At 39.0% G+C, this 72089-nt stretch overlaps 2 protein-coding genes across 2 annotated transcripts in view; both read left to right on the forward strand.

The window, feature by feature from the left end:
- Positions 1–212: 212 nt before the first annotated feature.
- ADGRG2 (adhesion G protein-coupled receptor G2) lies at positions 213–52044 on the forward strand. Its single transcript, XM_074160513.1, has 27 exons — positions 213–330; positions 6725–7342; positions 18856–18906; positions 20223–20249; positions 22111–22143; positions 23063–23104; positions 25054–25101; positions 26345–26412; positions 28828–28901; positions 29994–30033; positions 30164–30198; positions 31606–31688; positions 33115–33175; positions 33685–34412; positions 35220–35418; positions 35747–35903; positions 38549–38698; positions 38921–39043; positions 40165–40210; positions 40312–40415; positions 40998–41122; positions 41979–42247; positions 43071–43170; positions 43473–43747; positions 46114–46215; positions 46937–47089; positions 51860–52044. The coding sequence occupies exons 1-27, from the start codon at positions 213–215 to the stop codon at positions 52042–52044; spliced, it is 4014 nt and encodes a 1337-aa protein (XP_074016614.1).
- Positions 52045–56663: 4619 nt separating this feature from the next.
- Positions 56664–72089, forward strand: part of PHKA2 (phosphorylase kinase regulatory subunit alpha 2) — a 43174-nt gene continuing 27748 nt past the window's right edge. The window contains exons 1-11 of the mRNA XM_074149672.1: positions 56664–56741; positions 61967–62125; positions 63258–63305; positions 63747–63915; positions 64895–64977; positions 65601–65681; positions 68747–68845; positions 69168–69314; positions 69537–69590; positions 70148–70270; positions 71953–72048. Of these exons, the coding sequence (XP_074005773.1) occupies positions 56664–56741; positions 61967–62125; positions 63258–63305; positions 63747–63915; positions 64895–64977; positions 65601–65681; positions 68747–68845; positions 69168–69314; positions 69537–69590; positions 70148–70270; positions 71953–72048 (1137 nt within the window). The remainder of the gene's footprint in view (positions 56742–61966; positions 62126–63257; positions 63306–63746; positions 63916–64894; positions 64978–65600; positions 65682–68746; positions 68846–69167; positions 69315–69536; positions 69591–70147; positions 70271–71952; positions 72049–72089) is intronic.

Consider the following 72089-nt stretch of genomic DNA (forward strand, 5'->3'; position numbering starts at 1 on the left):
TGGTGGGGTTTTTTTTGCCTTTCAGCAAACAGCTCTTTCTTGGTGACTTGGAAATATACAGAGTACTTGTGCATCACTGTATGATGTATACCCAATAGTATAACAGGGTTTAAAAGATTACGCTCTTGGGTTGGAAACATAATTTGTCATAATTCTACAAACCTGCAATTTTTCTTGTCATTGTGGTTTATTTATTTATTTTTTCTTCTAGAATGGTTGCCTGGGGAAAGCAGCACTGCTATGTTGGCAGAATACAGGACATTTTCTCGAGATTCGGGATTGTTCTAACAGTCCTTTTACTTCATTTGTTCCTGGCCACAGCAAGCAAAGGTAAGAAAATTTTTTCTTGATTTATATAGTGTTTGTACTACAAAAAAATAGAATTAGTCTTGATGAATAGGACTTCTGAATATGTTCAGAACAGGCAAGTTTTTGCTCTATTGAAATTAAGGGGAAAAACTGCCATTAACAAGAAATGAAACAGCTGGTGCTTAGCCCTTTGGATATACAAACTCTGTGTTTAAAGTATGTTTTCATTAAAAAATCATCAGTAATAACTTCTTTTTGTCTATGGATGAGGAGAGAATGTAAACACAATACATAATAACAACGTAAATTACTTTCTTGTTATTTTTTTGAACTGGAAGTGTCACTATTTGCAGAACGTGTTTTTAAATCTTTTACACTGCTCTTACACAAACACCTCAAGATCCTTTGAGCTTCATTCTACTTAGTGCATAGAACATCTGCGTTGCTCTTGGTCATGGATCTGAGTAAGGCAAGGAAAAAGTAGTAAGGTCCAAAACGTAACAGAAATTATCTATTTGAATTTAACAATCTATACTCTTTATATAACAGTAAATTAAAAATAAATTCATAAGATTCTTGTAACAAGTTGGGTAACTGACGTGGTGATGCTTTTGTATGAAGTACAGTAGAATCAGCAATTTGTGTTTTGTTCATGGCTATTCTGTAAGCTGGCAGATACAAGTCTGTTGCTACTCTGCACCTCAGCTGGCACGGATAACAGTGCTTGTCATTTGCAAAACTTCCTTGTATCAATAGTGTGTAATACATTTATCATGTTAGTAATGTGCATGGAATATTAAAATATTGGAAGTGTTTTTTGCCATGTACTTAATGGCTAGTTTTAGAAACTGCTTCCTGTGTCGTGCCATGTTATTATTGTTCAGACGTATTTAGTAAGTATGCCTGCTTAATGATAATGTACTAGTATTGAAATTTCATAGGTTTACAGACTAGACTAATTCTGATTCTCCAAATGTACTAATTTTCATAAAATGAAGCTTTTATTGAGACTGAATTTGAGATTCTGTTACTAAGACGGTGGGGTTTTAACCTCATGTACTTTAAATAGTTAAAAGGACAGGGCTGCTGAGCAGATGGGCAGATGCCATACAAGAATTTTTCCAAGGAAAATTCAACTGCATCTAGAGTTCTGAGGAAGCAAGTAAAGAGGGATTTCGTCTTTCACCTATGTATCACTTGCAAGCATCAGTAATCCTTCAAGAAAATCTGAAGTGATCCAAGGGTTGGTTTATGGTTCCACCCTTTTTTGTTTGTTTGTTTTTTTAGGCTGTTAGCACTGTCAGCAGCATCTCTGCTCAGTTCTCTCCTCATCTAAGGTGCCAAAGCACGTTTATGTTCTCCATGAAATATGAAGAGAAAAGAACTGCCTGTATTCTTTCTGATGTCTAGGACACTCTGATTAATGTGGCGTAGTTTATCCCCAGATGTCCAAATGCAACTGTGAATGAAAAGGAGGGATTAAATGCATTTTGAGGAAGCAATTCTTGGCTTCAGATTTCCAAAACATTCAGCAGGATCAAGTGACCCATGTATAGAAAGTTTAGAGTTTTAAACTTTTTATAAAGAACAGTTATGAGCTCTAGGCAGAATACATTAAGGTACAAGATTCTTGAGATGTCATTTTAATGGGCTGTGGCAAGCCAAATCTGTTACAGGTGGCAAACACTTGCATAGAAGTTAGTGACTACTGCTGTTACTGGTTAAAAGACAGATTGTGCAGACACAAAAAGTTATCACTATTTTTATGCAAGAAAATACTCAACTGTATTAATGCTCAACTGCACTGATACAGTAGCTCCTAGTAATGTAAGCAAAGTAACACTAGTGCTTATGTACTGAGACGATCTGCTCCTGTATGTCTATTTCTTACTACCTATGGTTGGCTGTCTCTTGTAAAGTTATCAATTACTATATGAAAATGTTTGAAAAAAGAGAGATTACATTTTTTGTTTATGATTGCATTACCTTGTCATTCTCAGAAAGTTTATTTTAAACGTTTGGAAGTATATGCATACATTTCAGGATTTCTTTTAGGGCTTAAGAGAACACACTTATTAAGTGGATGATCTTAGTTTTTAGTGAGGGTAAAAACACTAGTTCTTGCATCTATTAGAGATATATTGCATCTGATAGAGATATATTAAGAATTCTGAAAGAGGTTAAGTCCCTGAATACAGCAAATGACATTGAAAAGTCAGGCCGCAATTACTATTGCATGAAGTTTCCTTGACTCCAAATTATGATTTTTGCTTATTTTTCTTACTCTAGAGCTGTTTTGAGCATTCTTTCTACTGTGCTACCTTTTCTGTGCTATGGTGATAAAGGTATGTTCATGGCTAGGTTTCTGAATGTGATTTGTGTCATCTGGACCTGAAGGAACTAATTGTAAGCCAAGAATGGCACTGTTAGAGCACAGACAGTTCCAGCTCCTTGACTGTATGGTCAAGGGTGGGCCGCCGCCCACTAGTACCATTATTAGAGAAAATAAGCGATAGTTAACAAAACTTCCAAAAACTTTAAAGCAATGTCATCTCCTACTTACTTTGTGTCCACCCACATATCAAACAGATTTCACCAAGATGATAATTAATTTCTAACTAATTTAAAGCTGTACTGCATGTGCTTCACTTGGAACAGCGAAGTGCATTTTCTGACTATGGTTATGATTTCCTTTGTGCTTTTTCAGCATTCTTTGAGTAGACTGATGATATAAAATTTTATGACCCTTTCTTGTAATAATTCAGATAGTAATAGAATAGTGTCCATTCTCTTAATTTTGACACTGCTCTTAAGTCTGGCACTGGGCCAGACTTTCCAATTTCCAGAAGAGTAGCAAACTCTTTTATTAGTTAAATTAATTCGTCAGGCCTTGCATACTGATAAACAGCAGTCTTTTCGAATAATACAAAGCAGGCTAGGACAATAATCAGCAGAACTGAGCTCATTCTGCATAATTTCTGTTGGTTACCTGCCTTAAGACTGTTTCCGCTTGCAAGTTTATGTCTGCTCTGGCTCCCTTGACAACTTTGTAGTGTCAACTCCCCTAATGAATGTAATAGGATTTTGCAGCCCTCTCTTGGCACATAAACATAATTTGTTTACTTCCAAAATCAAGTCTGCTGATGGCACTTCAAGTTTTGATTAACATTTTTGCTCAGGAATGGTTGTCTAGTCTTCCAATCTGGGAAGTTAACAGTGACATCAAGTTTTGAAGTTATGTCAGGAGACTTCCTTAACCAGTCATTTTGGCCATCTCTGCATGTTCAAGATTGCTTACAGGAATTTTGGAGGATATATGAGTCATGCAAGTATACTTCTGATGTATACTCTCTGAGGAACAGCAGCTGTATCAAATCTTTCAAAACCTTCAGCATAATTCCTACTTAATAATGAAAGACTTGAACAATTATTTTTCTTTGGAGAGACTGTGTCACAGGTGTTGGCATATAACTATGTATCTAGCTAGCTATTTCCTTTATAAAATCAAATTTCCTCATGATCTGTCCAAACTGGAAGGTAGCAAATCTATTTTAATTGTAGTCATCTTTTTACTATAAAGGGTAGGTACACTTGAGTCTCTATCTAAAAATCTCTAAAAAACTCTACTGTGGCACTTCCACCTCTCATGCAATCTTCCTCACTCTAGCTTGTAAGTCATGTTTTAAAAACTAGTGTTCTGTCCTGAACTGTTCTTGGCTGAGTATCCCAGATTTTGCCTATTAGGCAGTGACAAATGGCCAAACTGAACGAGTGTATTCATGCTTTATGGTTGGACAAGGAGGAAATAGTTCTACTGCTTGCTGTTGGGTCAAGAATGTTTTTCTTCTCCATTGCTGTAGAACCATGCTAAGTATTACCTCTCCATTCAAAGTCTCCTGTCTGGTAGTTAGGATTGTCACCTAATTCAGCCTGTACTGTGAGAGTTTTTTGTTTGGTCTATAGCCTTGTATGGCGCTTTCACGATATATGTTGAACTTCACGAATGATTCAGGGTTGTGAAAGACGCCTACAGGTTTCTGCTATTTAGCATCACAGAGGGAGTCTCAAAAGTTGTAGTATGCAACAAGAACAGTTATCAATGATTTTCCATGAAACTGGTTTGATACATTCTGTGTTTCAAACTTTTTCTGGTAGCTTGTACCTATCAAGCTGCACTTGGAAGTTAAGAACTTCCTCCTGTTTTTCATTTCTTGCTATTGAAAAAGAAATTTGAGAGCCCTGTGGTCAAGAGACAGAAAAGTTGAACATGTTCCTGATTCAGAAATTCATCTGAGGAAAGCTGGTGCTGTGGTTGGTTGAGAACATCACTGAAGAGTTGGCTGTGACCTTGACAGCTAACTAGGACTATGAATGTAACCTACCTTGGGAAAAAAACCCTCATCCAAGTTGCCTGGAAATTTGTCTTTTCACAGCTAATAGAGAAGCTTTCCTCTTCTATTGATCGATCTTTTCCTGCTTTTCCAACCCTGACCAATCATGATTAATCACATACCTCTTCGGGACGGTACTTAAAATCTCTGCATATATTGATAAATAAATGCCTCCTTAAAGATGTCAGTAATGTGTTCACTTGCACTGGCTGAGCATCTACCAGGCTGTTTCATTTTTCTGTAGCTTCATTTCATGTCCCATAGGAGTTTTTCTTAGTTTGGATTTATTTTGTTGCTAATGGGTGCACCATCAAGCAAACAATCATGATAATGATTGGAATGTGCATTTTTCCACAAAATAAAGAGTCAGCTTCAAAGAGCTTACATCTACAGCCATAAATGCCTGTACTTTGCTGTAGTGGGACAGCGGAGGAAATAAGGCACCTATAAGAACATAAAGGTTATGATCAAGTTCCAGTGTTTGGGGTATTCTCTGGCACTACTTGTTTTAACAGCATTGACAGTCTGACACCTTGTTTTCACCAGTAAATTTACTGTTAGCACCTAAAATTCTATTTAATGTCACAATTGAACTCCGAATTGCCATCATCTCAATGCCTTAGTAGATTTGAGTTTCACAGACCAGTTGTCTCTGCAAGTAAATGCTCTGGTAGAGAACAGGGAATGAGGGCTGGATGGGATTAAATTTAAACTAAACCAGTGGCTCCAAAACACATTTCCTGAAAGTTACCTAAACTCATTGTGTTATAGAATATGGCTGTTTTCTGCCTTTCCTGCTGAAACTCTGCCAGTATGCAGCAGAGGATTTAAGAATCTCAGGGTTGGGAAAAAAAAGGCGTGTTCAGAGAAGCAGCATGCAGGGTTGGGACATGAAAAGGCAGTAAGGACTATAGTCCCTTCTTCTACCTCTGTTTCTGTATTTTATCCAGTATCTATTAAATGCAAAATACCTGTGCAGTCCTGGGAATAGGAACCAAGATCTGTGATTCAGCCCTGAGGAAAAGGACTTGGGGGTGTTGGTGGACGAGAAGCTCAACATGAGCCAGCAATGTGTGCTGGCAGCCCAGAAAGCCAGTTGCATCCTGGGCTGCACCCAAAGAAGTCTGGCCAACAGGTCCAGAGAGGTGATTCTACACCTCTGCTCTCGTGAGACCCCACCCGGAGTACTGCATCCAGCTCTGGAGTCCTCAAAACAGGAAGGACATGGACTTGTTGGAACGAGTCCAGCAGAGGGCCACAAAGATGATCAGAGGGCTGGAGCACCTCTCCTATGAGGACAGGCTGAGAGAGTTGGGGTTGTTCCACCTGGAGAAGGAAGGCTCCGGGGAGACCTTCTAGCTGCCTTCCAGTACCTGAAAGGAGCCTACAGGAGAGATGGAGAGGGACACTTTATCAGGGAGTGGAGCCATAGGACGAGGGGGAACAGTTTTAAACTGAAAGAGGGAAGATTTAGATTCTTTAGTGTGAGTGTGGTGAGAATTTAGAAAAAATTGTTTGGTGTGAGGGTGGTGAGGCACTGGAACAGGTTGCCCAGAGAAGTTGTGGATGCCCCATCCCTGGAAGTGTTCAAGGTCAGGCTGGATGGGGCTTTGAGCAACCTGGTCTAGTGGAAGGTGTCCTCGGCCATGGCAGGGGGGTTGGAACTCAGTAATCTTTAAGGTCCCTTCAGAGCTGAACCATTCTATGATTCCATGATTCTCTTTTTTCGTCCCACTTGTCATTTGAGTGCTGCCTTAAGGAGCCACATGGACATCCTTCGTCTTGTGCATGAGTTTTGCTTTGAAGCTTTCATGAGCAGCTAGGATTTATTGACTGCCTCCAAATGTGCTGCTTCCCCACCACAAAAAAAAGCAAAAGATAAGGATACAAGATTGTTTCTTACATATTGTTCTGAAAACTCCTAGGTAAATGCCTAGGAACGGTATTATATGGAAGAATAACATTCATTAAGATGAGCCTTTTAAAAACAAAATAATTTTACAAATCACCTTTTCTTTATTTAGATCAGGAGGATTTCCTAGGACACTATAAAGCCATCTTTAAGACTGCATGTGAAGATCCTTGGATTATGTCACCAAGAATTTCTCTGCATCCCTTGAAAGAATTCATTGTCTGTGTGCACCTCAAGCTATATTCCTCAAATAGTCCCTGGACAGCGTATGTATACAGCCAGGAAACATCTCACAGCAATGTCTCTGCAAATAAGTATGATCTTGGACTTACAGGAGATCATGGTAAATTGAGGATATGGTTGTTTGGAAAACAAATACATACAACAGCAAGACTTCGTGACAACATTTGGCATGACATATGTATCCAGTGGAAAAGTGAAGATGAGGAGATGAAGGTATTTATAAACGGAACAAAAAAAGTAAGCAAAAAAATAACTGGGAAAGTTAATCTCCCTGGAAAAGGACAGTTCTTACTTGGCTGTTCAAAGCTGCCAGGTACAGCTATATCACCTAACCTGGGTATGTCTGGGGAGCTCTACATGTTCAGAATGTGGGATAAAGCAAATATAAAGCAATCGGAGAACTGTGAAGATAGTGGTGTTATACGCTGGAGAAAGGAAGATTGGGTCTATAATAAGACCATAGAAGAGGATAACTCTTTGCCATGTGGTAAGTATCCTTGCACCCCTGTTTTTAAAATAGTATTTATGTCAAAAGTTGATCTGAACGTGATTTCTGTTCCAGATTTTACAAAGTCTTTGTCTATTGGTCATTTCAAGCTAAATGCTTAATAAGATCATGTGAGGATCTGCGGATTTCACCAGCTTTTATCCAAATATAAAAAACATAGCAGCAATCCTTTAAAGGCTTTCAACTTGCTTCAACTTTTGTGTCTGTCTACTGTCCATGTAATGGTAATGAGATCAGGGTTCATCCAACCAAAACTCCTTGGAATATTAGGGCTTTCTACCAATGTAATCTTAAAATAATTAATTTTCACACCTTCTATTCTGGGAGGAAATATAGAGGAAAGCATTGCTGGTCCTCATTTTGCGCATTCACTGGCCAGAACTTCAATGAGTCAACTTTTCACTGTTTCACTGGCACATTACACCGTCTTTCGCTGGTATGATTACTGGAGGCTCTGATTTCTTCTTGTTTTTGTATCAGTAATGTCTTCCTTTATTATTTGGTCATTTATTAAAATGACCAAATGATTCCTCACACATTTCTCAAAATTCCTCTCTGCCCTGAAAAAGAACAATAAAAAGCTTTAAACCAAAACAAAACAACAATTTATTTTCAGAGAAATTGAGTTTTAATATAGTTGAAAGCAAGAGTTAAAACACGAGAATAATCTTCTTTCTAGTTTTTGCTATCTTACATGTTGACATGAAAGGCAAACTTGAATCAAGCTTGGATGGGATCTAATTTATCAACCATAGTAAATGGTATTACCCCCTAAGGCCTTCAGGGATTTTAAAGTGACTAGCTCAATTGGTTCCTAAAATTCTTACGTAGCATAGATGCTTCAGTTAAATTTAATCAAAATCTTCATCGCCTTTGTCCTTAAAAACTGTACCCATCTGTTTTATGCAGACTGAAAAATATCATTTAGCTATGTAATGTTATAATCACTGCCTGACTGGGTAGATTAAAAGTGTTTTAGTAAGGGCATTAAAATAAGGAGACCAGATTTCTTTTTCTGGGAGAAAAAGCAAGCTGTCCGACAAACAAGTACCCATGGATAATGCCTCTAACAGTGGGTCATAATGAATGAAATGCCTCTGCTGGCCTGATGCTGTAGTTGAGAGCACATCTTCTCTGTTGAGTTGTGTGATTTGGGAGAGGAGCTGAAGAAAGGATGTCTTTCTTTTGCTCATATGTGACTTTGAAGGAACACAGTCCTAGGGCTGAAAGAGGAAGCATTCTGGCTATCAGACAAAAGTTTGGTACAAAGAAAGTGTGAGACAGATCTGTCTGGATAGTGGATAAATCCTGGTCAGAGTGAAGCATCTCGCTATCTTTTGCTGAGGCACAGCAAGGACAACCTTTTTGTTTTGAGTTCCAGCACTTTCTGCCCTGAATGTAGAGCATCCTTGAGCATCACAGGGCAGCTTGGTTAGGCAACGCCCAACTCCAGCCCCAAGTGATTAATGATTTTAGAATTGGTAGTTTAGGGGCTTGTGGAATCCTTTGTCTAACTGCAGGGGCTCACTTGTGAGTGTGTAAGATGCATGGCTTGCAGAGTTCTTTTACTTAGTCAGATTGAATTTTAATTATGCTGACAGACGTTTGTTTCAGTACAGAGGCCATCTCTACAGCCAAATATAAGTTTTCTGCTCTAGATAACTTGGAAGAATAACAGCTTTTCGAAGAACAGTTCACTGGATTTTTTTTTAACAGTTTATTTGCTTGTTTTCAGGAAAAGGTGCATTTTGGCTCATTGCCATCCTGCTGCAGGTCAGCCTGTGAAAGGCATATATTTAACAAATGTCAGTCCAAAAATTAAACAAAAACCAAAACTTTGACAGTAAGAGCATATAATAGTCAGTATCAGGCAATTTTAACTGATGGTGCAACTAGTCTTACAATCTGATTTCTTTCTATAAGTTCCTCTGTACACCTGTGTCAAATATCCAATTTTGGGGGCTTCTCTGTTTTTTTTAAAAGAGAAGGACTTTGAGTAGTAGGTCTTCAGAAAGATCTGATTTTGCATGCTCAAAGAACGTAATTGGTGAAGGGCTAAAGCTTGGGAAAGGACTATTGCCGCCTGTATAGGCACAAATGATGAAAAGGAAGTGTTTCATTACAGTCATAATTGTGCCCAAGGACAAGTTTCAGAATTTTTTTTATGACCTGGCTGGCATTTTTTGCCTACGTAAAACAATGATTTGTAAAATGTTCAGTCGAAGTTTACCATGATCTCTATGATTTCTCCTTTGCTTAACTACTCAAAATCTTTGTGCAGTAAGGCATTATCTAATTGGTGTCTCGTAGACAGTGATGCACTCCATTAATAAGTCTAGAGTTACTTAATGTCACATTAGCTTATGTTTCCTAACCTCCTTTTCCCACCTTTCTTTTTGTTCACTCTTTAGATTCTTTTTCTTTTGGTTTTATTATTTATTTTAATAATAATTATTCAGATTACCAAAAAAGTATTTAGTTTTTGCTTAAGCATGTGAGTTCTAATAAGGACCAGAATCCCGATTCTCGGAAAATTTACACACATGCTTAGCACTTAAAGCTATGGTCAACTTTAGCCAAGTAGTTCGCGCCTCAGAAGTGGCTGGGATTACCTTTGCAATAGGTATGTATCATGCATCTGAAGGTTTGCAAGAAAGGACATATCTGACTGCTTCTGAGTTTGTGGTGAGGGCTGATCGCATTTCTTGGGCTAATGGAACTTAGCATAGAAGACCTATAGATCTGACTTAGAGATGCAATTCTTGCGTCTTCCAGTCACACAGTCTTCTGGTTCTCCTCTGTTTGGTGTAGCCATTGCACACTGAGCAGATAGGGCCAAAGAGGGAAGGAGGCCCCACATGTTGTGCGTCACTAACCTTCCACTTACATTCCTCAAGTTCCTTTGATAATTCCCCTTTTGCTGAGAATGAGAAGTAGCCTAACAGCTGTGATACGGCGAAAGGGTACGACGGGTTGAATGTAGCTCACTTTAAAGATCATCTCCTGGTACTTAAAAATACTTAAGTGAAGAAAGATGTGCTCACTGTTCAGATTTGGAAAATTTCTTTATCTTGCTCCTTGATGAATGATTCCTGTTTAGCTACATACTTTAATATGGACAATATGAGTGATATCACTATTGTCTCTGCATAATCCAAGAGGAGACAAGAGACACAAAAACCCAAGAAAATAGGTGAGTTTAAAATGCTAAATGCTAGAAAAGAAACTTTAGTCATCTGTGAGCACCAGCTTTTTGGTTGTCATTTTTACATGGGATATTTGCAAGTTTCCTTTAATAATAACTTGACAACTGGAAGAAATGTACTGTGTAAACATTAATCATTTCAGTTACACATTAAACAGTAACATTCTTAATCCAAATATAAAACTGTTGCACTGTGCATTTATGCAAGGAGCACAGAGATGACGGGATATCTTTTACAAATTTCAGTGAATAAATAAAATAGATGATTTATGGCGTAACTATAAATAGTATCACTGATAGTAAGCACTGTCATCTTGTTTGTGGTATCGGTGCTCTAACTTTTAGCAGGAGTCCAGTGCCTGTTGCTATAACTGTTTAATATTGTGGCATTTTAGATTTTTCTAAACTGTCCTGTCCAACCTTCAAGATGAAAGTGTTGCATCCTCTTTTCCATGTATCCTTTTCACTGCCAATATTGCTGAGCCTGCTGTTGGTGTTGCTATAGGAGGTTTCCAGGCTTGTGGGAACACAGCAGTTTAACGCTGATGGGAGAAATGGGAAGTGACCGGTGCCCTGTGTGACTGTTTTGGCATTGCATGCTCAAGGAAGAGGAAAACTTCAGTTTGGGCTGTTGTTCTAGTTTGCAGGTGTGGGCAATAGGAGATATGTAATCCCTTTTAAAGGTTTCCTGAGCTGTGTGCACTTCTGATGACAGGATCGGCTTTCCTGGAAAGGAGGGCGGAGTCCCAAGGCTTTACCTCCTTGGGCAGAAGGTGGAAATGTAGCATGTAGCGGCCACTCATCCACTCATTCAGTCTGCACCTCAGTCTATTGTGTACCAAACTTTGGGCCGTATTGTTACATTTACTGAGTGGATTATGGGCGCTGTAGGTGAAAAGATGAATTATTTGCCCCAATACTGTTTTCTTCCTAAAACAGTATGGACAGATTACCACAGAAACCTCGAGAAGCTCTTAAAGGAAGTAAATGTGTCAGGGAAAAAAATACCTTACTCTGGAGTGCCTATTTGATGAGTCATGTACCAGTCTACTTTGCACCTATTAACAGAATGCATGTTTGACCCTCCCTTTCTTTGCTCTTGTCGCCTCCCTCTTCTGTGATATGAAAGGAAGTAGCTTTTTGGAAGTGAGCCTGCCAGAGAAGAGGTGATTTGATTCACCTCAGTACCTAATGTACAGCTTTATACAAATGGAACTTTATACAAACTGATAAAAACTGTATTTATAACCGCATTTCCTAAAAATCTGTGTAACATCAAAGCTGAGTTAAAAATATTGCACCTAAATTTTCTGTTAAGGATACTAAAATGTAGTCAAAGTGACAGAGCCTGATGTGAACAAGCATTTTCATAATTTTCTTACATTTGCTTCTGTCCAATAGTGAGTGATAATTCATCCTTTCTTCCATGGTGCCACGGCTAAGAGTCAAAGCATATATGAGGTGTAATGAGAAGCACCAAAACATAAAATTAAGATTACACCTAGTTTTATCCTATAAACTTGTACTATGTGCCTCAAAATCTGACTTACATAAGTTGATATGGGCTAATGTCTATAGTGGAACAATTGGGGAGGATTTGTATGTGTTACTGTTACTAATGCCTTGTGTGACAGGATGGTTCATTTTGGCAGAATGTTTATCTAGCTGAAAGGTTTATCAAAGGTTTAAAGGGACACAATGTCTTAATAGAAATATGGTTTTAATTTGAATATCAGAATTGAATATCATATTTTTGGTGCCTATTTCTGTAAATAACTGGATTTTAGAACAGTACCATTTTGAAATTTTGCTGTTTGGGCTACTCTGTTTTGTTCATGAGCAAGTCCTGTGAAATGCATTAATGCCAGGCATATTCATATGGTTCTATCCAAGAAACACTGAATGCAAATGGACAGTAGTTACTGTGCAGTACTGGTAACTGATGTAATACATACTGGTTGCTGTTGCCTGTGAGAATGTTTAGAAGGGAATTTGCATAGAGTTAAAAATATAGTGTGGAATTACTTTTTGATGTAAAATATATTGAATTATTTTTTTTTCAGCCAGAAAGTGATATCATCTAACTATTTGGAATGAAAACTTCCACTTTGGCATTTCTGATGGGAATTTTAAAAGCAGATCAGTTCCCCTGCCTGAATCAATTGAATTTTTGGTGAAAAAAATTTTCAGCACTGAGTTTGCTATCACATCTTATTTAAAAAAACCTAATTTTTATCAATTTCCTGGTATTTTTGTGTGTATTTGTAAGTCAAAAGTGATCTTATCAGCAATACATAGTCATGGCTATCTAAAGCCATTCTGTGGTGTCAGCCAAGTACTGTGGCATGGGAAGACCATATTACATAGCCACCAAGGTGCCCGTTGGGATTCTTCCATTCGGATTCTACTCTTGATCTGTTTGTGACAGCTGACATGGTCAAAGGTACCCTTAGTTTGAAAGAATAGTCCTGGGTGATAATACAAACTTCTTTCATTTTTGGCATGCTTTTCAATTAATATAAGTAAAATTTTTGGCACTTCATTTCATAAGCCTGGCATGTAGGCCCCAGAACATTTAAGTCCATAAATGTATGTTTTTCTGCCAGTGATGTTGTCTGTGGTTCTATAGATTGCCAGGGCTGTTGCTGCTCCTGAAGTGTTCAGTGCCTATTTCGTGTCTGGGCCTGACTAGAAAGCAACCGCCCCTTGCATTCTCTCCCCATGTTTCCTGAGAGACACAGGCCAGCAGCCATGGCCCTTCTTGTTGGCCCGTCCCCTGCCCCTCCACACCACACAGACTGGGCAGGGTGGGTGTCCATGTGAAGGCTCTAGTTCACTACAGTTCAGATACTTTTTCTTCTCCTAACAGCAGTCTAGTTTCTGTCTCAGGCCTGCTCAAAGGATGCTTTCTTCAAAAGTTTAAAGGCTATCGTGAAGTGTTAGGTAAAACAGCATTAGTCAGCAGTAACACTGTTCCCCTGAGGTAGGGGAGGAAGAAGCAGCTGCCAGTAACTTAGCTTTTGCACGATGTTGTTATCTGCAGCCAGGTTCTAGCTGCTTCTCACTCCTCCACCCTGGAAAAACTGAACTGCTTCTGGCAAAGGGGGTTGCCTGAAGACAGGTGAATCAGAAACGGTATTGCTTTTCCAAAAATTTTAAGAAAGAGTGTAGTGCTCATAAGTTAGATTGGAGGTCAGGACCAGAAAAGGGTATTTTTCTTTCTTCCGGTTGGAGATAGAACATTGTACACTGTTCATGCTTTAAGGGCTTTTTCTGGATCCTGTGTCTAAGTTACTGAACAAAAGGCATGCTATGAGTGACAATGCCTTTGGTACAGGGACCAGAACCATCCATCCCGTCTTGACCATTATGTTAGAAAGCTTCCTTCTCCCTTTCTTCCCTTTGGCCAAATTGGTTTTTGAATTCTGCTTTGCTTGGTGGAGCAGCTTCAGTGACACATGTGGAGACCACCCATCCTAAAAGAGACTGATAGTTAAGATCTTTCATGCTGTAAGGGATACTGTAAGGATAAGGCTATTTTGTAGACAGGGCCAGGCACTGGTCTCAGAGATATATCAGTTTATGGACCTAGCCTTAAGTACTGTCATTAATGGATTTAGTCTCCTACAGACTGGAGGTGCTGAAGTTACACTGGTTCCCATTGTCATTCAAAGTCGTTATGGGAAATTAAGGTTGTCACAACGCAAATACTGGTTCCCAGGTAAGCTTTTTGCAGCTGTGGTATAGAGCAAGGGCAAGAGTTGCTAGGCAGGTTTCATACTAGTGGAACAGTTTCCTCTGCCTACACAGATGGGATTCTCAAGTCTTGGCTTAGCTAGCTGTTTGTGTTGGAATAGTACAAAGTGATATGAAGACAATAACGGAATTGCTGCTTTTGTTTCTAATAGTGCATGTTAGTAACAGAAACTGGTGCTTATTTAGTGGAGTTGCCTTTTCCTTCAGAAAAAATCCCAAACGGTTCTTGTGGGAACCTATTCTGTCTCCCTTGCAGCAAAAACAAAGAATATACTGAATAGTGTCTTTTACTATTTATTTGCTGTTTGAATCCTCAGGAATGTTCTCTATTAGAGAAAATGTAGAAAACCATCACTGCAATATATAATATTTTGGTTTGGAATAGGATATTAGGTATGTTGACTTGATGATCCTAAACTAACAGTGTTGCAAATAAAAATGCATGGACCAAATAAAATGAGGTTTCATATACATAAGGATTTTCTTGCTCTTATTGATAGTAAACAGCCTAAGGGAAATAAATTTTCTGTTAGCTTGTAACTAGCACACCTTATGTTATTTTACTTCCCTTTTTATGTGTCAACTTTAGGGATATTATAGATTGGACTTTAATCCTTCTCCAAATAAACCCTATTCACTTTCTTTTCTAGTTCTTAAGTACAACAAAGGAGGAAGGTTGACAAATGTAAGTGAAATCAAATAATGTATGACAGCATCTGCTCCTTCTCCCTTTCTGTGTGCAAAGGTGATTCTGATGAAAGACTTGGTTAGTGTTCTTAAAGCTGCACCTTGATCAGTGACAAGTCTCATTCTCACGGATAATTTCTAGCAACTGTAGGCATGTGAATATTCTGCTATAAGAGAAGTTATGGTTAGATTTGTGTCCAGAAAAAAGTGCCCCTCAGATTATGCATGCCATCATCACTTGGTGCATTTGCCAGCTCCATATTCATGGCTTGTGTTTATCTTATTTTGCTCCCTGTACTGCCGTATTTATAATTAAAAGCATTTGGCATTTTTAGAGTTCACTATCTTCTTACTAACCTACAGTACTAAACAAGTTAGTGGACAATGTTCTCACCTACCTCAGGATACTACTTGTATTCTCAAAAATTCACAAAGCAGGCTAAATGGTGGAGGATGGGGAAAGCAGTTTCTCTACAGTGACTATGTCTACACTGACTCTTCAAGAGTACGTGAGAAAGACCGTCAGATTCCCCCAGCAGATTTTTGTATTTTTGTAGTGGGCAGAAGCAGCAGTCTGGTGGTCTTTTCTGTGAGATGCTTCATACTTCAAGAGGTGGATTCCTTTTGAGAATTTAATTTCCTTCAGGGCCCTTTGGTTGGAGATAAGGAGTTTTGCGCAAGGTGCTAATCGCTTAGTAAGACAGAACCAGTATCAGGTAAATTTTTGTAGATGGAATTCTCTTCCTGTGGTAGGAAAGCCAGTTTTCCCACATGTGCAAGGATACTTTCTTCTCCAACTGAAAGTCCACTTTATGTAGAATTGACTCAATTATTTTTATTCACCCCATTCTACCTTAAAAAACTATTTACGGTTTAATCAATACAGAACAGTTTAATCTGACTACCGCTTCAGTTTTGCATATTATTTAAAGCCAGTATTGTATTTAAAGGTCATCCCTAAACCCACACTAGGTGTTCAGAAAATAATTTTGTAGGTGCCATAATACCTACTCACTGGACAGTGTTAAAGTAACAAGCATTTCTAAATAAGAGCTCTAGAACACATGCCTTAGAGCATCATGTATTTTAATAAGACTTACCATACAGTTAAAAGTCTTAATTTTCATGGAAATTGACTGTAAAAATTAAGGTTATAGACAAATTTTCATGATCTGTTCATAGAATGCTAGATATTAAAAAGAACAATTGTATTTCTCTGTAAGCAGAATCCTAGTTGTCTCAAATGAGATGTTTGATGTAACTTGGTTTTGTCTTTACCGAAATAATTTAAATTCAGTAGGGTGATATGTATGAAGATGTAATTTTTTACTTACACTTTTTTACTTAATGGATGTGTGTTATTTTAATTAGAATATTGTTTCTCTCTCTCTTTTCTTTTACATGAGAAAATTTCTACCCAGGATACACGTCAACTAAAACAGTTAATTACAAGCAAAACTTCTAAAAATTAAACGTAGTACAATTAATTCGATTTCTATGTATTCATCCTGCCATATTTCAGAGTTGCCACTTTTAGCTTCATGCTGTGTATGACATTCAACAAAAATGAACTGACATTTCTTTACATCTCATCAAGCTCTCATGTACTCCTGATCATTGGCCCTAGTATCCCAACACTGGAGCAACCAGGCAGTAGTCTTCTCACCTGGCTGGCAGATGTAATCTTTGCGTATATCTTGCAGCTTGCTCAGGAATAGGGACTGTGTGGTTTCTGTCTCTTACGATTTGTGTCACTTCCCCCTCCTGTTCTTGGGCTGTCCTGCTGCATAACAGGCTGCCTCTTCTGAGTCTTCTTCCTGCATTGTCTCAAGAGGAGCTTCTTCCTCCTTCACTGACCGAGTAAACCTCCACTTCTATTCTTTCCTCTTGATTGCAGGAGTGGCTATTATGGTTAGGGTTGTGTCTCTGATGTAGCCACGGCATCCGTTTGTAAGTCCTTAGATCCAGAGACTGTCTTGCTTCTTTAAGGGTGTTGGACACAGGCCTGGTAGGCATAGGCCAGGCCCCAACACAGCACCAAAAGTCTTTGTCTTTGGTATAAAGGAAGGTATCCTTCCTTCAATGGTCTGCCATTTCAACAGGATTCTGTGCCTGTTCAGATGCAAACTCCCAGGTCATTAGAGGTGAAAACTGCTCTAGGCACCTGCCCAAATTCTCCCACACACCTTACTACCCAGGAATTTGCTACTTCAGTGCACTTTCCTGTGTGTCATCCCCAACTAGTTAGTTACTGAAGGTCCCACAGAGTTTTGAACTTGGATCACTGGATTCAGAGTCCGAGGATGGCCTTGTATACCACTGATGCAAGTGGTATACCACCACTGATGGAAGAAGGAAGGTGTCCAGTATCTGTGGGAGTTAGCAGTGGTGGAGGTGGTCTACGGCAACCTAGACAACAACCAGGTCTCCAAAGATCTGGATGGCGTCAATTGCATGTGGGCCTTGTGGCAGAGGTTAGTACAGTATGCACCAGTGTAAAATGCCAACACCTTGGTAATGATGGACTATCCAGATATCAAGGCACTAGCTGTGGACAAACTGTCCCACCAGCTCTAACAAGCCAAAGAGAATCTCTCTTCCTCTGCAACCCTGTGGGCCAGCACATTGGCTGTGGCTAGTGTGCCACCAGGTTCAATGACTTGAAGAGAGTATCTCCTCCTTCTTCCCCCAACAGCCAGTGTCTCAGCTGTCAAAGGTGCTGAAGTAGGTAACATTGCCTTAACTGTATGTTGTGCTGTGTTGCCACTTATTTTTCAAGGATGATGTTTTGGGTGGTGCCATAGGTTGCAGGGTACATTTCTAGCCACTTGCTAGTTGCCTCCACCACAGGAAGCACATAGCGCTTTCCTTGGTGGCATGTTCAGGTGGTCTGGTGTAATCAGTCTGCTAGGCCTCCTCATATAGATAGCCCAGCCACCATCTTCTATTCCAGGGAGACTTTAGTCGTTTGCCTCACTTGATTATGGTACACGTTTCACATTCATGGGTAGCCTGTGCAGTAGCTTCAATTGCCAGATCCACACCTTGATCAAGAGCCCATCTGTATGTTGCATCACTCCCTAGGTGTCCCTAGGGACATGTTTCATGGGTCCATTGAGCTAGGAATAGCTCCACCTTTTCCTTCCCAGTCCAGGTCCACCTGAGTCACTTCATTTCTGGAAGCCTGATCTATCTGCTCATTGGTCTCTGGTGGTGCAACTCTTGGGCATGTGAGCATTTACATGATGTATATGCACATCATGATGTAGATGTATTCTTCTCAAAGTACATCTTACGTAATTTGTATATATGAATAAAGCGTCCCTGTCTTACCCAACTCTTCTGCCCCCTGCATTTTTCTTGGTTTAATTTCTCTGCTTCTCTTTGTATTAATAAAATTTAACTTCTCGAATAATTAATCGGCATTTCTTTTCCACATCTGTGCAAAAATAGCTGCATGAAAACACCATTGTTTGTACCTGTTACATTTCTGGTTGCTGCTATTCAACCTACTTGATTTTCACTCAAGCAAATGTGTTGAAAGGGTTTCTGAGGACATTGGCAATGGAAGAGTAATGGGAAAGCTCATAGCCTGATCTGTATCTTCCGTAAATATAAAAGTGATAAACTAAGTAAAAGATTGAACTCAAAAAGAGTTCAACTTGCAGCTTTAAAAAGACTTCACATACATTTCTCAATGGATGCAAAGTAGTTTTGCAAACCAGTTTGAATTGAGGTGAGTAGCACATCTAAAATGGTTGTGTTTAAAAAAATGTGTGTATATATGCTTGTGTACAAATATATACAAAAACTTCAGCTCCTAAAAAGTCTTCTTCCTTTGTAGTTGAAACTACTGCTATGTTGCCTGGCAGAAAACAGATAACAGGTAATGAGGGTTCTGTATATTTTTTTCCCCGTTGTTCTTGTATTTTAGAAAGTGCATAATGAAGATTGCTGATACTGTTACTTTTTAATTTATGGAGATAGTTAAGAATATGTTAATATTTGCAAATTAATTATCCATATCATCCTTGTGGCTTATTAGCATAGTTCATGGTGCAAACAGCATCAGTAATTTTCCAGATAAAATGAAAATAAAGTCACTGAGGTTACCCCGATTCTCCTTTCATTGCAGAAATTATATTTACATTTATCCTTTGGAAAGAAGCTATTACTAGTTTTCAGTAAGGCAAGCAAAATAGTCTGAGCAAGGAATCATGTGAGTGATTAGCATTTCAGGAACTCCTTGTTTACCACGTTTAACAAAAAAATCCCTGGTTTTCCACAGAGACTTTTGGTATCTCTGAATAACTCTTCTACAATAGTAGGAAAGGCTTTACAGTGTAATTAGTGCATTGTAAATAACAATATAGGATGACTTTTGAGTTTTGAGAGAAGATGTTGAAATACCTTAAGTATGTATTTTTAAATCATGTTTCATATTTGCAGCCAGTTGTTCTTTAGATTATATTTCTGTGATAATTGTGACTTGACTTGACTTGTCTGTGGCACTGTCAAGAACTACTCAGTAAATGAAAGGGCTAACTTTGAAGTTCCTATGTGAACCAGATATCAAATTTACTAATTTCTTTTTGATCAAAATACTGACTGTAACAACATCAAAGATTTAGAGGCTAGTGTTTGCTATATAAATAGTTGGCTGGCTTCTGTCAAGATCAAAGGTTCAAACTTGAAATTAATTAGCTAGGATAGAAAAGAGAACAGATATGTATGGGATAAATTTTAAATGGCAAGTCTCAGTGTTATTGTACAAAGTCTGAGAAGAGTTCCTCATATCTAATTACAGCCATCTTATTATGTACACTTGATTCTCATTCCCAAAATTAGCAAGGCACTAAGGGTAGGCGTGTGGCTTTCAGGCTAGCATTGCACGTATCTTGGGTCTGTGATTTTTGTTTAACATTATGCAATGCAAACTGCCAAGTATTTGTTGAAAAGAAATCGTTTTCAGTTGAATTCTATTTGAATTCATAAAAGTTTTAATTTTATCAGAGATTGGTACAGTTGCCTTTTTTGACAACCTGGAAGTGTGCTTCTGATGAGCAGGTGTTGCCCTCTTCTGGTGAACGAAGTAAACTTTTGATATAAGGAAAGGCTGCTGTGCATGGTTATGTATGTGTCTAAAACTTCATTATGTTCCTTTTTTTCCCTCCTATTTTTTTCTTTCTGAAACAAAACCGGCAAATTCAGGAGAATCAGCTGCAACGACCATTTCTGGTAAGAAAATCGGGACTTTACTGATTACTGCAATGTTTGTTATTTCCTATTAGATAAATCTGCTTTTACCTGAGGTAATGCAGAAAAGTTGTAATGTAAATAAGTTGCAATTTTTAATGTTTTCTTTGTATATTTTTGAAGAAAATACTAGTTTCTTCATTCTACTTTGTAATGAAACAGCTTACCTTATAGGATCACTCATGGTTTGTGGCGGTAATGCTTGGGGATGAAGTGGGTGCAAGTTGCTTGATCAAGAACCTTTTGCCCAGTAACCTAAACAGTGAACAGTTTGCAGAGATGGCAGAGGAGAAACACTGTAGTGAGAGAGCTCCTTCACATTTCCTCCCACCCTCGCAGATGTGCGTGTCATTTGAGGCAGTGTGATACTATGCATATGCGCACACAGAACACACGCGAGACTCTAATAACTTCTGGGACCAGAGGTGATAAACATAATCTACAAAAGTTTTTTTAAAAAATAAGAAATGCAGACACAGAAATAGCTGTGTGAAAGCCAGTTGCTTTCTTCCTTTATGTATATTGGCATGTAGTGATCTGGAGAAAAGAAATAATACAGTCACAAACACACATGCTTTTGTTCTTTACAGATACAATCTTTCTCTGGCAATGGTTCGTCTTTAACAACTGCAGCCAATTCAATAGTTGTTGTTGTTTATACCAAGCCAAAGAATACAAAGGAAGTCAGCACTTCGTTTTCACTCTGATTCCTCATATTTTGGCTGCTTTTACTTGCCTTAGAAAATCAGTTGTCATCAGCATTGTTACTTAAGAACAAAATATGCTTAGCTTTTACTCTGAGTTAGGGATTAAGAGGGCATTTTTGAAAAGGCTCAGAACGGCTTGTCTAGTTGAAATGAATATATCAGAAAGAAAAGCTCTCTATGTAATCAAGTGGATTGCTTTTTTTTTTTCTTGATATGCAACCGTCTTTTGCATGGTAGAGCCACCAACTTTTCATTATTATGTTTAAGATATTCTACTAATGATAGGGATGTTTTTAGTAAAGAAGTTTGGAAAGCTTAACGTTCTGTTATGAAGCTGCTTTGGCCCATTTAAAAAATAGCACTAAGTTGTTATATTGGAGTGATATAAAGTGGTCCTTTAACCACTTTGTATTCCTGCGCTGACACCTAAAATGTGCTTACTAAGCACATCCTTCCTGAGCAATCTTTACATTTTTTTCTGGTTTTTTTTATTATTTTAAAAAGAAAATTTAATTTTCTTTTTTTTTTTTTTTTGACACAGCTGAAAAAATAATTGCATCCTCACTTTACTTTATTTATATATGGTTACTGGCAAAAATAGCTTTTTTGGAGAGACAGTTTGCCAAACCCAGTGTGTCATCTCTGCTGATGAGTGTTGTGAGTTCCTGCAGGAAACGGCCCTTCAGCCTAAGCAGTTATTGCTATTAGATATGCCAAATTCATCTGTATCTTCTGAAAGAATTAAACCAATAAAAGGAACTTATCAGAAGGAACTCAATTACCAGCTGTTCATATTCAGACACTCAGATTTTGGAAATAATGTGAATGTTCTTAACAAGCATTCCAGGTGTTCTTAAAATGGAACTAGATAAATAATATTCAGTTTTGTTTTGAAGTTTTGCTCCTTGATCTTTTTCCTCTAAAATTCATAGAAATAAAATATTATATTATTACAGTTTTTACTTCCTTTATCTTTTTTTTTTTTCCAGAATCCTCTGTTGTTACTTTTATCACCTATCCTATTAATCCTTCAGGCAAGATTTTATTAATGTTTCTCTTATTTAGATTTAGTTAGACTTAGATTTTTTTAGATTTTTATTGTTTTGTTTTTACTGATATTATTTTTTATTCTTCAGATACAACTTCAGAGGAGACTACACAAACTGCAGGTGAGAATTAGCTTGAAGAGAGTAAGGTCTTAAGGGAGATTGTTGCATTCATGAAAGTTTACTGTTTTTTTGATAACTGGGATTTGTTTAGTCCAAATTATTTTCTTTCATGATCTTGAAATTTGTATTTATCTCCAATCTGTATTTTAAGTCTGCATGGGTAGTGTTTTGAAGCGCATTTAACTCACGCTGAGCTGTTAAACATTTGTTTTTATTCAAAATATTACATTGCTTGCCAAAGCCCAAACTGGACTTACTTATTTTTAGGAAGTATGTAGTTTTCTGGTATGTTTATAGATACAAAGTTTTCTCTACTTTCTGGTACTATTTAAAGTATTTTACAGAAATAAAACATACACTCCATTCCTTAAAGACACTTACATGATACATGTTCCTGCAATGGGTTTGCCAAATAGGATCAGTAAAGACTCAATCAGAAGAACTTGAGAACTACTACCCTTTTTTTTTTCTGATGTTTGCGTTTGAAAACAAGGAGGAGGTTTATCCCATATCGGTACAGATTCCTACCTGTTTGTATGAGCTACACATCCTGCTATTCTTCATAGTTAATGAAGAGAAAGACACATTTTCAGAACTCAAAATGCCCATGTAGAATAGGTTAAATGGGAATCACCCCTTAAAAGCACCACTTTGTCCACTGAGTAATAGGGAGCCTACAGTAACGGGCTCATATAGGGACATAAACATTGGATTGGCTGGATCTCAGTCTGAATGCTGCTTTTTCATTTCCCGTGCTGAAAGTAACTTAATTCCCTTGTAAATGCACATGTGTTTACACTTCTCCTGGGAAGACAGAGTCTAAAGTAGAAATGAGGAGACTTATTTTTGTGATGTGTTTTGTAGGCTTTTTAAGTTAAAATGTGAAAACTTAATTTTAAAACTTTTTTTTTTTTAACAGAAACTCTTAGCATCACTGACTATTACTCCACCATAACACCAGGTAGGAATAATATATCACCACTGATCTTCTTTTATGATCCTCAAAATTAAGTGTGTGTGAGTTCAGGAAATCTGCTCCCAAATATTTTTAATAGGATCTTTTTTCTTGATATTATGGTGTGTCATAGTGGCAGTCTGCCTTACTTCACGTTCATCTCCAGTCTGGCAGAAGGTCTAATTCTGCAATGCTTTCCTACACGGCCGCATATAGAAGAGTTTGGTTATTTTGTAAGTCAGAGCAGCAGGTTACCACAAAGATGTAAGAAACACAATCTCAGAGATCATGTTTACTTAAAAAAAAGAAAAATCTTCATGCTTTTTAGTAGAGTGAAGCAGACAGAGTCCAGTCATGATGTTCTCAGGGCAAGTCCAGTCTATAGGAGAAGGCTGAATTAAGTTTTTTTATTCTTCATGTAGCAGCCTGATAGACCAATTAGAATCTGTTTGCAGTGAATTAGTGCAAGTGGTAGAAGGACTGGCTTGGAGCCATAGTGGCTAGTATGATTTGACTGTGAAAGTGACCTGCAGGAAGTTTGCAGCTATGTTACCTGACGATCTTTGGGCGCTGGAAGCATTTTTGATCAGTCTTATCCTCCACACTGCTTATTTGTTTTGTGCATTTTGGTGGCATGCAGAGACCCTAAGCAAGACTAGGTGGCACACAAATGGGTACTCTGTAAAGAAAAAGAGGCCTATATTACTCTTTACTTTTGTGTCACTCCTGGATTTTTTGTTGGGCTTTTTAAGTGTTGGTTCTTTATGTAGTTAATAATTTTGACAAATTCAGTTATTTATGAACATTTTATTTCTTTAAGGACTGGTGTGGTTTTTTTTTTAAAGTGCTGATACAATTTTCATAACTATTTCCCTGACAATGGCCAACAGAAAAGGGAAGGCAAATGTATTTGAATCTAAATGGCTGTCTGAAAAATATTTTTTTCCTAATAATTTGAATATTGCCATCAGCTCACAATCCATACCCTCTGATGGCTGTTTGTTGATGATGATAAAATTGGTGAAGTGTCAAGCTATAACAGGCAAAAGTTTGTACCACGGAAAAAGTTACAAAATTTAAAAATTACCATCTATTAGCTAATAATAACAGCAAAGAAAATAGCATTTGTTTTTCCATCAATGGAGGCCAATCTATCTGCTTAAATAAGGGAAGTTGTGCTGCCACATTGTTTTTATGAAAATGTGTAGGACTTTTGTCTTGGATGCAAATATCTTTCTGGTCCTTTTTTTAAATTATTCTGTACAGCATATATATATATGTATATGTGTATATGTATATATACACATATATATGTGTATATATGTATATATATATAAAAATATATAATTTATTTTATACAAACATGTCTGTTTACAGTACCCTTAATTTGGGATCAGTGTTATTTCTTTGCTGTGTAGGTAGTATTAAAAATAGTTACAGCAAGCTTTTGCTCTCATATCTAAAGTCACGTGCCACTAGATACGTTTGCTATCATCATAGTTTGAATTCTATCAGGTAGAACAGTTTCATGCTATCATAAGTAGCCATAGTAGGATCCTCAGAAGCAGATAATATGCTACCTAGTGATTGAATACTGTGATACTTGAAGAGCTTATTTATGATATGCTGATTTCTATTTTATTTGGATTTATTAAAAAAAAAAAAAGAGGCCACTTGCGTGTAGGTCTTTTGTGGAAACTGTGACAGAAGATTATTCAAAATTAATTAATCAAAACCAACATGTTAACTCTGAATACTAAGTCTTGGAAAATGTCATGGTAAGTGCCCTAGAGAAGTGAAGGCTGGACAGTATGTGAAATATTTCTAAAAAGTAAAGACCTTTACATTTAAAGCATTGAAATGATTATATATATGTAAGTTTGTCAGTACTGGATTTAAGTTCAAATTTTTTACTAACTAGATTTTTATTCTTTTTCCAAAAAAAAAACCTACAGCAGGAGAAACCATTTTATGCAACGTAACACCTGTCTGTAATTTCTCAGGTTAGTGGTTTTCTTTTTCCTTTTTTTCTTATTAAAAAAAATATTTCCAGCTGCTTTCTGTTCTGAGTAATGGGGCAACTTTTAGTTGCTACGTAAAAGCTAGCTCTGTAATAAATTGTCTTGTGAATTAGAGATTTTGTATAACATCTAAAAAATCTAAAAAATTAATATAAAAAGGGGAGGTATTTAAAAGTAATTTTTAGTTTATTGTCTTTTTGATCTTTGGTTTCTTACCAAAGGATACACAGTGGCAGGTAGTAATTACAAACCTGAGAAAACAAGAAACGAGTAAGCTGTGGTAGATGCTAATGTCTGCCATGTTGAACCCAACTGTATCAGGAATAGAAGTTGAAACTGTTTAAGAGAATTACTGTAAAAGCCTGCATGTATTTTAAAAGTGTGACAGTACATACAATCAGAAGAAAATGGAAAGAGCAGTGATGTTCCCTTTATGTGTGTTAATAAAAATGTAGTAAAAGATTTTATTGATAGGTGTTGCTGCCTTCCAAAACACTTTTATAAATGTCTTTTGTGAGAAATATTTGAGAAAATGAAGTCACTTCTGCCAAGTAGCCATATGCTGAGTACTTTATAGGTTAGAAAGAGGCAGAGTAAGTATCTGCCCCTCCATCTATAAAGTTTCTGTACTGGTTGACAAAGTAAACTGCTAGATGATTTGGGTGATGTTATGTATGCATTCCTGTATGGGTCTTTCTCTATAACCTGCACTGAATATGTGGCTGCAGGAAGAGAAGGGTCATAGAAGTTCCTTTTTTTCTCCAAAATGGGCCTCCCAGCTCTCAAGGACTGTTGAATGATGCTCTGAATTATGGTATCCTGAAAGTTCTTTAATTCCCAAGGGAATAATTTTCAGAGTATCAATTTACCTTTACCCACACATTTTATTCTTCTTGTGGGAGTTGAGGTTGTATTATTAGCAATGTGCATTACAGTTTCTTTATTTTTGAAAAAAACCCAAAACAACAAACCCCAAACTAGAAGGAATTTAGAGATAGGCAGCAAGAATAAATATACAGAAAATAATGAAGCTATTGGACTAGTTCATTTGTGGAAATATTAAGTGAAGAGATGACAAAAATAGTGAATGATTCGAAAAGCTGGTGTAAGTGTTATTATTTTCTTTCTATTGTAACACAAGACAGTAGATTTTTAAATTCTCAAACAATTTTATATGATGTGATTTAGTGTTGGTTTTCTTAACTTTTTTGCCTTTTGGTTTTAGTGTTCTATGTGGGCAGCATAAAACTCCAGGCAAATGAAGAAAGTAACACGTCACTAAATGTAGATATAGTAAGTGTTGTGTCTTTTAAAACTTTATTGTAAGGAAGGTTGAAATGGATTTCTTTGTCTACACTTAAAATACTCATACCTTGACATGATTCTTATTATGTTTTTTAGAGTTTTAAGTTTATTTCAAATACAGTTTGCAGTGCAAGTTAATATTTGCTGTGGATGGATCTACTCTCTCTCTCTTAAACAGCTGCTTTGCAGCTAAATTTCAGAATTCCATCTAAGTAAACTTCCTATAGTAAGGGCCTGTATTCTTGATATCACCATTGAAAGTAGGGGGAAGCGCTGGAAAGTCTGGACAGAGAATTAAGAATCTACATTTAAGATACAGGATCTTCCTTTGGAAATTAATTTAGGCACTTTACTTTAGAAAGCGAGCATCGTGAGATGGCAACAGTGTGGGTATAAATTAAGTTGGATTGTACCCTGGAAATAATTCCTATTGAGACTCTCATAAATAGGGTATCGTTCTGTGCTTTTTCTCATGTGGTTAATCAGTTACTAATTTTGCAGTAGGCCTATGTGACATAAGTGTGTCCACTTACACAACACAGCAGAGGTTTAAGAGAACGATATCATGCAAAGCAAGGACCACATAGATTATTCAGTATTGAGATAATACTTTGAGAGTGAGGAAGGGGAAAACTCAGAAAACCCTTCAGAAAACTGAAGGGAGGGGAAAAAAAGGATATTAGCTTGTAAAAGGCCTTGTATCTTTCTCCTACACATCCCTGCCTGCACTCAGTCTCAAATTTCACAGGCCAATCTCTGCACGCGTGAGAGTAGTCAGCAAAATCACTGCAGAGAGCTACTGCACAGGTGCCCATTGAGCACTGAGTTTGGGTAGAGGTACATCCCAGGCAAAAGCCACTTCGGCGTTGTGTTGCGTTTCAGTGGTGATAATTCCTACTGAAACCATCCTAGTGTATTAACGTTATGCCTACAGCTATTCGAAAAACAGGTTTCCTGTCTCTTGAAACTCTTTTTTACTTTTTAGTGGCATATTTATATAGCCAAGTGCTGGGTCCTGCACTTGGGTCACAACAACTCCAGGCAACACTACAGGCTTGGGGAAGAGTGGCTGGAAAGCTGACCAGCAGAAAAGGACCTGAGGGTGCTGGTGGACAGCCGGCTTAACATGAGCCAGCAGTGTGCCCAGGTGGCCAAGAAGGCCAACAGCATCCTGGCTTGTATCAGGAATAGCGTAGCCAGCAGAAGTAGGGAAGTAATTGTGCCTCTGTACTCGGCACTGGTGAGGCCTCACCTCGAGTACTGTGTTCAGTTCTGGGCCCCTCACTACAAGAAGGACAATGAAGTGCTGGAACATGTCCAGAGGAGAGCCACCAAGCTGGTGAGGGGTCTAGAGAACAAGTCATACAAGGAGAGGCTGAGGGAACTGGGCATGTTTAGTGTGGAGAAGAGGAGGCTAAGGAGAGACCTCATTGCCCTCTGCAACTACCTGAAAGGAGGTTCTAGAGAGGTGGGCGTTGGCCTCTTCTTGCAAGGGAATAATGGCGGGACCAGAGGAAATGGTCTGAAGTTGCAGCAGGGGAGATTTAGATTAGATATTAGGAAGAATTACTTTACTGAGAGAGTGGTCAGGCACTGGAACAGCCTGCCCAGGGAGGTGGTGGAGTCTCCATCCCTGGAGGTATTTAAGAAGCGTGTAGATGTGGTACTTCAGGGCATGCTCTAGTGGCTGAGATTGTAGGGTGGGTTTTTTTGTGTGTGTATGGTTGGACTTGGTGATCTCAGAGGTCCTTTCCAACCATGAAGATTCTGTGATTCTGTGATTTCTTAGGTTATGTCAATACCATGTATGTCAGGTGATGTTTTCATCATGGTGCTCACTGTGTGCATGAAACTTAAAAATAACTGGTAATGGTGGCAATCAGAATAAGAATGCAGATCTATAAAGGGCCTTTAGATAGACTGTAGTTTATCCCCGCACCCCTAAGGCTATATCATGCATAATTAGATCATTCCTACCACATCTTTTACCTCAGTTCTTGACATCTTTCTCCAAGGATTCTATGTTACTTATGTCTATTATGGAGCTTGTCGCATTGCTGCCCTTATAGTTAGAAAGCTTGTTCAGTGTCTGGTCTAAGCTGTCTTTGTTGCAAGCAAAACCAAATTCCTCTTTTTCCAACATGAGGTATAGTGAGGTCACTATCCTCTTGCTCATATATTTCATAAATCAAATCCTGATATTCAGTCTATGCTAGATGAGCAAATTCCTTCCATAAGTTGTGGCAATAATGTCATGGTAAATATTTGTTGAAGTGTCTTAATGAGAAAATGTGCTTCTTATCTTTGGAATTTCAGACTGTTAAAACGTGTGAAATGAAAATGTTTCTTTTAAGGCTAAAAATGACTGGGTTTACTTAGCTGTGGAATCTGTGTTTCGAACAGGTTAATAACATAACCATGAACACTCAAGTTACAAAATTAATTGCAATTCCAGCACCTACCCCACAAGAATTGAGGTAAGTAATTTTGAATAAGGATTGAAATCTGTGTTATATTTGAAAAAGATGAAGTCAGACCTTACATGTGGTTAACAAACATTTGACTTTGCATTATTCCTGCACTTCATAAATTTACAATTTCAAGAGTTGTAAGTTATTGTTCTTTAACATAAAGTTCATATTGGTTAAAATAGTCTTAGTTTTGTTTTATATACCACTGGAGTTTGTTTTAAGAAATGGTACATTTGCTGATTTCCCTTTAGGTCCTTCAGTTTCCTTGGGGCTCAACAAGGCCCAAAGGCCTTGCTGTTTATATGCTGATGAATTTAATAATAGTAATAGTAGTAGTAGTAGTACTAGTAATAACAATAACCACCATAACAACAACAACAACAATAATAAAAATAATACCTGAGGACATGAGTTGTGGATTGTTGAGAATGCCAGTCTGGCTGCCACTCTTCAAGAATAAATTATGTTTATAATTTTAGAGATTCAGTCTGTCTTGTAGGAAAATACTAAGAGAACTTTCAAAGCTGCATATTTTTTAATATGTATACTTGGACTTATATCTGTATTTTTGTTTTTGTGTAGTTTCTTCTTTCACAGTCTTTATAAGGAGAAGTTTGAATAAGTGAATACTGCTATTCTCAAAACTACCCTGAAAATCCAAAAGATGTAATTAGCCAACAGGTCTTGTTTGTAGATTAAATCCATATTTCCTACTCATTCTATTTCTGTGGCTTTGAGTATAAATTTAGAATTCTGTTTTAAATCCTTGCTTGTCAAAAGGCAACATTGAGATTTATCTTTTGCTCTTTTAAATAGCTTCTAAAGAAGTGGATTGATGTTAAAATGTGATGGCATTGTTAAAATGTGATGGCAGAGGTTTAAACTTAGTTTGTGGAGTCACTAATAAAAGGCAACTATTAAAAAGTGCAATGCTTTGAGAAGTGATTTTACAATTTTAGAACTGGCATGATTTTAAAAAATCACTGATCAACTGGATTTTTTTTTCTTAGTAATTGCTTGTTCTTTTCATTATATTGCTGTAATTTCTTTAGAAACGTAACTAGAAATCCTCCATAATGGTAACTTTTTATTTTAAAGAATTTCAGAGTTCAGAAAAATGTTGGAAGCAGTAAGTGAGGTAAGATTACTAATTCCTGTTACTGTTTGGAAAACTTTTTTCAGCTTATTTCTGATAACGTCATTATTGAATTATCAGTCCTGTTTTTCCTGACAAAACAATTTTTTTCTGTTTTCACTTGTCATTACAGTCCTCTGTTATGGAATGCAGTGCAGAAAATCAGAGGTTTGTTGTTAATTTTTTTAATGCTTATATATTTAAAAGCTTGCATATTGTCTTGTGATACATCAAGTATGAATGGCTATATAACAAAAGAAAAAAACAACTTTCTGGGAAGTTAAGTTTGAGAAAAGAGCTGGAGAAATATATGTAGGCTGACAAAGGAATTTTGATCCCATTATTCTCCTAGCATTAGTAATTATTTTTTTTTTAGCCAAACTTTATTGCTTTTCATTAATCTTCTGGTGAAGCACAGGCTTGCCTGCCATAGTTCTGCGTGTTTGTATTAGCTGAGTCACTTAGCAACTTAACCCCTAAGGTTATGGGATTTGGGACCACCAGACTTACAGAGCTTGTGAATACAATGCAATCTTTATGAGGGAATTGCTTCAGACATCCCAAGTTGCTGTTCTTTGGCTTGGGAAACCAGCCATCCTCGGGTTAAAGGAAGCCTGAGAAGGTAACCAGTTCAGAGTTTGGAAGCCATGGGGTATCAGAATGGCAAGGTTGCCCCACAGAGGTGATCTGGAAACCCTGAAATGTAGATAATGTATGTCAATTTAATGTATGTCACTCACCACTAAATTCCTGGTCTTTTAAAATGATCAGTTTGGAAACACTATATTCTAAAACAAAATGTGGAACTTCATTTCCCCAAATGCTTGAATTTGGGGGTTATCTTCCTGGGTTAGGATGAAAGAAAAATCCAAAATACTCAAATGGTGATAGACACAAAGTCAGATCACACCTTCATGTCATATACTGTCAGTAGTTAGGGTACTCTTTTCATTCTTTTTAGCTGGAAAGAAGCTTCATTTCGTCTTTTATGTGTTGCCTTTTCATTCAGCTCTGTGTTTGAGTTTGCTGAACATGAAGAATTCTTACTGTAGGTTTGCTAGTTTAGGCAGGGTTTCACATCATCAAACCATAATGGTGAATGTGAAGTTACATGCTTAAGTGGGTCATCTAAGTTCTCTCTAAAGTCAAAAGAGACAACACTGGCCTTTCCCCAGTGGAGATTTCATATACACTGACATAGCCACCTAGGCTAGTTCCTCTCTGGAGTTTCTTTACGGAAACAGTGGAAATGATGTTATTATTTTTACAAAATTATTACTCTTTAATGGCTAACATTAATTAGGGAGGATCCATTTAAGAATCAACAGTGTCTGTAGAGAAAAGAGAAAATAAGCTGCCATGAACTGATGTATTATTACTCTTCTGTTTAGCCTGACATACTGTTTTATGTGCATTAAAAATACCCCCAAATCTGAAAGAACCTAGGAAAAATTTTCTTTCACACTTAGCATTTGTGCTAATGTGCTTTCACGTAGCATTTGATGTTAGTTTCATGCATTGTAAAGATGAGGCAGATCTGTTTCTTGAGTCTAAAGATTTTTCTTCTCATGATAGTATACACTGCAATTTCATAATGAAGCTGGCTGAGAGAGAGAATATAAGCAGTTTAACAGACAAAGCAGAAATAAATCAACTTGGTAAGTTATGCTTTTGTCGCGGACGGAGTGATCAACTTCACTAGTTAGAATGAAGTAGAGAAATATTTATTAAGGTGAAACAGTGATTTAACAAAATCAGTAGTAAGTGTGATAAAACCAGTAGTAAGTGCGATAGTGTTTTATGAGATTCGATGTCAAAGTACATTCTATTATAATTTACTGCATAGAGGACAGGGTCAAACAAGCTGTCGGGGAGACCCTCCCGTTGAGTCACGAGGTTCAGAAAAGACCCCCTCGCTTTCTAAACTCCTTCTCAGAGAGGAGTCTAGGTGCGGCTGGATCCAATCCTAGCCCCAGACTTGCTCAATGGTTTATGTCTAAAGGATTATATATGTGCAATCAACCCTTTATATTACTTAGCTAAGATTTCAAAGTTTAGCATGCTATTAGTCACCGAGAATCTGTTGCGGCTAGGAATCTCTCAACCTCGAGGAGTAGAACCTTAAGCGAGAGTCCTCACAAAAGGGGAGATCCTGGCATGCAGCCCGCTGCCATACAGGAGAGCTCAAAGGGCTCTTGGGCTTTCCACTGTTTATACAGTAAGACAATTGACCTATAGTCATATTCTTATGGGAACAAAATTTCTAGGTCCCCACTCCAGATAGTGTTTTGGCTATGTTGCCAGCCTTCCCCCAAAGTCCAGGTGAAAGTTATCGCAACTGATGTTGTGATGGCCATGATGGCCAAGGCCTGAGCAGGAGCCGGGGGAGGGGGGAAACAGGGAGAGCACACCGCCACAGCTTTAAACACAATCTCCCCACCGTTACCCTTTCAGATTAAATTTTGTATCTTTACACATTGACCTCCAAGTAGCTAAAATAAAAGATAGTTACTTATTTTTAGATAAGAATAATGTTTTGTTGAACAATATGAATACATCAAAATGCACCCTTCTGATTTTTGGGTGGGGAGGGCGAAGATATGTTTAAAAAAATTTCGGTATAAAATTGCTGACTACATTGATAAAACAGACTTTGAAAGGATTAGGTGTAAAAATTGCTTGAGAACATAAACGTGTTACTGAAATGGCAATCCGAATTGTAACATTTATAAAGTAGTCAAGCTTTCTTTGTGATGATGTGACAGTATGGAGTGGTGACTTGTACCATTTGTCTGTGTTTCAAAAGATGTAGTTTTGCATTTTGGTTTGTTTACAATAGCAAAAATAGAAATACCTACTTGTCAGGCATTGAGCAAAACTCTAGGGGTATTGCTGTATTCTGACTGGTCAAGATCTGTTTTGCAAATGTAATTTCATAAAAAAACCCTCAAAATCAATTATGCAATATATACTATAGTTTAAAAAACATAAAACACATGCTTATTTGATTATCCTACTTCACAGTATTAGCAATTTTTATGCTTCAGGGTAAACTAGGTTAATAATGCTTCTTTGTCATCTTAGAACGGTGCTGTTGTTCATCACTGAAGTATTGTTCCTTGACTGCTGAAGAATTAAAAATTCAGTAAGTATAAAAAAAAAAAAAAAAAATTTGACTTGCTTGTTTCTTAAATTTCCTAATGCATTAGAAGAGTCAACTTCCATTTGCAGTGTAATAGCCAGGAAGGACTCCACAAGAAAAACCTGACAGGCATTTTCCTATATAGTTCCCTTCCTATTCCTCTCTCTTCCCATCCCTCCACTTCTCTTTTTTTTTTTAATTTTTTTTCACTTTTTTTCCATCCCTTTTGTGTTCAGCATCAAGTCACCTCTAGGATAGGCAACAAAGGCAGTAATAGTATTTATGGACTTACTAGTTAATAACTACAGCAAAATAGAATCTAAGAACACTCAAAACATTATGGAATTTGTATTTGTTACTAAAGCATGAAACATCCAATCTGATTGATTTAAAAATATACATTAGTATTAGTATGTCCATATCATTTATATATATTCCTGTATTGTAACTAATTTTCTTTAAAATATAAACAATTTTAAATTTAACATGCATTTCTATGCTTTTTTTTACAGTATTATACAATTGCCATCTCATTCTATATGGGTTCCTTTCCGTCGTTCTCATTTTCCTTCTCTCCCTAAAAAGACTTCACCCAAATCCAGCACTTTTCTTTCCCCCACTATGCTTTCCATCAAACAAAGCCCCACAATTAGACCACTGATCCCACCATTCACAGAAATTTCTTTTTCTGGAACTCTCTCCACATCTCCCACTACAAATCCTCTCTCTGAAACTTCTGCTACATCTACTACTGAAACTTCTGTGTCTTCCACCAGTGTTACCACTACACTTCCCTCTTCTGGGTCTCTTGCCCAACCTACCGTTCCAACTTTTCCTTCCATAGCTTCTAATAAATCTGTCACTATTTCCACACCTGCAACAAAATCTGTCACTAATGCTGGTTTCTCAATTAAATCTGATGCTGCGCATCTTACCAAGCCTATTACGATAATTTCTCCTTCTGTAAATTTCACCAAACATTCTGCAGTTTCCTCTTCTGAGCTTCCCTCCAAACATCCAATAGAAATTCCCCATTTTGAGACTACCACCAAATCTGTTGCACAAATTCATCCTGCTACAGATTCGACTGTACCTGTTTCTCCTAACAAAACCATTACTACAGCACCCATTCTTCCCCTTACTCCTTTCACAATAACTTTGACCGCTACTGTTAGTCCTATCAACCATTCTGTCTCAGCTTCTCATCCTCATTCTACTGCTGAAGGCCATGGGAGCACAGGTAAATATGACAAGTAAAATGATTATTTCTTTTTTTAAATTTGAATGCAATTTGCTGAATTTGCTTTTAAACTTTATTAAACAAGATTATATATCTGAGCTGTGACCTTCCAATTACTGTGGAAAACCTGAGACAACTCTAATGAGGTGTGTAGTTATTTTAAAATACATTCTGATGCCTTTGGCCGTGGTGAGTGGTACCTCACCCTACACATAGTTTGGTAACTGTGATAGATAGGTGCTGTGCTAAGTTTCCAAAAGGTACATTTGGCAGGAAAAAATAAGTTACAGAGCCAGCTAGCTTTTTTTTTTAACTAAACTAGTATTTTAAACATTGCAAATCAATGTTGGGTCTTCCTTAAAATATTTTTATTAGGAATATTCTTAGTGGCTGTGTATTTTTGTATGAAGATTGTATGCTGCTTTACAAGCTTCTTTTCAAACAGCTGACCTTATCTTGATTGTATTCTACTTTCAGGCATCCAGTGGCTAAAAATCCAAAATAATAGATTATTTAACATCACTAATGGTCTGATGTGAGGAACTTTGTTATCAATAAAAACGTGGAATTAATGCTGACCATTTGAAACCTTACTCTATGTTTTCCTAAGATTTAAAGTATTGCTATCTGCAAAGTAGCTGCTAGGGAGAAAAAGGAATTCTGTCTCACATAACATGTTGAGAGACCTTACAGGTTGTGATAAGATTTGTCGGTCAAGAGAACTGCTTATTTTTTCTGCTTCTCAAAGCTTGCGTCATTTGTTGAACACAACTTTTAAATAAATGCACAACTTTCCTTTTGTCACAGGAAAGATACTGTCAGCTACCACATACACAACTTCTGTATATACCACCATTAATATCGCCACAGCTGAGCAAATTGTGTCCAAAATAGAAAACGATTTAGCAGCTGGAAAAGTAGAGCCAAAAGATGTAGAAAGAATGATTAGTGAGGTTAGCAAAGTCCTGACTGCTTCTCAACCATTACCACCCCGAATTTCTAACAGGTAGGTCATTCTGGCAATAGATTAAATGTGTGTTGTATTGACTGTCTGGATAAATTGGCTTCAGCAAGTTTCACTTTTTCATAATCTTAATCCAAAAGAATATTTCTTGTTCTTTAATGTACTTACATAAAAAGGAAGGAGTATCATTCTAGTGTTACCAGCTCTACTATAATATAATGCCATAGAAAACTGTATTTTTTTGTGTTGACACTGCAGTAAGTGAGCAGTCTGCTGTATTTTACACTACACTTGGATTGATAGCCACAACTTGCCTGATAATTTTGGGTGTATGTGTTTGGTAATACTAAGTATCTCTTTTTCTTAACAGAATTATAAAACTGGTGGATTATATTGGCTTAAAACTGAACTTTTCAGCAGTGTCTGCTGATTTTGCTTCCCCTTCCTTGGCTCTGGCAGTTGTCAAAACCAACAGCATCCGCTCCAACCAAATGTCTTTTGCTGTCCAGGACTCAGCTGATCTCCAGGTTAAACACTGATAATTCTAAATACTTTAAAAAATCTCAAACATTTATTTTTAAGTATTTATGGTTTTATATTTATATGTATCGTTCTGTATTTATGTCACAATTTCAGGGGGTTTGTTTGTGTTGGTTTCAGAGAAAAAATCCTTTGTTTTTTAAGCCCTCCATAGTTTTTCCTTTCATTTTCTACTACAGTGGAAATAAGTAACAGACTTAGCAGAAACTGGCATTTGACTAATAAGCTGTTACAGAGGGTACAGCCAGAACACCGAATGGACAGAGTGCTTGGTGGAATAACTGCCTCAAAAACCCTGAATCAGGAGTCACTTAATCACCCACCCTGACAGTGCTGAAATCCATCAAGGAGTGTTGCCATATGGCTTCAAGGAGATTAATTGCAGAGGGTTCCAGGAAAGAACTATTATGTTGCTTAGATTGGCCCAAGAGGGCCAATGGGATCCTGGGCTGCATAGGGAAGAGTGTGGCCAGTAGGTCAAGGGAGGTCATTCTCCCCCACTACTCTGCACTTGTGAGGCCACAACTGGAATACTGTGTCCAGTTCTGGGCTCCCCAGTTCAAGAGAGACAGGGAACTACTGGAGAGAGTCCAACATAGGGCTACTAAGATGATTAAGGGATTGGAGCATCTCCCTTATGAGGAAAGGCTCAAAGAGCTGGGGCTCTTTAGCCTGGAGAAGAGAAAGCTGAGGGGAGACCTTATCTATGTTTACAAGTACCTAAAGGGTGGGTTGAAAGATGATGGAGCTGGACTCTTTTCAGTGGTTTCCAGTGATAGGACAAGGGGCAACGGGCACAAGCTGGAACACAGGAAGTTCCATTTAAATATGAGGAGAAACTTCTTTACGGTCAGGGTGACAGAGCACTGGAAGAGGCTGCCCAGGGAGGTCATGGAGTCCCCTTCTCTGGAGATTTTCAGGACCTGCCTGGATGCAGTCCTGAGTAAAGTGCTCTAGGCAATCCTGCTTTAGCAGGGGAGTTGGACTAGATGATCTCTAGAGGTCCCTTCCAACTCTCACAATTCCATGATAGATAATGACATTCATACATTTGTTACTTATGACTAGTTGGTCTCACCAAGAAAGCAGTGCTTTGAAAATTTGGATCCACTTTGTCTCACTCTAAACTTCCTTCCTGGTTGAGGAAATAATTTGGACAATACCGGACTTGGAGGCTTAAGCAAGGAGACAGGGAAAGTTCTGGACAAATTTTGTCACATTCCGTCCTCTCGGAGAAGGAAATAGCTTAATGTAGCATGACCGATAAGTTGTACTGGTACTGTTCTGTGATACTGAAAATGATATGAAATGTTAACATTTGAGTTCTTTCCTATTTTCTTAGCAATATGTGGTGCATGAGTGTGAGATGACTAGGAGGTGGTAGTGCTGAAAAACAGGTATTTGCTAAGTAGTAATTTTCTGGAAATGCCATGGCACTGGCAATGAAATACAGGGAGTTTTCGACAAATATCATCTAGTTCAAACCAGAGCAACAGGAGCACTTTTGTGGAATTGAGTTGGAATTACTTTGGTGACTGTCTAAACCGGTGATCTCCAAACTGGCGTGTCTCCATTGGGGTGTAGGAGGAAAATATATTTTATATGATTAAATATATTTTTAAAAATAATGTTTAATTTTTATCTCATCCTTTTAAAATTTCTATTTTTGTGTATGTTTTATAACATGCATAATATATTAGTACAGTAGTACATGCATATAACTTATAAATAGATATATTTTGGAGTGCATACTCAAAAAATTTTTAGGGGTGATCAAAAAGGTTTGAAGACCACTGGTCTAAACAGAAGAGTTAAACCATATTGTAAGGGCACTGTGGAGAGCTCACACTGTTATTCCTATTACAACCATTCTTTGAATACACACATAATTTCTTTCTTCAGTTCTGCTGATGCTACACATCTCTCAGGAACTCTGAGATGATGATATTTATATGTAAAGGGACTAATGTGTGACAAGAAAATGTTAGAGATTTTGTACTAAACAAAGCTCTTTGTCCTATAAGTACAGCACAGAAAACTGGGTGAAAGTTCAGATTTTTTTTTTGTAATGTTAGATCACTAGGCTCTTGAGATATCTGAATTGTATCCAGTTAATTTTTTTCATTTTTGCCAGCTGATCATAAAGTTACGGTCTATGTTCTTAGGTTCTGCTTAACCTACTGTACTTAAAAAAACTATTGACAAATAATGACTATTTACAGTTTTTCTGAATTCTGACATACTTCGTATGGAGTATACAAATTCTTTGCCTTTGCAGGCTACTGTGCTGTGAAATGTTAATCTCATTACACAGTTACATAGACTTACCTAGGTTGATTCTCTTCACCTTCTTCAAATCAATATTATCTACCAGTGATATGTTCTGTCTGTGTAAGCAAACATGTAAAGACAGAGTATTTTCAATGGTAGGCAGACTTGAAATGAGTTGCATCATTTTCAACCTGCAGATGCTATTTATGCATTGGAGCAGGAGAGGAATGAGAGAGCAGCAGTGAGTTCCTGACAGTGATTACAGAGATACGTATTTCAAAGTTCTAAACTGAAAATAAGTCACAATTTAATTTTTCTTTAGTGACTGAAATGAAGCATAAAAGTTGCATTTATTTTTCAGATATCTCTAGGCATTAATTCAATTAATGACATAAATAATCTTGGATCAATTACACTTCCTTCATCATTGCTGACCAATTTACCTCCTGAAGAGTTGGACTTGGCTTCTAGAATTATATTCAACTTCTTCAAGAAGACCACCGTGTTCCAGGTATCTTTTTGGTCCTCTGTTCTTTGGTTTTAAACTCAAGCCTGGAGCAAAATAAAATATGAATGGACTTTTTTTTTCCCACAAAACACATTTCAGAACTTCCTGATTTAAAACATATTTTTGTCCAGTGCTCACTCTGCATAATAACTGAGTTTGAGGGCACTGTACTGTACAATTGTTTCCTTTAAGGTTTCAAAACCTAATTATTTTTTGTTGTTCCAGGATCTGTCCTTGAAGAATGCATCTTTAATCAGCAATGTTATATCATCAAGTGTTTCTAACCTCACAATTAGCAACTTAAAGGCAAATGTTACTGTCACTTTACAGAATATCAAACCTAATCAGGTATGATTTACATTTGGGCAGACAAAGTACAATTTTGTTAACTCCACTGGAGTTTTTATAGAAGAAATACTGTATTAAGAATACAGATCGGTTGGTTCTGCTTTACTACTGTGGACATTTAATCTCCATCTGGACTTTCAAAATCACTCATCTTTGCTTATTTATCACTGGTATAATTTTTTCTTCCCAAATGGTTTCAGGTAATTTTGCTCTATCACTTATCCATCCAGGTTTTATCTTTCCTACCTACTCTTCTGTTTTATTCTTCGAAGAATAAACACTCTAAGATGAGAGCCTGACAGCGGGAGTTGCTACAGAGTTGCTGCAATAATGATGTTTGTAGGTGCTGCATGGCCAGAAAGCAATATAAGTCTTTTTTCTTAGGGGGAATGTTGTTCCTTAAACTGGAACACAGGTTTGTGTCATCTGAAATTATTAGGGCTCATATACGGCATCTCTTTCCTAAATGAGCATCAAGTATTAAAATCTTCTATACCATATTTTAAAAGACTTAAAAATACTAAAATACTATAAACTGAAAATGTAGGGATTCCACTAATGTACCTGAAGCTTTTTTCCTAGATCTGGCTTAGTGTAGCCTTTACTTGTATTGATATAATACTGAGTTTTGAGATATAACTGTAGAATTATTAGTATTCATAGCAATATACTGTATTACTGCTACTATTTTTAGGATTTTTATATGTGTGTGGGAAATCTATATGTAAACCTTTAACATCATAGTAATTTAAAGTGATCAAATGTTTGCAAATGAAAAAGTTTTTCCTTTTCTGTGTAGCCATTTTCTTGATAAAATCAGGAAAGATGAGAAATTCCGAGAATTTGTATAGTGTGGGAAGGCAATGAAAGATCATTCATAATGTTCGACCAGGACTAGCTAGCTCCTGTATAGTGACTTCAGATTTCTTCAGCATATTTTCACTTGTCTATTTCCATATTAATCTATTCTATGCACCTAAATTCATTTTCCATCCATGTAAAACAGGTATATTTGTCGTATACAGTATTTATTCTTGCCTGCATTTTGTAGATAATTCATAAATTACTTTATGATAAACTCATAGTTTGGTAAAGCATTATTTTTTTTACCTCCCAAACAGGATAATTCGACAGTTAGATGTGTTTTTTGGGACTTTAATAAAAATGGTAAGTAATTGAGATCACCCAAGATACCATGCTGTTTTAGCAATGTTAACTCATGTTAATATAAATGAAGGCTTTCATAACAAAGCTGTTTTCTTTAACAGGTGGACATGGAGGCTGGTCATATGAAGGTTGCATAGTTAAAGAAAGTAGAGTAAACGAAACAGTCTGTTCATGCAACCATCTCACAAGCTTTGCAGTTTTGATGGTAATTATTTAAAAAATTATGCAGTCTTACCCTGATTCAAGAAAATATTTAAGCATGTGTTATCTTTAGCAAATGAAGATTCGGTAAGCACATACCACCTATGAAATACCACTCAGGTTCTATTCACTTCAGTGTTAGTACTTGTAGTTATAAAATTAGTCATGTGCTTAAGCTGCTTGTTGAATGGGAGCCCATGAGTTCCAATGAAGTAAAAAAATCCAAAAGTTCTTATTAAACTGCAGCTTTTACATGTAGGCAGTTGTTTATATTGCAGGAAATGAAAATTAGGACAAATCAAATTTAAAACAGGTTTTTAATCAAATGGGATCTTACAATTAGAATCATAGAATATCTCAAGTTGGAAGGGACCCATAAGGATCATCAAGTCTAACTCCCTGCTCCTTGGAGGACTAGACTGGCTTTTCTGTTTTTCAGTTAACTTTTTATAAGATGCATGATGAAAATAATGGTTTCTTTTTTTTTTTTTTCCAATTGCAGAGGGAAAGGTGCATTTGGGGTTTTTTTGATCTTTTTCCATTTAAGAAACATGTTCTCTGAAATAAACTTCTGTTTCCATTTTAGAACTTGTATGGAAATACTGCTTTGAATCCCACACAAGAATTGGTGCTGACTTTTATATCCTATATAGGCTGTGGACTCTCTGCAATTTTTCTTTCTGTTACTCTCGTGACCTACATAGCCTTTGAGTGAGTACCTGTTCAACTAAGCTCCCATTATTCTTCAGTTATGATTGCTTTTAGTCTTCATTGCAAAGTCCTTTCCAATAGTTATGAATTCTGTCACCACTAATAATGCACAAATTTGTTCAGTCTAGCAGGAAGGTGTTGATTCAGTCTTCAGGAATGTTAATCTTGTGGACAAGTGAATTAATTATGAGGCTCTATGCAGTAAGAAGTGAGCACTCAAATATTTTATAATGGATTATCATAACAGAAGTGTGAAAGAATGTGTTTAATATACAACATATATAGAGCAGTGCAGAATGATAGCATTTTTAAGCACATTTGTATTCTTTGCTGTTTGTCAGAACATTTTCTTATGTTTGAGCCTTAACTACTGAATCCTCCATATTATGTTTTGGAAATCCTCCTTGAAGTTATTTGGCACACACTTGTTCTCTCATTATCCTGTCATCAAGAACTTACTTGTCTCCATCAAGGTTTTAGAAGCCCAGTCAAAAGCCTAATCTATCTTAGCAATAAGGAACAGTCACATTTTGTTTTTTTGGAAGTAATGTAACAAGAAGAAGTCAAACATACAATGTGAAAAAACATAATCACAGTGCTAAACTCTAGGAATCCAAGTTATTGTTTGTATTTGTGTGACCTTATTATAACAAACTGTATTCATGCAGACTGTTAATTTGGAAGTCTTTTGTAAATTAGTCTCTGCATGTATAAATGTGATATATGAAGCATTATATATGAATAAAAATATATAAAAATTTTTTTTCTTGGCATTTGTGCACGAAGGACTACAAGACAAAAAGTAAGCTAGGGATCCACAGACAATTGATGTCATCTCACTAATTTGCTTTTTTAGGAAAATCCGGAGAGACTACCCTTCCAAAATCCTTATTCAGCTGTGTGCTGCATTACTTCTGCTCAACTTAGTTTTCCTCCTTGACTCATGGATCGCACTGTATGATACACGAGGCCTGTGCATTGCAGTTGCAGTATTTCTTCACTATTTCCTCTTGGTTTCCTTCACCTGGATGGGCCTAGAAGCGTTCCACATGTATCTGGCCCTTGTGAAAGTCTTTAATACCTATGTGCGGAAATACATTCTTAAATTTTGCATTGTTGGTTGGGGTATGTATTTTTTATTGTATTATTTTTTATTAGCATCCTTTTGGATGCAAAATAGATAGACCCTCTTATCAAGTATTTCAGTGAATGTGACACAGTTCAGAAATGAAAATGAAGCAGTCATTAAATGTTATGACCTTGCAGTGTTCATTATCAGTAAATCTGATCCTATGTAGTCCACCTTTCTTTTGGGATTTAGGGATTTAGGGAACTCCCCCCTAACTGCAGAACTGAGGCTGCCGCAATGCAAATTGTTAATGAATTTCCCTTGTGCAAGTAAAATAGAACCAGTTTTTTCCATTTAGCAGATGGATAGTGTCAGATCTATTTTGAAAATAAATGCCAGTAAGTATATATATTCCATTTCTGGGATAGCACAGTGGCTAACAAAAAGCAGCAAAACAGATCTAACTGGATAAAGGATGAAGAGATTTTGGACCTGATTATCCTCTCTGGCTACTGGGGTAAACATGAGTGAAGGCACTAAAATCAATAGAATTGTTTTCCTAAAACAGATGTAAGAAAAAGAAAACAGGTATCCTGTATTTGATGTTTTAACTCAGTTTGACGATGGTATTTGTTGCCTTATTCAGAAAGGTTTGGAGGTAACTGTGGAGAAGAACTCTTGTTTCTTTGCAAGCTACGCTCCTGAGCAGTTTTGAATGCTCTGGTTTTTAGGTTCTTTCAGATAGCTAGTAGTCAACAGAATTCAACAGACAAATTTCAGAAACAAGTTGTAGATTTCACAGAAAAACAATAATTTCAAGTAATCATAATACTGTCTTTGTCATGATTTTCACTTACGTGTTTGCTCATAATCTCTTAGGTTTACCAGCAGTAGTTGTGTCCATTGTGTTGGCAGTATCACCAGATAATTACGGACTTATAACCACTGGAAGGGTTTCAATAAACAGACCTGATGAATTGTGAGTTAAAGAGAGGTGCTTTTTTTGGGGTGGGTGGGAGATTCTATGAAATTGTTTTCTTTAAAGTAAAGGTGGGGAAGGGAAGGGAGCAATGGGAGAGCTTTGAAAAGGTATAGCTCTACAGTATGTCGTGTTTTGTGGTTATTGCCTATATGAAAGCTCTTACCCTTTGGCCAAAAAAATACTTTTTACTAAAGAGGCAAAAATAGTTTGCATGTGCAACAAACCACACCTTTGTCTCATGTTTATTTTACTTAATTTCTGTTTCTGATAATGGTTGACACACTGTTCTTGTGTTCTAGCTGCTGGATTAAAAACAGAATTGTCTTCTATATTACTGCTGTGGGATACTTTTGCCTGATATTTCTGATCAATATCAGCATGTTCATTGTTGTGCTGATCCAGCTGTGTCGTATCAAAAAGAAAAAACAACTTGGTGCTCAAAGAAAAACCAGTATTCAAGACCTTAGGAGTGTTGCTGGCCTCACATTCTTGCTGGGAATTACTTGGGGATTTGCTTTCTTCACCGTAAATGAGGTATTTACTTACCTCTTTACCATTTTCAACACTTTGCAAGGTAAGTTTATTCTTCATGTGATAGCCCATTGCGTACAATGTAATGAGCAAAACATTTGGAAATGGCATTTTCTTGATTCAGCAATAAAGATGTAATTTTGATACGTGCTTTAACATGTTAATTAAATTAGAGATTTTACTGTTTTACTGTAAATTACAGGTATGTTACAATAAGGTACAGGAAAGCTAGCTACTATTTATATGTATAGAGTGTTTGTATCTATAAATATTAACATCTTTAAAATTGTCATGGGATTGTCATGAAATTGTCAGAGTTGGAAGGGATCTCTAGAGATCATCTAGTCCAATTCCCCTGATAAAGCAGGATTGCCTAGAGCACATTACTGACGACTGCATCCAGGCGGGTCTTGAAAATCTCTGGAGTAGGGGACTCCACAACCTTCCTGGGCAGCCTGTTCCAGTGCTCTGTCACTCTCACCGTAAAGAAGTTTTTTCTATGAGAAAAATAGAATGGAACTTCCTGTGTTCCAGCTTGTGCCCGTTGCCCCTCGTCCTGTCACTGGGAACCACTGAAAAGAGTCTGGCTCCATCCTCCTTCAACCCACCCTTTCGATACTTGTAAGCATTAATAAGGTGTCCCCTCAAAACCAGACACCACTGGAAGTGACTGTATTTTTCTAGTCAACAGATGAATTGTAAATACTCTTACTGTAAGTGTTCATATAATAATGCAATTAATGTTGTGAAAACTGTATCATTTCTCCACTTACCTATGGCTTAAGGGTGAGGTGTGACATTCAACAAAGGGCCATTGAGACAGGCAAGGCTGCAAAATCTGAAAGTTAGTGATCTAACTCTTAAGCATGGCCTTTTGTACTTAAGAACATATAGGAGGTAGATATGAGGACATACAGCTTTGCCAAAGCCAGGATGCTACTGGACATATCCAAAAGCAGAGTTTGAGAGGCTGCAAAAGCTTTCATATAAATATTAGGTACCGTAGGTGCCGACAGTTATCTAAGTATATCTGAATTGCCCAACTGAAGTTTGGATTCAAACCTCTGCTAACTGGCACTTTAGATGGCTGGCTGGCTGATTTCCCAGAGAGATTAAAGCAATGAAAATTGCAGTTCAGTGTATTTCTGTTGGCTATGTTGATTTTTTTGAGTACCTTACTCTTTGGTAAATTGAGGGGTTGAACCCACATCTTCCTAGGTCTTGCATGGGATTGTGTTCAACTAACGCAAGAGTAGATTCTGTGTGGTCAGAGCAATCTGTGTGAAAGTGAATCTAATGTGAAAGTAAGTTCCCCTTTTACCCAGTTTTAAGTTAGGTGCTAGGCAAATTTACATATTAGAAGTAATAAAGGTATATAAATTGTATTGACTTTAATTAAGCTTATTCCAGTGTTTCAAAACTGTATTTGAAAATGGTATAGAACCATCTGGGTAGAGCAACACTTAGTTACATTCAAAAATTCATCCTAATAAAAGCCAAAGTTAAGAGAGATACTTCAGCAAAGAAAGATGGGAGTAATCTCTTCTACTGGAATGTTACATGCTTAACTGGCCCTAAAAGCAGTGTAAACATAGCATACACGCATGTCTACACCAGTCTGATTTTAGTTTTCCTTCATATTATTTTCTATTCATAGTAAACCTAAAATCTGTTCTCAGGGACACACTGCAGCTGGAAAATTGTGCTAAGACTGAATGCCATTTTCCTTAAAGGAGGATGATGACGATGGACTTTCAGCAAGGAAAGTTAGGTCACACCCTGTGCCAGTGAAAACTGAATGAGAAGCAGACAGTGAGTCTGCGAAGTGGCACTGGCAAGAGACAGGGATGAGCCCCATCCCTTCTAGAAAATACTTGGCTGTGAATTTGTGGTAAAGGGGGTACCATTTATTGTTATTTTAGATAAGAGTTATTTTCTTTGTATGAATGCGCAAAATTTTGTAGTATTACTGGTTCTGTTACAGTTGGTGGTAACAGGCTAGCTGCTAATGAAAGATGGGTCAGTGTCACACCATCTGCTAACAGCTGCATAGCCTGACAGTGTTGTATCATACCCTCTGTTTGACATTGCTTTGAAGTCTTTTCCAAAAGTGTTAAGTAAATTTCAGGATCCACAGAATTTTTCACTTCCTGTTTGATAAAAGGAAACTTCATTATGCACTTTGTGGATTTGGTTATATTTGTTGTTCTAGTATTTGTGTGTATGATTCCTCTTATGTATATAAGGGAAAAGTACTCTTCAGTGTTCAGATTGCAAACTTTTTCACCAAAGAAAGGTGTCATTACTTTTGATTAGAAATTTAAAAGAAATTAAAGAAAACCAAAACATTGTTTATTAAAAAGTAGCAAAGTCAATTTTGCAACATTCTCTGACATTATTGCTTTGCAGGGTTCTTCATTTTTATCTTCTATTGTGTAACAAAGGAGAATGTCCGTAAACAGTGGAGAAGGTATCTCTGTTGTGGGAAATTTAGACTGGCAGAAAACTCTGGTAAATACAAATTTTTATTTTTATTTTTTTTACTTTGAATACTTATACTCAGTATTAAGTTCCTAGTATTTTGTTATACTTTTAAAATAAAATATCAATAAGTGATGTTGCTACAGTTGCAGGTCTAATTATCCAAGGTATAATAAGATGGTAGTTAATGCAATTCTTACATGCTGTTGCATTAAGCTGTTAACTGCAGTTGATCTCTTCCACTGCAGTATAAAGGCATGTCTTTGCAGAAGATTTTTGATCAGTTAGAAACTGTAAAATTTGTTCCACCTTGTAAGTCAGCTCTAGTTTTACCAGTGACTTCCACAAAAACAAGGAGAAGCATAGTTTAAATCAAAAAAAGAACTACAAATGATTTTATGCTGTTTTGTTAGTCAGTGATTGACTTCTCATAAAGCTATATAGTTTTTATACACTTTCACTTAGAGGATCAGCTGTACTTTAGTTACCTTTCTGGTCTGGTCTGCAGTCTTAAAGCTGTGACAGTTGGCTGCTTGTACTTAAAAAGGGCCAAGAGAAAAAGGAACTAGATTTAAATAATTTTAAACATCAAGAATCATGAAATTCTTAGGAGAATACCGTTCTGTGTAGAATACTTTGAGGAGAGTGAGTAGAGCCTTGTTTTTATTTTAATTCAGTTGCATTAGTAACTCTAGTTTTATATTTTGCTTGTATGAGTTGTGCTATTTTCTGTAACATGTATCCGTTGTAGACTGGAGTAGAACTGCTACTAATGGTTTAAAGAAGCAGACTGTAAATCAAGGAGTATCCAGTTCTTCCAATTCTTTACAATCAAACAGTAACTCCACTAACTCTACAACACTGCTAATGAATAATGATTACTCAGTGCACATGAATGGAAATGGTATGTATAATGCAAAATAGTATTTCTCAAGTTTTCTTTTTTCTTAAGAGTGCTATGCTCTTTCATGCTTACGTAAAATGAAGCGCTGACAAAATACTATTGATAAGTATAGGGTCAGAATATTTCATGATGTCCTCACAAATGTTTTACGGGACTATAGACAAAGTTTTAAAATACCCATTTCTCCTACTCAGTGGGAACTCTTGATTTATATATGAAATAGTAGGTAATATTTATTGTTAGAGCAATTATTTACCAAAAGCTGCTGGTAACACTTGTCACCTGAATATATGACAATAAACTTCAAGCATGTTTTAAAACATTTATATTTTAAACCTTATTAAAACAAACATTGCCTGAAAAAGAAAGACATACAGTATAACATATATAAAGTATGAAAAAATCACGTGGAAAGTAATAAGAGGAAGAACATTAATAGAATGCTCACATGGAAGCTGCTTATGAGAGGAGAAGTAAGAGGAAATGGAAACTGTAATTTATAAAATCACCTCAGTGAACAGAGCACAGCTGAGAGGGCTGCCTCACTGTTGGCACCAGAGTAAGTATTGAAACTAAATTTCTCTATAGCTCTTAAAAACCCTTGTGGGTTTTTTAAGGATGTTTTTGCCTTACAGAAATCTATCTTTGTTGCAGGAAACAATTTTTCAGAAGTAATATTCTCTATCCTTCCTGTTCTAACACAGTACTGTCCTCTGAACTGTTACCATCTGCTCTGTTCCTGAAAAGTTGAAATGCAGGTGTATGTAGCACTCCAATCAATTTCACTTGCAAATTGGTGTGGCTTATTTGTCTGTTGAGAAAACTAGATATGAATCTCCATTGAATGTACTTATTTAAAAATTATGTTTTTCCAGTGTCCATAATCTAGTTTTTCACACTCTTGCTGGACGCATGTCATGCTGCTGATTTGAGCTCTCAGTAAAGACAGTAATTTTTTCAAAAAGAAAAATAACGTATAAATCTGTAATGTATGAAAGTCTAAATTGAGCAAAATTTACAGGACATTATTCCTGTGTGCCTAAGGTATTTTTCCCAGTTGATCAGGAGTTGAGGCTAAGAAGTCATGCCATAGTATGAAGTTGTAGAACACACTCACAGAGGCTGTGTTGTCCTCATTTCCTGTCAGAAGACAGCAGATAATCAGTGGGATTATCTATCTCAGCAGATAATCTCTCAGATGGACAGAGTAAAAGCTATGGAATTTGTATGTGCTGCCCCTTTAATAGGTTACTGTCAATTCGGATGTACTAGCTGTATATTGTAAAGAAATCAGAACATTTCAGGAAATGGTATTTGGACATGCCCTGAACAGCTTTACAAATTTAGCTTGTAAAATTAGTTTGGTTTTTTGTTGTTGTTTTGGTTTTGGTTTTTTTTTTTGGTTACTCCTTTAGAAAACCTCTCTGTTTGGATACCACACAATGCAATAATTAACATACTTTGTATCTAACAGGTCCGTTGAGAACCAGAATCCAGTAACACTCACTGTTATCAGATACAAAGCAAGGCAATATTTTTAGTAATACCTTTCAAAGAGTGAGAAATTTTCAGGCACAAAACCCGGCATGTCTTGTAGGGGTTTTTTCTTAGCTATGTTAGTTACTCTGATGAAAGATGCCACTTCTCCCTTAAACATTTGACATGCTTATACACAGCTACAAAAGCATTCTGGCTACTTTTCTTGACAAAAAAGAAAGATAGCAACAATGTTTTATTGAACTTGTTTGTACTGGTTGTAGCAACTGAGTGGTCCTGTTGTAGCTTTCCAGAATAAGTTTTTGTTGATTTGAGTAGTGTTTTAGAATAAGATGCAAAATTGATGATCTAAACCATTGAGCAATGCCCATTCTGTGTGATGTGCTCAAGTTCTGTCCTAGTATTCACATAATTAGATCTTTCCAGTGTGAGAGTCTGTATATCCTGTGCTAACAGCTTCTCAGACAAAGCAACTGAAAGAACTTTTATAGAACTTTGTTCGTATACACTCATGAACCCAGATGTCTCAGATGACCCACCTCATCACCTTTTGAATGCTGTGAACCCTGTACCACATCCTCCATTCATATCAAAAGGGTTGTATGATACTTTGCCTGCATAGTTTGTTTGACTAAATAACTCTTCTTTAGGGCTTCCACAAGAAGAGGCTAAATTTATGCTTGGATAGAGTTAGTCTTCCCAACAAAGCTCTTTGAGGCAATTTCTTATGCTTAATCTTTCAAACGCAGGGCAGTTGTGTCTCAGAAGAGCTGGGCAAATGCCTCCAAAAGGTAGTTGACTGCTGTTAGATAGGAACATGGGATCTTCTAATTTGCTGTACCTGATTTCCCTCTTACAACTAGAACTTCAAAATAACATTGCAATACTTCATTTTTAAAAGTGAGTTCCAAAAAGAAAACAGTCTAGAAATTAAGACCTATGTCATAAACATACTGAGCTATAAACACTTAATGGTTTTGGCTTCACTACTTCCACTGAAATGCTATTCCAAATGCAGGATTGAATGACTTGCCATGGTTAAGTTTGGGGTGTCTATACAGCCTGTGGCTTTGCTCGCCTGCTGGACTGTGTAACTTCATCTTTTCATGGCATACTAATATTTCCTTGTTTTTGGTTTTTCTCTTACAGGTTTGCATGTTTGGGAAACTACCATTAGGTATCAAATGGCTGAACCTGCAGATTTCCTCACTGAGAAACAGAAACCACCCTTCTGAATTTGTTCACAGAATAGCCTTATTTTCTTCTCAGATTAGGGCACAGCTATTTGAACACTCCTAAAACAAACCAGTTGGAGTCAGCCAGGGGGTTAAATAACTATATATGCACAATTACAGTATCAGCAAATATAGTGACTTTCTGTCATTTCAGTCTTTATCAGATTTGAATTGATTAACAAAGCACTTTCTCATCTGTTTACATTTTTGCTGGTTTAGTGCTTGATGGCCTTTTAAATTAACAATTAAATATTAGACTTTAAGAGGTTTTGCATAATCTCTTGGGCCAATGCTTCCATTTTGTGGGTCAAGTGGCAGCCCAGTAGTTTGGCATGGAATTTGTAATCTTTGACAGCCATCACCACAAACCCACTCCCTTAAACTCCCATCCTGAGGTGTTTAAGTTAAATGCATTATATTTTCAAATTGGTAGTAAGCTTTATCAGCTAGAAATACATGTTCACATCTTATTTTAAAAATGCTGACTTTCATTCCAAAGACAAGTTTGCCAATGAGACTTTGATACAACTGATACACTGACATCTGCTTGAATCAGTAGGGTAACCGCTGAAGGGTATGCAGTCTGCCTGAAGTGAAGGATTAGTTTGGGTAGACTGCTACTAAACCTGTGTGCTTGGGGGCCCTGGCCCAAGCAGAATAGAGAAGAGCAGGCCAGACTAGTCACTCAAGCAGAAGAATCCTTTCTGCAGGGAGGGATTAAATGCAGGGGAGAGACGTCACCAAATACTTCTCCCTCTGGTGACCCCAACAAGAAATAGTTGAAGAGCATCCTGTAATGTGGCCCTTACCCTTCTGGAAGGGTTCAGAAGCTTGAGGTAGTGAGATAGTGAAAGGGGAAGACAGAGCTAAAGCAGGATTTCTGCTGCAGGATAGGGGAGGTATTTGATGGACTGAATACATCGGCGTACTAGAGAGGATTAAATTTTGATCCCTATAATAGAATCATCTTTCACTGCCTAGAGGTTTCTCACCAATGTGTTTCCTCCTCCCAAAAGCATAAACCACAAGCAGTTTCCATCTTCACTGTTGCGTCTTTTCAGTAGATTTACTGAACTCTACTAAATCATGATGATGTTTGCATATGAAGTGTTGTAAATATTAACACAGAGCAAATTTGGATGTGTTTTGTTTTTTATTAATGCTGTTTCTGGTATAAACGGTAAATGACAGCTCTGCGTCTGTGTTTGTGAACTCATTTCTCAGTGTTCAACAAAATGATCCCCTCCCAAAAGAAATACTATTTTCGCCATTGTGGTATTCCTTATCATTTACTCCTACTGATATGATACATATGATATCAGGATTCTGGCAGATCTTTTAAACTTGACTGCTTTGGGAAAAAAATACAATTTCCAACCAGAAGCATTTGCACAAATACTTAAAAAAAAATCCTAATTATCATTAAAATTATCTAGGACGTGGTGCATAGAGGTGGGAGATTCTGTCCAGTGAATTTTGTGGACCATTTCATTAATAGGCTGCAATCAGCAGTGGTGTCACACATGTTCATTGTAGATTCACCTCAATGCATAAGATTCTCAGTCTAAATATGGCTTAGACCCATGACTGGACCTAGGCCATATTCAAATTGTCCTCTAGAAATAAATGCTGCAAGTTGAGTGCCTTTCAAAGGAAAAAAATACCCTTGTTTTCTCAAACACTTTCTTGTTTCAAATGCATGGCAAACCCGAGAAGTCTTTTAAACGTAACTTCTTAAAGTAAAACTAGAATGAAAAGTATTTTGCATCTTACCTAGTGATATTTATTCCAAGTCAAAGTCTACATTCTGAGAATTGTGTCTTTCACTGTTTAAAATACGAAATCCTATCGTGCATAAACGTATTAACATCTCTCTTACTGGTTTCACACAGGAGGACGTATACAGAAAAATCCTCATTTTGAAATTGTTGCAGGGATAAAATGAGAGTGCATGAACTCCCTGCAATGACTAGAAAAGCATGGGAGACTTGATTCTAAATCTTTCTGATAGGGGATGCACTTTTTTTTGTTTCAACAGGCCATCTTTCCAATGAGAAGAATGGCGTTTCTTTCAGTGTACAGAATGGTGATGTGTGTCTCCATGACTTTTCAGGCAAACAACTTGTATTTCAAGAAAAGGATGATACAGGCAGCCAAAAAAGCCGTATCTCGCTCAGAAGGACTTCAAAGAGGGGAAGCCTAACTTTTATTGAGAAAATGTGATTTCCTTTTAAACAGCACATTGTTTTACAGTGTGAAGTAGAGATTTACTTTAACAGTTTTACATAATGTGAGCAGACCAAGAACTGATTTTATTTAATATATGGTACTGGAACTTCAAGGCAGCCATGCAATGGATTGACAAGGACAATTATTAACCAAAAAAAACCCCAAAAAAACAAACCAAAGGGAAGCTACTATTTTGACAAGGTATCTTGGATGTCAAATTACAGCTGGCATATTTCCATTTTGATTCTTCATTAGAAGTTTTTTGAGTTTTTTAAAATTTAAAGGAAAGTTTTGTTTAGATTTTTTTTTCATTACAACTAATTTTATCTGGATGTAACGCATAGTAGTGTTGTATAAATGTATGAAGTTACAACTTGTGAGTACAAACAATGTTATCTTTAAAAATGCTAGTTACGCTTTCTTCAACTTTTTGTACGCTGTAGTAGCAAACTATAGTGATGTAAATAAGCAGAAAAATAACTTTTAAGCATCTTAATGATACTTTTATATTTATTTCTTGTAACATAAATTTAAATATTCCTATGTATAGAAAAATAATTGTTATTTTGTTTTAACTTTTATTGTAAGTTTGCATTTGTCTTTAATTGAAATAATTAACTTCAACACAGAATGATACAGAAGTTAATTTGTTCAATAAGTGAAATCACTTATGGTGGTTTAAAGATATTCACTAGATACAGAACTGTAAATACAAACACTATCCATCTTGGACCTTTAGCGACAGAGCTCTTAGTACACCACAGAAGGACAGAAGCTGGGTAGTAGAGTGCCATGAATGAGGGAGTGAAAAATAATGTAGTCACTAGGCTATTAAGAACAACTAAGTTACATTAGTGGCTTGAGTAAGTCAATGGGAGCTTTTGCGATTGATTTCAGCATGGTCAATATTTTATCTTGAGTGATGGTTCCAGAGATTAAACACACTGCCATTTCTCATTTGCAATGATAAAGAAAAGTAGAGAAGTGTTACTTTTTGAAGAAAAAAATACAGAGAATAAATGCTAGCTGCTATATTTAGTAGCTGAGAAATTGTCTGTTTCATTGTGTGGCTGTTTTTTAAGGGGCAGCTCTTGAGCTACTCTGATGAGTTTTTCTGCTTGTACTTCGGCCCTTCATTGGCAAGCCAAACCCTGAGGCCCTAGCTCAGTAATTTCTGAAGCAAAATTTCATTCACTTTGTGCTATTTTTCTGAAAAAGCTGGATTTTGGCTCTTCATGCACAATAGCTGAAAGAAAATAGTGCCAATACAACATTGTGAAAATTCTTCATGAACAGAAATTAGCATGAGCCCTCGTTGTGCCTCTTCACAGATGTGTGCAACTGTGGCCATTGCTTTTTTCTCCTTGTGTTCTTGGGCAAAGGTTGGATGCTTCTGGTGCAAGAGCTAGAACAAACTGGCGCCACACTGCAGAGTGCCAGACCCTGTAAAGGGGATTTTTTGAGACAGATGCTCGCCGGAGGAAAGCAAGGGTTTTGCTTTCCCAGAGCACTCGGTAGGGAGCCCCGGAAACACACTTCTCAACAAAAAGCATCCATTAAATGCCTCCTATTTGGGGCTCTCTTGTAGTTCAGCAATTGAACTTTTCAGTACTCAGACCCTCTTGTGGTTCTATATGCAACGCATGGGTTCTTTTGGTCACCTATGTCCAAGACTACTCTGAATATGCTTTTAAAGTGAGAACTTAAAGTATTTGTTGTGTTTATCCACAAGGTTTTAACTGCATGTTAATAAAAGACAGTACTGGAATGCTAGTAGCTGGAATGCATTTCTGTGAATGCTTTAACTATTTGGCTGATTGCCTTTGCACTGTTTCTTGTAAATTTATTTAATGTTCTTGTATTTATATTTTCAGCTGTAAAAAAAAGTAATAAATTTACAGCAAGTACAACACATGAAATATATAAACTTTGTCTATTAGATAAATGTGTCATAATTCTTCAGATTACAAGAGCTGCAGTACGTAATCTCTTGGAGGAAACGCTGAGCTAGCCCTTACATTTGTTGTCTTCCACATATTTTACCGTTCATCTAGCAGATCTGTTTTTACCAAAGAAAACCCTGACATAAGTCTGTCCAGCCAGTGCTTTCCCTCAAGCCTGCTGAAGCTCTTCCACAAGAATGCTATGAGCAAAAGCACATAGCCAAGTTTGGCTTCAGTAATTAAATTCCCTATGGAAACACATATTCTACTGTCACTGACCTGCTTGGAGTTTTCCTTTGTTTTTATTTTTGCACACTAACATATGTTAGGATTCTTCCAATAATTTTTATTTGATTTATTCCTGGGGATGGGGGAGTCTTTTCTGACTTCGAGTGCACCCTCAGTAAGTTCGCAGATGGCACCAAGTTGAGGGGGAGTGTTGACCTGCTGGAGGGTAGAGAGGCTTTGCAGAGGGATCTGGACAGGCTGAATCAATGGGCTGAGACCAACGGGATGAGGTTCAATAAAGCCAAGTGCCAGGTCCTGCACTTGGGTCACAACAACCCCATGCAGTGCTACAGGCTTGGGGAAGAGTGGCTGGAGCTGAATGGCAGAAAAAGACCTGGGGGTGTTGGTCGACTGTCGGCTTAACATGAGCCAGCAGTGTGCCCAAGTGGCCAAGAAGGCCAACAGCATCTTGGCCTGTATCAGGAACAGCGTGGTGAGTAGGACTCGGGAGGTGGTCATCCCCCTGTACTCTGCACTGGTGAGGCCCCACCTTGAGTACTGTGTCCAGTTTTGGGCCCCTTACCACAAAGAAGACATTGAGGTGCTGGAGCGGGTCCAGAGAAGGGCAACAAAACTGGTGAGGGGTCTGGAGAATAAGTCTTAGGAGGAAAGGCTGAGGGAGCTGGGATTGTTTAGCCTGGAGAAAAGGAGGCTGAGAGGAAACATTGCTCTCTACAACTACCTGAAAGGAGGTTGTAGAGAGGCGGGGATCAGTCTCTTCTCCCAAGTCACGGACGATAGGACAAGAGGAAATGGCCTCAAGTTGCGCCAGGGGAAGTTCAGACTGGATATTAGGAAAAATTTTTACACTGAAAGGGTTATTAAGCTTTGGAATGGGCTGCCCGGGGAAGTGGTTGAAGCACCATCCCTGGAGGCATTTAGAAGACAGGTTGATAATAGTGCTTAGAGACATGGTTTAGTGATGTGGGCGTGTTTTGTTTTTCTGTTGGTTTTTGGTTTGTTTGGTTTTTTTTTCAGAGTTAGGTTGATGGTTGGACTCAATGATCTTAAAGGTCCTTTCCAACCTAGACAATTCTATAATTCTATGACTTTGCCACTTAGTAGCAGCACACACATATTGTAGCAAAATTTTGCACCCACAGCAGCATATTATTTTATCTCAGTAATTTACCATCGTTAAAAATAGCTGAAAAAGTGTTTGCACATTGGGTGTCACAGTAATCTTTTGGTGCTTGGTCTGGCAGTTTAGCCGTGGCAGCCCAAGGCTTGATGAAAGCTGCAGCCCCTTCCCTAGAGCGCAAAGTAAAATTCTATGCATCAGCTTGCGGCTGCAAAGCCAACCCAGGGATACCCGACAGGAGGTTTTAAGCTTAGTCATAGATAAACCGCAACATGCTGTGTACAGCTGGCAGCACCTCGCTCAGAAAAACCGTTCCCTAAGGGCAAGCATGCAGTCTCCTGCAGCACCCATCCACACTTACCACCCGTTCTTCCCGTTGCCAGGAGCGCCGAGGAGAACTCACCGAAGATTTCGCAACTGTACGTAACACACGCCTTCATCTTCTAAGTCTTCGTCAAGTTTCTGGTTCTCTTTGCCTGACTTCCCTGCATTCTGTTCACTCCTGTCCTATCTGTGCGCGGGAGCTACAGCATGAACGCAGGAGTCGGGCAAGGGCAACTCGGGTCAGGGCTGAACGCCTCTAGGGAGTGAGGGACCTGTGGGAACAGCAGGTTCTTTTCCATCAGAAATCGCTAAATCTTGTTTCTTTATGAGGTTGGAAAGGCAGGGCTGAGGTGTGAAGGTAAAAGTCTTGCGTTTGTTTTTTTTTTTGCTTTTCATTCTATCTGGTCTCAAAACTATTTTTTAAGGCTGGAAAAAAATCAGCTTCCAACAATCGTTCTGGCCTTTTGCATTTTGTCTTACAAACTTACGAAGAGGATGTATAAAATCGCCTTTGTTTTTGACCATTTAGCCTGACTTCTGCCACTTGTCGCGCTAGGGCTGGCGCTGCTCGGCCTCCTCTTTGCTCCTCGCCCATCCCTCGGGCACTGACACCTCCTGGCGAGCTGCGGGGCCTGCCCTTCCTCCCGCCGCTTCCCCGCTCTCCTGCTTCCTCAGAGAAGCCGAATTTGGGATTTCACGCACCCCACCTGCACGGAACGTCCCCTGCTCCCTCCCGTTTCGTCGCCGCGACAGCCCGCCCTCCTCTTCACCCACCCCAGCCGGAGGGAGGAGGCCGGGCGCTCCGCTCCGCTCCGCCCCGCCCCGCCTTGCCGCCGGCCGGCAGGGAGGAGGCCGCCGCCGCCATCTCCGGCTGCCGCCGCGCCGATCGCCACCGGAGAGGAGGGGGCGGGCCTGGCAGCCGGGCCGGTTGAGGCGGGAGGCGCGGGGCGGCGGGTGGGCCGGCCGGCCGTGAAGCGATGAGGAGCCGCAGCAACTCGGGGGTGCGCTTGGACGGCTACGCCCGCCTTGTCCAGCGGACCATCCTCTGCCACCAGGTGAGGGCAGCCGCCGGCGCCGCGGGACGTCTGTCCGGGGCTGGGGGCGCCCGGCGCCATGGGGTCGGCCGCGGTGCCGGGGCGGGGGTGGGGGGTCCTGCGGCGGAGCGGCCGGGGCCGGTGACCGCAGCCTGGTTGGCAGAAGGGGGACGACGGGGCCGGTGGAAGAAAATCTGTCCTCTCCCCGGCGCAGGGCCTCCCATTCCCTATCGCCCCCTTCCCTCGCCTGAGGGGGAGCGCGGGGGAAAGCTGAGGCGGTGGGGATCCTCGGGGCTGCTCGTTAGCCGCTTATATAAACGCACGCTGGAAAATATGCGGGAAACACAGCAAGTGTGAGGTTGCAAACAGTAATACCGCGTGTGGAATGCGTTCATGTTCCTGTTACACACAACTCGCCCCTCGTAACGCTATATATATATATGTACGTGCCCGTAACGCAAGTAAGCCCCAGTAACACAGAGGTCCCTCGCGGGGCCCCTGAAATATGTCTGTCGGCATCAGCCGGGTGTGAATCCAGGGCAGGGCAGGGGAGGCAGCCGCCGGTGTGCGGGGCTCTCTGCGGGGCCTGTGTGCCGCGGTGCACGTCCCACGCATTCCCATCCCCGGCCTGACACGGGTCCGGCTTGTCCGGCCTTGGTTTTAGTGGAGCATCTTTTCCCCGTGCGAGGCAGCTTGTCGGCAGGGATGCCTGCGGCGCGAGCAGTGGAAGAGCGAAGACGTCAGGGCTGGTGGGGAGAAACTGTATGTTTTTTGGCCAGCGCGTACGCACAGTGCTCTCTGCTTCGTGTGCTCGCTTTGCCTAGGTGGTCTCTGAGGACTCTGCGGCGTTATGCTTCGGTTAAAACAGTCCAGTGCGTAAAGATTAGGGCAACGGGGCTTTGTGCACAAGTCAGTTCCCAAATATACTTAGTTGCTGAGAGTTACAAGAAACTGGAAAGCAGTGAAAGAAGAGGTTAGGATACAAATCTGCTTAGGTCGGTAAGATTTTTGTCACTTCTTGTTGTGGGCACAGGGTCCAAACGCCTGTGAATTAATGTTTGTGTACTAATTATTGTAAACTCATTAGAAACAAATGCAAGAACGTGGTATGAGTGGTGTGAGCAGATAATTTTGCTCTCTTGCTCTGCTGGGGTGCAGGAGATGCTTTGAGTTGTGCTTCTACCTCTGCCTTTTGTCTGCAGGATCACCTTGGACAAGTCATTTTGGCTTCCAGTGCCTGCCTTAATTTCTGTGTTTATAGGGTGTGGATGCCGCTAACAGCCTCCATTAGAGGAGAGATGGAGCCTCTGAGATGCAGAGATCAGGCATGCCCCTTGAAAGCTGTGTCTTAATGGTATTAATAGTTAACAATAATAAAAAGGGTAACTTAATGGTAATATGGGAGTTTATACTAGTGACCCAGAATTTTGTAATTGCTCTTTACAGTGCTCGGATGCGTGTTCCTGGCTCAGTGCTGCCTTTTCCACTAAGTGCTCAATGCTGGGGAGAATTTAGAGGTGGGGGAAGGAGATAAGTAAGTTTTCATCTGTGTGTGGAAAGCAAGTCATAGGCTAGCAGCAAGGCACAAGAACAAGAGTATCACAAGAGGGCCCAGAGAGATGCTGCAAGGCAGGTTTCTAGATTTGTTTTCTGTATCTGCACTCTTTATAGTTTTCCACTGCAGTAGATTGAAAATGCCCTGCTCAGCTGGGTGTAGAGATGCAGTGCTTACTCATGCAAGTTAGGACAATTATCTTTGGGCCATGTGCAGCCCCGTCTTGCTTGGGAGCAGAGTAGTCCATGGCGGGATGGACTGGGCTGCTGCTTCACTGCTGCTGATGCCTTCCTGGTGCCTTTCAGGATGGAGCCAGGGAGGGGAATTTAAGCCATCGGTTTGCTGAGGAGCAAACTGGCAGAAGAGCCAGAAGGCATTTAAGATGCTTCTGAGCACAGGGGTGATGTGTGACTGCGACCTTGTACCTTGCATCCACAAGTGTACCAGATGTGCAGACTTGGCACATCAGCTGGTGTGCTGTGATGGAGGGCAGTAACGAGCTCACTCATAAGGATGGAGCAAGGAGAACACCTAGTGTGCTCAGGAACATTATTATACTTTGTTAAGAAGGTGTTTAGTACACTGGGGGTCAGGTTTTTCAGTAGCAACAAATGATCTTGTGTTCATTCCAATCACTCTAAATCAATGTCATTTTAGAGGCATATTTTAATTCAGAATATAAGTGTTACCAGGCAGACATGCATTCAAAGCACAGGTCTGGGCCCTTCACCAAGATTGACAGTTTTTGTATGCAGTACCTTGCAGTGTTGGAGTCATAGCGAACCTTTTTTTTTTGTTTTAAAAGCATTGTATTCTGCTGATCAGGCCCTCCAGCATGCACAGTGGTAGGTACGATCCCATTAAAGGATGAGATCCTCATACAAGGAGGCTAAGACCCAAACCACTGGCTCCTGTCTCATGCTTTTGCATCAGTTATAGCGGTCTGCTGTAGTGTGGGGTCTGCCAGCTATTGCATGTGGCCCTGGGAACAGGGGCCAGAGGGATGCTTCGATACTGTAGCTGAGCAATCACTGAAGAGCATCACCAGGAGGCTGTTCTCAGCTGCTTATTACACTTGATAATTTGAATGAGATAAGAAGACATGAGAGTCTTAAGATATGTCTGTAAAATAGCAAAACTTAACTTCTATATACATTTTAAGTATTGCTAGGGGTACTATAAGAGAAAAGCGTATGGAGCTGATAAGGGGAGCACATCTAGCATACGTTTCTGGGTAACCCCAATTGTGTTACGTCTGGTTTCATGCAAACAATCTATCTGCAGACTTTGCTAAAGCTTACATCAGTTTTCATCTGATGGATCAATGAGACAGATGCAAATTAAATAGATATTCAGCAAGATGCTAAATGTGGGCTTACTTGTATTGCTGCTCTGGTTAGAACCCCGCTATTTTTGTGCCTGTATTGCTGAAGTTCTTACTAGCATCTGGTGGCCAGTAGGAACTGGTGTTGTGTTTTGTTGTTTTTTTTTTGTCTCCCGACTAACAGATAGACTTAAAAATAGGATTGGGCATGATACAACAGTTTAAAGTCTTAGTCTAGCAATCAGCTTTCTGTTGCGGTGCTCTCAGCTCACAGAGCCTATGGGTGCTAGTAAAATTCTTTGTGCTGTGGATCTGTATGTGCAGTGTGATTTGCAGGATGAGACCTGCTAGTCCAATTAGCGATCACTGCATAGATGTAATGCTTTGAAGTACTAGCTGAGCTAAAATCCCTCCAACATCTTTGGGGCTAAGCACACTCGGTGTTTCTTTGGGCTCTTTAGCACCTTGTAAGGGTTGTGCTTTTCATGTGGTGTCAGCAGGTAACAGAAGAATATAACTGTTTTTTAAGAATAAGTACTTTCTAAAAAAATACCAAACCAAAACCACTCAAAATAGTAATATATTGTATTGTTCTGCTAACATTCTGAATGTGCATGAGGAAAGACATTAATATATTGTCAGTCCATGAGAGCTAGCCCCAGTGAGTGCACACCAAGAGGTGGGACCTTCTAGCAGAGGAGCCAAAGGCTACCCTTGGATGTGTTTAATGCAGCCTTTTGAAGGCAGGCAGGTCCCTGCCTGGGGACTGAATGGTCTTTTAAAGTCATGCATGGACCATTTTTCTGGGATTTCCGTCTTGGTAGCTGGAGGCATTTTTATTTTGCAAGTGGCAGCCAGCCCAGCATGGAGGGTGGGGAAAAATAAATGAAAGTTGTCTTTTCTTAGAGAGCAGGTGATCTCAGTCAAGCCAGGGCTGCAGGTACATAGACATTTGTCGTCCAGCATGGGAGGGAGGGAAACAAAGAACCCTCTAAAAATACTGGGAATATGCAATCTGCCTTTTGCGATCCTGTTTTTTGTCACACTGGCACAGTGCTGAACTGGGAGCGAGGTCTCCTTTCTTTGCTTGTTCTTCTGTTACTCCTTGGTCTGACTTCTCAAGTTTTTTAAGCTTCTTGGGTTCATATGTGCTAGTTTTCCCATCAAATAGATGAGTGGGTGATCTTTCAGTTGTAATTTGGTTTGTGCAGACCGTGCTGAGGATCTGTTTCTGCAGAACTACCTGTTTCTACTCTCAGCAAGCCACTAGATGTTGCTGTATTTAAACCATAACAATAGTGCTGACTGTGCCCAGTCATGTGTGTCAGGCTGTCACCCGTGCCGTGTTCAGTTGTCACATGCAAAGCCCAGGAGATTGTAATTGAAGCTCCTCCCCCATAAAACAGAAGTTTCTTAAAACTAACTATGGAAGGAGTTGAGTGAACTGGTATGTAGCAGAAATGAAAATTTGGTGTATGTATTCTTTTTAATTTTACTTATCTTTGTTATTGTAATCTTTGCCCCTTGTCACACCAGCCCTGGTAACTGGTCTTCGTTCGCTGACATTTGCTGTAAAGGCTTGACTTTGATTGAATGCTCTATTGACCTTTTGCCTCTCTAACTCATTTTTTTTGTTAGTGAAGAACATATGGCTGAGAAAGTCTTAAAAATTTAATGATAATGAAGTGATGGGAATTAATGAGGCAATGAAAAATTTAATGGAGTATTTGGGATGCAGGACACTACGCAGTGTGCTGGTTTTCAGACAGTGCTGCTTTTCAACACCATCAGAATTTGTCTTTCTGTATGTTTTCCAAAGGAGGATATAATAAGGCTTTGCATGCATTCATGCTTTAGCTGTCAGAAACCACACAGGTAAATAAATAGAAATAATTAATTTTCCTAGAAGGGAATTATTGTTTTTTTTATTTCCTCAAGATTATGCCACAGACTGGTTGCATAGAGAATAATAGATGCCAGACTCAATTTCTAATGTTAACTCAGTACCCTCTTTTCCTTACAAATATCTAAAATTTAAATTCCTATTTCCTCAATGTATTTCAAATTTTACTCAGTGACTTAAGTAATAATCCTATGTGGATGAGGATGCCCAGCTGGATGCTATAAGCTTTACATCCTGAAGTGTTCAAGTAAATTTTGCATTTCACTTGTGTGAGTTTGGGAAAGAAAGGTGGGACCTCACTTCTGTTGTGAAATTGTGAGCAGCTACAGTGTGAAATCAGTGTGAAATCATCTTTGGCTCTCTCTTTTGTTTTGTTACCGTTTGATACAGAAAGAAGTGGTGCTTCTTAGTAGAGGGGATTTCGGGTAGTAATGTTTGTTCTTTATTCCTCGTGCCATGGTTAGAATCCAGTTACGGGGCTGCTTTCAGCTGGTACGGACCATAAAGATGCCTGGGTACGAGACAACATCTACAGCATCCTGGCTGTGTGGGGGCTGGGGATGGCTTATCGGAAGAATGCGGACCGGGATGAGGATAAGGCCAAAGCCTACGAGCTTGAGCAGGTATGTCAAAGTTTGGCATAAACCAGTTATGCTGTTTGGTTTTTTTCATATGGTAGTGGTTTCGAACCAAGTGCATTCTCATTGCTGCTGCGTCTAGGATCTGGGAGGGTTTTCCCAGCTTGTAATATGTGTCTTGTTCCTTTGACAGCAGCATCGATGCAGCGTGTGGTATGCAGTGTTCCTGGCAGCAGAGAGGCTGACATCTGAATTAAAATATAAACAAAACAAAAACATGTGGGAATCAAACTTCTAACAATTGGCCAATTGTTGAAAATTAGGTTCTGAGAGACTTCATGCCCAGATTGACAAACCTCAGAATCCCTCATGAGGTGTATTATGGAGCAGAAAATCAAGCCTAGGTCACTTGAATCCTAGAGCAGCAATTTATCTGCTAGACCGTTCTTCTCTCCCTGTGAGGAGAAGCTTGCCATTTAAAGTAGCAATCTTTGAAAAAGGAAAGGGGAAGTAACTCACACAGGTAATTTCTGTAATCTGCAGCTGGGACAGTGGGTGTCAGAAGTGAGAGTGTAGAGGGAAGTGAGGGAGTGTTAGTGTCAGTGTCCTGCTGTTGTTTTGAAGGCACTGGGCAAATTTTATGCTGACGTGTACTGCTCAGACCAGGGAGATCTGTGGTGACAGAATAAACTTGACTCAGTTTGCATGATCATGTTTTGAGGCCCTTTCTTTACATTAGTCATCTGCTTTCTGTTGTACTGTATAAAGAGGGGAAGAAGCTCCACAGGTTTTCCAGGCATGTCGGTGTCTTACAATCACCTACCAGTGTTCCCTGCATCTGTCACTGTAAAAATCGTCATCATCATTGTTATTATTGTTACAGGACATAGCAGTCCTCTTCATTCCTTAGGTGGATAGAAGGATCACAGAGAGTTGCTCCACTATTTAGAAAGGGCCTTTGGCAAAAGATTTGTTCTCCCAGATAGGGATGTGGGGATAAAAATCAACCAGTATATTAAGAAAAAGGCATATAAAGCATTTTGGACAAATACACGTTTTTTTACCTTTTGTAGAAGGTTAGTAGGGGGTGTGAACTTTGTCACTTTTGAATGTTGTTTGTAACACCTGATGAGGCTAGCCCTGTGAGGGTGTCACCGGTTCTGTTTTGTTCCTGCAGAACGTTGTGAAGCTTATGCGGGGACTCCTTCAGTGCATGATGAGACAGGTAATGTCATAGGTGTGAGTTCAATTAGTACATGTTGTTTAATCTGAAGCATGTGGATGTAGCAGATGGGTTTTTTTGCACGTGTGTAGTTGGTGGTATGTGGGGTCTTTTTAAAACTCTTGAGCAAAACTCTGATCTTACTTGCACCTTTTTGAGATTGTGCTTGTAGCAAGTCACAGTTTTGCCTTTGCAAACTGATTTTCAGTAAGATGCGCACCTGTAAGTAAGATCTGAAACCAGTATGATAATTTCATCTTATTCTTTCCCAAAGAGATGTGGATTTAGCTGGAGCCTGAAGTTAGAGTTGTGTTTAAGCACTCTGATGAATCAAAACACACTGAAGTGAGGTAACACCTCACCTAAGAAAAGTTAATCATTTTGAAATAGTTTGGAAAATTTCTTCCAAAATGTTTCAGATTTGAGATTTGTGGTGTTTTTTAGGTAGACAAGGTAGAGAAGTTCAAACGCACGCAGAGTACCAAGGACTGCCTACATGCCAAGTATAACTCTGCAACTTGTGCCACGGTGGTTGGGGATGACCAGTGGGGGCATCTACAAGTGGATGCAACGTCCCTTTACCTGCTTTTCTTGGCGCAGATGACTGCATCAGGTAAGCAGAAGGTATTTTAGCCTTGACTATTGTTGCAGTCTTTTTCTATTCTAGCTTTCATTTAAAAAGGAAAAAAAGTTGTAACTAGCTTCAAAGACCTTTACATAATTATTACTCGGGAGAAAGTAATATTTCTCTGGAAAACAGGTATGACTTAGTTAAGATGTCATGTTTATGGTAACTGGCAGTGTCCATTCCCTTTACGTTTGTTGGCATACAAATACATAAGTGTTGTGGTTTAATCCCAGCCAGCAACTAGGACCATGCAGCTGCTCCCAAATCCAAAACGTAGCACTACACCAGCTGCTAGCAACAAGGTCAACCCTATCCCAGCCAAAACCTTGACAACTGGATATTCAGAGTCATGTTAGCGAAGAGTTACATGTTTGAAGACTATGCAGTGTGTCCTAATGGACAACCAGCTTTCTTCAGAGAGTGGCGACGTTGAGTCAGGTGCCAGTAGTGCCACCTGTGTTCCCTCTTCTTGCTGATGCTATTTTATCTTGTTCTCTTCTCAATTGTACTCCACCTGTGAGGATAAGGATTTGTTTCCTTATGTTTTTCTGTCCTCAGAGCCCCTTGCAGTTGACCCCGGCAGAGCAGGTGCCTGGTTGTTCTGTCCCTCGATAGAGCACTAAGCAGGCAGAGGGATGGGGAGCTGTGGGAATTGGGATGCACCGCTCCTGAGAGCCAGAGCTGGCTCAGATGCCTCTGCTTTGTACCCACTGTGTCTGAATGCCACCCTCACAGGGGTGGTTTTTGGTTGGTCTTTGAGACAGTATGTATTGGTGGCATTTGAAGTATTTTATCAGCAGGGAGCATTGAGGCTTCCTGCCTGATCTTTTGAAATTAGCATGAATTTTTCCATTTATTTCAGTGGGCAGTAGTTGGTAGCAAATAAACAAAAGCATGAAACTCAATGAAGAGCAAATTTTAGTTCTGATACAGCATAATTACTCTCTTCTCTTCTTTTAATCAGGGTTGCGTATTATCTTCACCCTCGATGAAGTTACCTTTATTCAGAATCTTGTTTTTTATATAGAAGCTGCCTACAAAGTTGCTGTAAGTAGTTATTTATATGTAAATCACCTGAACAGTGCTCAGATTTGGGTGGAAAATTATTTATTGATGGAGAAGGAAAATATGGACTTCTTTTTCCATAAGAAGATGTCAGAACCTGTCAGTACTTTACATTATAAGCAGCAGCTTTGGACATGGTGGGAGGGCTATGGAGGATTTCCTGCTGCCTGGGTGAGGTATACGTGTTCTATCATAATAATAGTTTTTCTTTATTGATAATTAATAATATTTCCTGATGTTTCACTAAAATCTTATGAGCCTTTCTAAAAAGAGCAAAGTGTTAACAAGCTTTTTGGACAGTGACGAGATAAAGGGTCACAGGGAGAAGCATGCACAGGGGGAAGGGTAAAGGGCTTTGTGTGTTGTATGAAGACAGTGATTCATGACTGTAACCCTGATCCTACTAGGGTATATTTTTATGTACTGCTCTTTAAACGTGAGGAGGGGCTCTTTGGAGACTTGGAGCCTTTTTTTTTAATTTTCTTTTTTTTTAAGGCAAATAAATTAATTTCATGCAGTGGTCTGGTTTTGTTTTGGATCAAGGGGGGAAAACATTGTTTTTGTATATAATCATGCCAGTTTTTTTCTTGATGATGTTGTTACAGGATTATGGAATTTGGGAACGTGGTGATAAGACAAACCAGGGCATCCCCGAACTGAACGCGAGCTCCGTAGGGATGGCCAAAGTGAGAATGTCTTCCTGACACCTCCTTCGTGGCTGTTCTGTCATGCTGAAGGGCTCTGACAAACCTGATGGCTTCCTTTGCATAGTCATCTTGGCCACTGCAATAATTAACTGATTGTATAAGAATTTTTGTTTGGGTGTGAGTGAGTATTTTTCAGTGTAAAATCCTTGTGATAATGACTTTCATTGAAGGACGTCAACACAGTTTTTCCAGGGCTTGCAAGAAGGGTACCAGACTAATTCAGGCATGAATCTGACAGATTCAGTGAGGTGCAGTATCATGACATGGCCTCTGGTTTTCTGTTCCTCTTTCTTAATTCTCTAGCCCCAGTATTATGTGATGTTTTCATGGTAAGACAAAGCCAGATGTAAATTCTGGAAAACAGAAGAATATCAGTCTAAAAAATTATTCACAGCTAATTTAGAGAGAAAAATAACTAAAGATGTACTTAAAGTGGATATTTCTGCTTCCCCCATAGCACAAGGTCACGGAGATACTAAACAAAGCTCAGAAGGCTATAAATGTAAATATGTAATTGACAACGACCTTTTTACATGGTGTCTGGGGAACTGACAGAAGCCAATTGTCATTAAGGTCAAAGGTGTAGTTGCATTTCAGTAGGATTTATTAGTTACCAAGATCTTGTGTGAGTGCAAGAGGGAGAAACTGCTGATCTTGGCCACAGTTCAGTCGAATGCTTATGGGGCAGTTTCCATGGGGTGGGTTATTCCTTAGATGTCCGGTAGGAATATTTTTTCTGCAATGAGCAGTCTGACGTGGGTTGCTGTGATCTCTGCACGACTTCTGGGCACATTGATGTAAGGATGATCTGCGGGACTTGCTGCACAGCTTTGCTTCTCTGTGGCTCTGAGTTCAATAAAAGTGCTGTCTGGGGTGGGAACTGGGGTGGCACACTGGATGTCCTGCTGCAGAAGGCTAAAAAAAAATGCTATTTTTTTAAATCTGCCTCAGGAATTCTCCCTCAACATTTCTCTGCCCTGTCTGCTTTGTGTGGCTACCTGTGGCAGCAGTACAGTGCAGAGCATATGCCTTTGAGTGGATCTCCGTGCTTTTTCTGCACCATTGAGACTGCCCGTAGTCCTGGCTATCAGTTCCTCAACAGGGCTTTCTGCTGCTGTCAGTAGAGACAGCAGTCATCTCCTGCTCTAGTACTGGGCTAGAGAGAGGGGCTCTGCAGAGCCAGTAAACCCATGTTTGCATTGGAACAAGAAAAACACCCTTGCCGCTCTGCAAAGAGATAAGGCAAGCTGCGCTGTGCAATCCTCCCTTTGTCAGATGGACATTAGCATGAAACTGCAGGACAAAAACTGGGCATGGAGCAGCATTCAGTGCTACCACAACCTGGTAGATACGCGTTTCAAAGGAAGGCTCTGCTAACCTCGTTCTGGCTGTCCAGTCCTTGCTCTCTTCCTGCCACATTTCCTGCATGGTGCTGCACACCCTGCTGCTTCAAAGCCAGGTTTTGTAGCCTGCTAGGCTAAAGTAGGAATGCCCAAATATAGTCGGTGGTTGGGCTGCTAATGTCTTCACCAGGCAAATGTGGTATGGTAACAAGGCGTGAGACATGGCGATTCACCTGTTGACATAGAATCATAGAATGGTTAGAGTTGGAAGGGACCTTAAAGATCATCGAGTTCCAACCCCCCTGCCATGGGCAAGGACACCTCCACTAGAGCAGGTTGCTCAAAGCCCCATCCAGCCTGGCCTTAAACACTTCCAGGGATGGGGCATCCACAGCTTCCCTGGGCAACCTGTTCCAGTGCCTCACCACCCTCACAGTAAAGAATTTCTTTCTGGTATCTAATCTAAATCTCCCCTCTTCCAATTTAAAACCATTACCCCTTGTCCTATCGCTACACTTCCTGACAAAGAGTCCCTCTCCGGCTCTCCTGTAGGCTCCCTTCAGATATTGGAAGGCTGCTATGAGGTCTCCCTGGAGCCTTCTCTTCTCCAGGCTGAACAACCCCAGCTCTCTCAGCCTGTCTTCATAGGGGAAGTACTCCATCCCTCTGATCATCTTCGTGGCCCTCCGCTGGACCCATTTCAACAGGTCTATGTCCTTCCTGTGTTGAGGACTCCAAAGCTGGACACAATATTCCAGGTGGGGTCTCACAAGTGCAGAGTAGAGGGGTAGAATCACCTCCTGTGACCTGCTGGCCACGCTTCTCTTGATGCAGCCCAGGATGCGGTTGGCTTTCTGGGCTGCCAGCGCGCACTGCTGGCTCATGTTGAGCTTCTCATCCGCCAACACCCTCAAGTCCTTCTCCTCAGGGCTGCTCTCTAGCCATTCTCCGCCCAGCCTGTATTTGTGCCTGGGATTGCCACGTCCCAGGTGCAGGACCCTGCACTTGGCCTGGTTGAACTTCATGCGATTTGCACGAGCCCATCTCTCAAGCCTGTCCAGGTCCCTCTGGATGGCATCCCTTCCCTCCAGCGTGTTGACCGTGCCACCGAGCTTGGTGTCATCAGCAAACTTGCTGAGGGTGCACTCTATCCCACTGTCCATGTCTCTGACAAAGATGGAGCATGCTGTGCCTTGGTTGGCTGTGGAGAGAGCAGACATCTCATTTCTCTTTCCTTTGGGAAGTGATAGTACCAGAGAGATGGCGATGCTCTCTTCTCTGGGCACTGGCTGATTCTGGGGTACCTTGAACAAGCCTTCCTCTTTGAACTGCCCTTCAGGCAGGAGCAGTGAAAGGCCACTGAACGTGGGAGTTATTTTGGAATATAAACAGGAGAAGCATTTATTTTGAAGTACTTCAGATACTATCTCTGTGGCAGCCCTGCTCCCCATCGTGTTGCATTGCCTTTAAATTGTAAGATGGGTCACCAGCACATCAGTCCTGTATCCTACTAGCAGAGAAACAGAAATACTTCCTTTTTCTAAAATATTGCCAAGCTTTCCTTTAAAGATGAAAAATGTCTGTGAAGCAAACTTACATCTATGTAATTTCCTTCTAAGGATAAGCACAGGTGCTAGGGTGTGTACTTGAATTAAAAGCTATTTAATGGTTTGGGGTGGTTGTTTGGGTTTTTTTTTAAAGGCCGCTTTGGAAGCAATTGATGAACTAGATCTTTTTGGAGCTCATGGAGGACACAAATCAGTGATCCATGTTCTTCCTGATGAAGTAGAACATTGTCAGGTAAAACTTAGTCTTCTGTTTCCTTTGCTAGGGTAAAACCCAACACCCTCTCCCTTTTGTTTTCAAACGAAATGTTGATTAACCGAACCAAGAACTTAACGTAGTAACTATGGCTTCAGACCACACTGTTCACTTTCACATGACCTACTAGAAACAGGGTGAATGGTGTGAAGTAGTCTCGTAGTAACTTAGTTAAAAATAATTATGCAGTGAGTTCTCTGTCAGTTTGCAAATAGTATAGTCTATCCCATTTGCACTTGAAATAGCCTTTTCAAGTAGGTAAATTGTTTATATCCCTTTCTTCTGTTCCTGTTTTGCTCAGTCAATTTTATACTCCATGTTGCCGAGGGCATCCACATCAAAGGAGATAGATGCTGGCCTTCTCTCTATTATTTCTTACCCGGCTTTTGCAGTGGAGGATCTAAACCTTGTTAATGTGACCAAGAGTGAAATCATATCCAAATTGCAGGTAAGGATTTCCTTTATTTTTATTTTCCAGAGGGAAAGAGAACCTCCCTTTCTTAATCAAAAATTGTAATTAAAGAAGGGTTGCCAGACTTGGCACATCTGTGCGTGGAAGAGAGGGAAGAAAATCCCTAAGTGACATTTAAAACTCAGCAGATACTTTTCTGCTGATGTTAGTCTGAGGAAGAACAGTATGTGAAGCTTTCTATAATTTTGTTTGTTACAGGGCCGCTATGGCTGCTGTCGCTTCCTCCGAGATGGTTACAAGACACCCAGAGAGGTACTTCGGATATATATTTTCAGTAGACATTAGGAATAATTTTATCTCTTGTTTATAGGTATTTTTTGTCTCATTTACATGAAGGGGTGATGCTCTGTATCGCTGTTAAGATATCTTAGTGGATTTGGAGGTAATCCAGGTATTCACTCCAGAAATGACACACATCTGAAGGAGGCTAAGGGTTTGAAAACCAGTTATTAAGGATGGAAATTAATTCATAGTTCTGTAAGAACTGAGCCCTTAGATACGCTTATGGTGCTGAAGTGGAAGTGGTGTTCTCTGAGGAGACCCAAAATATCTTTGAACTGAGGCAGAACCAAGATTATTTGGGTGACGCCTAGATTCTGACACTGGGAAGGGTTGATTTGTCTAGGGAACAATTAAATGAGTCTGAGACTGAATGTGAAAAAGAAGTCAAGAGACTGCGTGGAAACTATTTCTAGTGGTTTTATTGGTTTCTTAGTTTTAATCGCTTGTATAAAATAGGCTGCCATTATGATTGGAATATAAGTGACTAATTTAGCGCTGTGACTAAACGAGTGTGATTGAATTTCTAGGATCCAAGCAGGCTGCACTATGATCCTGCTGAACTCAAGCTCTTTGAGAATATTGAATGTGAGTGGCCGGTATTCTGGACATACTTCCTAATTGATGGAGTATTTAATGAGGACAAAATTCAGGTGAGGAAAGAAGAAATTATTTTCAATGGAAATGCAAAGCCATTTACCCACAGTATTTTGTAGCTTTACTCCGTCTTTATTTTGGGTATCATGTGGATACCCCATCAGCAGGATGGGAATACTCTTCAGCCAGTCTTACCCTCCTGGGGAGTTCATGAAGTGATAGAGTCTATGGGGTTGTGCACACTGGGGCCTTGTTGCCCTCTCTCTCTACCAAGATGAGTGGCTGTTAGCTGATGTGGTCAAATGGGGCTGAATAGGATTTATTTCCCTGGTTCTGTCTTATGACCAACCTTGATGCCCCCTTCCCGGTTACTTCAGGATGAGACCAGCTTCTTTATCCCCTGACTTCTCTGGCTTTGCTGCTGAGAACAAGATTCATAGTACTTTCAGTCCTGTCGTACATTCAGGGAGATTTGGGGTTGGATCATGAGGAGCCATTTAATTTTCTCTAGTTCCCTAAGTTACTTCATGCCTTTACTGTGTCAAGCATCCAGTGGTCAGGGGACCTAAATTGATGGTAGCCCTCCAAAGGTTCTAGTGGCACCTGCAGAATACTAGTGAATTAAAAAGCGGTAAGTAGCCAGGACTAAATGTATTCATACCAAGACTTCTGTAGATGTGTTTTTAAATTGCCTGGTATGTAGAGGGAGAGGAGATTGCTAAACATAACCCCTTAAAAAACAAAATGGCAAACAGAGGATTTCAGGCCAAAAAGCCTTCTTTCTGTATTAGATGTTGTAAATTAAGTGAAATACTTTCTGACACTAGAAATGTAAGTTGCTTTACTGAACACAGTAAAAATAATCTGGTGGAGAGAGAAATGTCATTATTTCATGAGGGGGAAAACCAGAAAGTTTTCTGAAACTTCAGTCATGTAAGTAAAATAGCACTTCACAAAGCAGTCTTTAGAACTTAGTTGGGTTATCTGGGACAGTATGTAGCTGATTGCCTTTATTGTGTACAGACGGGCTATGCTAGGACATGGTCAGACTGGACAATTGCTCCCAGTTCCCACAGTTTAAACATAGCTGAATGAGTCACTGAGACACTCAGATGAGTGTTTAGTCTTCGCCAATTACTGCTGAAAACAAGTGGTTGCAGTGGCAGCAGTTGTTAGAAAAATAAACACCCTGAGGACTCAAAAAGAGTGGAGAAGGACAGGATGCTGAAATATCAGTGTGCCATAATATGAACCTGTGGGTACCTTTTTAAGCAATTTTAAGTCAATTAAGAGAAACTGATTTCCCGGTCCTGCAAAGCAGAATTCACAAAATCATAGACAATTGTGCATGTTACACTTTTATGGATATTCAATCCTACCATCCATTTCACCACATTGTCATCTGTTGAAAGTTTTATGTAGGATTTGTTCCAGTGACTACTTGATAGATACATGTTAGAAGTTTTGTACTGCAGTGGTGTGTTATAGATTAAAGCTGTGTGTTCAGGGTTCTGAGGCTGATAATAATGAGATGCTGGAACAGTCTCTGAGAATTTGAACCCTGATCTTCCATTAGCAAGTCATGATTTCCCTGCCCTTCTCCCCCCCCGCTCCCCCCGCAACCCCTTTTTTTAAACTTAACTTTCAGCAGAAAAGTACTGTTGGAAAGTACTAAAAATTTAACTTTTCGCTTTTGATGACTGTAATGTGAATTCTCACACTTTTAAAAATATTTCAGGTACAAGAGTATAGAGAGGCTCTGGAAGGAATACTTATTAGAGAGAAGAATGGAATAGTGCTGATGCCTGAACTGTATGCGGTCCCTCCAGAAAAGGTATTGCAAAAATGCAGCATCCACTTCAGTACGCAAAGTGT

Source organism: Numenius arquata, chromosome 1 (assembly GCF_964106895.1).
Source record: "Numenius arquata chromosome 1, bNumArq3.hap1.1, whole genome shotgun sequence".
Taxonomy (NCBI): domain Eukaryota; kingdom Metazoa; phylum Chordata; class Aves; order Charadriiformes; family Scolopacidae; genus Numenius; species Numenius arquata.

Excerpts from the sequence above, each read along its gene's own strand:
- ADGRG2 (XM_074160513.1), top strand. The coding sequence starts at position 213 with ATGGTTGCCTGGGGAAAGCAGCACTGCTATGTTGGCAGAATACAGGAC. Across the intron at positions 39,044-40,164 it reads AGAATATCAAACCTAATCAG|GATAATTCGACAGTTAGATG; the intron begins GTATGATTTACA and ends CCTCCCAAACAG. Across the intron at positions 40,211-40,311 it reads TTGGGACTTTAATAAAAATG|GTGGACATGGAGGCTGGTCA; the intron begins GTAAGTAATTGA and ends TTTCTTTAACAG.